Source organism: Poromitra crassiceps, assembly GCF_964638095.1.
Source record: "Poromitra crassiceps genome assembly, chromosome: 3".
Lineage (NCBI taxonomy): Eukaryota > Metazoa > Chordata > Actinopteri > Beryciformes > Melamphaidae > Poromitra > Poromitra crassiceps.
In genome coordinates this window covers 31,708,143-31,780,231 of record NC_139625.1, presented here as the reverse complement: position 1 = coordinate 31,780,231, position 72,089 = coordinate 31,708,143, and the positions used below count along the sequence as shown (strand labels likewise).

Below are 72,089 nucleotides of genomic sequence, written 5' to 3'. Positions count from 1 at the left end.
AGGGCTAAAGACAGACAGTTGACTGTGTCACACAGTAACAAGTGTTTTGGAGTAGAGACTAGGGCTAAATACAGACAGTTGACTGTGTGACAGTAACAAGTGTTTTGGAGTAGAGACTAGGGCTAAAGACAGACAGTTGACTGTGTCACAGTAACTCAGAGTGTTTTAGAGTAGAGACTAGGGCTAAAGACAGACAGTTCACTGTGTCACAGTAACAAAGTGATTTAGAGTAGAGACTAGGCCTAAAGACAGACTGTGTCACAGTAACTCAGAGTGTTTTAGAGTAGAGACTAGGGCTAAAGACAGACAGTTGACTGTGTGACGGTAACAAGTGTTTTGGAGTAGAGAGTAGGACTAAAGACAGACAGTTGACTGTGTGACAGTAACAAGTGTTTTGGAGTAGAGACTAGGGCTAAATACAGACAGTTGACTATGTCACAGTAACCTACATTTGGAAACAAATCCACCTTATCACACTATTCACTTTGACTGAGAACGTTACTGAATGGATCCACAGCCACACCACAACAAGCTGCACCAGCTGCTCTCGGTTTCCAGACTGGCTGTGATATTTTGAGATATTTTTTGTACACAGCCAGTTCTCCACTGGACCTCATGATGGGGCCAGACTTGGCTATTGAGAAATGTGTGACATAACCTTTATACATATCCAGCAGTCTTTGGTATGTTGGTACCTAAAATATATAAGAAATATAAGAAAATACCATATAAGAAACAGAGTTTTGCATTTTAGGTGTTTCACTGATGCCCTTGTGAGTAAAGGCTTCAGTTCCTAGATCACCGGTTAGTAGAAACACCTACTAGTGCGGTTTGGACAAATCATCAGTGATGGACCCAGGGGTCATAGGGTGTTTCGGGTCTTAGATCATCAGACACCCTGTGCTGGGAGACAGGGCCGGCCCTAGCCATCTGGGGGCGCTAAGCAGGATACAGATTAGGGGCCCCCTCCCAGGGGTGGGGGTTTGGGGCATCCGTGCTGGAAGTACTTTTAAGTAGGGGGTGGTGTAAGATGGGGACCCTCGGTGCTGCCCACAAGGGCAGCGCCGAAGAAAATTTGACGTTTTTTGGACTTTTAGCCATATTTAGAGGAATATTTAAAACAAACAAACGTGACGATGATGACGCTCGTTTGTAGCCCTATCAGTGTCAAGCAAGCGTGTAGAACCCAGCAGCCATAGGGGTTGCCAGGTCAGTTAAACCAGGGGTTCCCAACCTTTTTTGTGCCAAGGACCGGTAGATACATGCAGGACCGGTTGTCAATTGTAATGGTTTTAGTTACATATATATTTACTCACCAGGTGGCGACAAAAGGTAAATAACAGCCTTTTGTGTTGTACTGTATGTAGCATACAGTATTTATGTTTTTGTTTAAACTACAAACATAAATAAACGTCAACCTATGTTTTAACTACCACACACAGCCTATGATATTATAGCATATGTTTATTAAAAAAAAAAAAAAAAATTGAGGGGGCTCCTGGCAAATCCCGGGGCTCTAGGCAGCCGCTTAGTTCGCATATAGGGCGGGCCGGCCCTGCTGGGAGACCCAACCGGGGGTGATCATTCCCCGGCTTGCAAGCGGTGCGCTACACCATGGATCTCCCCTCTTGATCCACAACCACCTTGAAGCATTCTCCGCAGCTTCAATGATGTTCCTGGTGGCTTTTCTCTCCTGCAACCCTCTAATGCCAAGGAGCCTGAGTGCCCGGTGAAGAGACTGCCCTGGAAATCCCCTGCAGCCCACCTCAATAGGCTCACAGCGGGCCCTCCACCCATTCCCTCTGCAGGCCTCAACCAGCTCGAGGTATTTGGCCCTCTTTCGCTCATGGGCCTCCTCTATCCTGTCTTCCCAGGGGACTGAGATCACCAAGAGAAGAAGAGATTAAAAATAACAACTAAGGAGAGAGGTAGGAGGGTGTTCACTTAGACACAGACTTATGCAAAGATTGTGAATTTATTGACATTTGGGTCTATCAGACCATAGAAATTCAAAGACAAGGCCTCATAAGACTGAATTGTCAATAAATCCACACTCTATTCAAGAACACAGCATGCAGGAATCTATTGGTTGCTCAGTGGTTAGCACTGTTGCCTCACAACAAGAAGGTCCCGGGTTCGAACCCCGGTCCGTCCCAGGTCCTTTCTGTGTGGAGTTTGCATGTTCTCCCCGTGTTTGTGTGGGTTTCCTCCGGGTGCTCCGGTTTCCTCCCACCATCAAAGACATGTATGTTAGGGTTAATACTCCTGTCAGTGACCCTGACCAAGGCAATGGCAAAAGAACTGGAGTAGGTCCCCAGGCACAGCACTGCGGCTGCCCACTGCTACTAGTTCTAGGAAGGTTCCTAGTAGAGGATGAATTTCCTCATGGGCATAAATAAAGGATAACTTAACTTAACTTATTATTTCTGTGTAAAATATGAGTAGGAATTCACCATGTTGTTCCACAGTCCCTTTGCCAGCTCCTCATGTCCCTTAATGGTGAAATGGAAGCAGTCGGCCGTGAAGAAAGTCAAGTCGAGCGAGCCGTTCTGAAGATGAGAGAAAAGTTATTTAACTCTGGAATAAATAGAGATGGAAAACCTCTCCTTGTTTTTGTAGGCCAGACTTTCCATGAACATAAGACTGTTTGCTTCCTTTTGAGATAGACAGTAAAATAATCAGAATCTCATTAATTAATAATGAATCTACATTATTTCATCCGATTGACACATTGGTGCACTTATTGACCAATGACAGAGATTCACATACATACTGACTAATATCATTCAATATTCAACTACCTGCATTAACACTAGGAAGGCCAGTGGATTTTGGGGACTAGAAGTGGACCAACAATCTTCAAACTAATTTCCGTTTGTGATATTGAAAATGTAACTACACTGGTTTGTACAGAAAGTGACATCTTGAAAGCTGCAGATATTTCAGTTCTAAAATTCAAAAACTCAATGTTAAATGTTTAAAAAAAAAGAAATCCTTATATGATAATATATCTTCCGGAAAAATAAATAATGCAGGTTTACTCTGACCGTACGCTGATCTTTTTTTTTATCAGTGTGTGTGTGTGTGTGTGTGTGTGTGTGCATGCGTGTGTGTGACTTACAGAGAACCTTGATGGTTCTGCGATTGTTAAGTAGGGCTGCAGAACAGCCGCAAAGTCCTCTTTGAAGTAACGACCACTGTGCATAAGCTTCTCCAGTCTCCTCTATCAAAAAGGTACATGAAGGAAAGAGTTCTACAGTCACATTTACTCTGCACCACAGCATCAAATGACCATAAAAAAGACCAAGCAATACTGTAGCCTATTATTATTTCAGTGTTTTGCATGATGTGAGCTATATTAAATCTGCACTAGATATTAATGCAGGCTCCCAAAGATACAAAACAGCTCTGAGACAAACTGCTGCAGACTAACGTAATACATAATGTTGTCAATTTTCCGGAAACCAACAAACACGTACACACAAATGCATTCACGACACAAACAAACGGACTCATTCAGTCAGTCAGTGAGTCTAACACACACACAGACACACACACAGGTGTGTGTGTGTGTGTGTGTGTGGGGTGGTCTGAGACACACACCTGGAATTCAGCGTTCAGCTCCACCACCTCCTTCAAGTCAGTGGAGTTTTCTTCCGGTAGAGTCAGACAGGAGCAGAATTTCCTGAGATGATTGTCAGATTATCAGATTATCAAATAGTCAATCAATCATCACAAAAGTATCAGATTATCAATTTAGTTCTGGTGTTTGTAATCTCAATAGATGCTGATAAAATATATCTGAACTAAGATCAGTTTCAGATCCTGTCAAAAGACGGGACAACACCCACAATACTTTAGTTCATTATTTTAAACGACATCAATTACCATTGTAAATTACCTTTGTAAATCCCTCTGACACACACATACATGGTCACATTTCACCACAGATCAAATCACTTCAGGCGTCAGTGTAATAAGTAATGAAACTAAGAAAATGTATCTAAAAAAGTTTATCTGTCTGAATGATCCACTTGTTGCCGATACTGCATATCTTTTTTTAACAGCATAAGCTAAACCCTAGTCATCGTATTACTTTTAAAACACACAAAAAGCAGATTCTGCTGCTTCACTTTGGGCCTAAGGTTGGATCCAACAGGTAGAACACTTGCATAAGAAAGTGGGCAGGCCCGGCAATTTTGTCACTTGACGCACAGAAGGCGTTCGATCAGGTTGAGTGGCCTTATATGTTTGCGTCACTACACAGATTCGGATTTGGTGATTCATTCATATCCTGGGTAAAGCTCATATATGCTAGTCTGTCATGTTCAGTTATAACCAATGGTGATAAGTCAAGCAGGTTTCCGTTACTTCGTTCGGTCCAGCAGGGCTGCCCGCTCTCACCGGCCCTCTTCGCCTTTGCGCTCGAGCGCCTCGCTTTAAAAATACATGCACACCCAGGTATTGCAGGTCTGAAGGTCGGAGGTATCAGACGCGCATTAGTTTGTATGCTGACGATGTAATATTATACCTAAATGACTCTGAGAAATCGATCCCCCCTCTCCTAGAACTATTCACCTCCTTCGGAAAGCTGTTCGGGTACACGATTAACTGGACAAAGAGTGACTTTATGCCTCTCTCTGATGTCTTCACTCCCGGTTTCTTGGAAAGTCTCCCATTTAAATTGGCAAAGGACCGCCTCATCTATCTTGGCCTGACCATACCCAGAGAGCCTAAATTAATATTTAAGTTGAATTTTGGTGAATTTGTTTCAAGGCTTAAACAATGTATAGAAAACTGGAAAATTCTCCCTTTGTCCACGATTGGCCGCATAAACTCAGTTAAGATGGTTTCACTCCCCAGGTTCCTTTACTTATGTCAAAACCTTCCCATTTTTCTTACATCGGCCTTCTTCAAGGAGCTGGACTCCATAATCCTGTCTTACATCTGGAATTATAAGAATCATAGAATTTCAAAAATTTGCTTGCAAAAACGCAAGTCTGAAGGAGGGCTGGCCTTACCAGTGTTCAGGCACTACTATTGGGCTGCCAACATTAGGGCTTTAATGTTTTGGCGGCAGGGGATTCCTGGCAATTTAATTGTCGGGGCCCCCCTGTGGCTAAAAATGGAGGCAAGCTCTATTGCAAACTCCTCCCCGTCAGCAATGCTATAGACCCCTTATACGCCTACGTCACAATGACAACAAAGCAAGCTGCGCGCGCAACGTGTAGGCAGAAAGCAGTAAGCTTTGCATAGACAGACAGCGAAAACTCTGTCAAAGCCCCGCTGTCAGGACTGCTCTATGCCCATCTGCAACACACAGTTATATTTTAGTTTTAAAATGCAGTTCTCGGCTTACTACCACAGCTTATCGCCTGGTGATAAGCAATGTTATGCATCGAAATTAACGTTGTTTAATGGGACATGTCTTACAGACCCATACGCACTGGCGCTGTCAATTGGCCAAGCCTAGTGGCCGGCAATACATATCGTGCATTCCTTTATAACTGGGGATAGCGTAGATAATTATTCTGTAACTTGCAAAGATATATTGTTATGTTGATAATGCACACAATTCAATGACATTATGTAACGTTACTTGGTCGTTAACTAACCGAGCGATGTGGCTGAGCAGCCAGCTACAGGCAGCTTACCTGATTATGAGAGCACAAAGTCGGGCATTTTTAATGATGTCCTCGTTCCAATCAGTTCAACTTAATAACGTTACTTGGTCGTTGACTAACCTAGCGATGTGGCTGAGCAGCCTAGTTTCAGTTTAGGCAGCTTACCTGATTATGAAGAGCACTGCAAAGTCGGGCATTTTTAACGATTTCCTCTTTCGGCTTGCAACCAAAGACACCTACGGTTAGCCTCGCACACACGCAATAGAACACAACACAACACAGTCTGTTACACTATCAACAAAGCAAGGAGTAAAGTTTTACCGAATCCCGTCAACTCATACTGCTTTTAATGCTAACCGTAGGTGTCTTTGGTTGCAAGCCGAAAGAGGAAATCGTTAAAAATGCCCGACTTTGCAGTGCTCTTCATAATCAGGTAAGCTGCCTGAACTGAAACTGTAGGCTGCTCAGCCACATCGCTAGGTTAGTTAACGACCAAGTAACGTTAAATAATGTCATTATTAAGTTGAACTGATTGGAACGAGGACATCATTAAAAATGCCCGACTTTGTAGTGCTCTTCATAATCAGGTAAGCTGCCTGTAGCTGTAGGCTGCTCAGCCACATCGCTCGGTTAGTTAACGACCAAGTAACGTTACATAATGTCATTGAATTGTGTGCATTATCAACATAACAATATATCTTTGCAAGTTACAGAATAATTATCTACGCTATCCCCAGTTATAAAGGAATGCACGATATGTATTGCCGGCCACTAGGCTTGGCCAATTGACAGCGCCAGTGCGTATGGGTCTGTAAGACATGTCCCATTAAACAACGTTAATTTCGATGCATAACATTGCTTATCACCAGGCGATAAGCTGTGGTAGTAAGCCGAGAACTGCATTTTAAAACTAAAATATAACTGTGTGTTGCAGATGGGCATAGAGCAGTCCTGACAGCGGGGCTTTGACAGAGTTTTCGCTGTCTGTCTATGCAAAGCTTACTGCTTTCTGCCTACACGTTGCGCGCGCAGCTCAATGTTGACAAGCTGTATAAGGGGTCTATTTTCTAAGATAGAGACGCCTGGGGCTTTAAGGAATTTGAGTTTTGTTGTGAAAAACTCGATTAGAATCCTAAACTAGATTAGGAGAGTTTTGAGTATACCAGATGTCTCTGTCCACACCGATTTGTTTTAATCACTCTTTTATAGCTCCATGGTTGGACAGAGACTACCATGTCTGGAGTGAAAAGGGGCTGGTCTCCATCATAGACTTATACATAGATGGTCATTTCGAATCCTTTGAACTTCTGAAGGGGAAATTTGAGTTGCCCAACACGCATTGGTTCAGATACCTACAAGTTAGACATTATGTTCAATCCAAGATTGGTGGTTTTGAAGTTCTCCCAAATGAACATGCTTTTTTTATGTTTTGCTGAGCCCCCCTCACTCCAAGCATATTATTTCTAGATTTGTGTACCTGTTTGGTGATTGTATCAGGGCCTCCACTGAGAGGATTAGAGAGGCATGGCAGGAAGAACTTGGTGTTGAGTTGTCTGAATTTATTTGGGACAGGAGTCTTTCTGTGGTCCAGCTTTGCTCAATTAACAGCAGACACCAGCTGATTCAATTTAAAGTCACCCATCGACTTCACTATTCCAAGTCTAGATTGCACAGGATCTACCCTTCTGTCTCACCACTATGAGTGATAGGTGTCAGGTGTTAGAGGGCACACTGTCACATGCTTTTTGGTTTTGTTCTTCACTATCCGGATTCTAGGCCAAAATATTTGACTGGTACTCTAAGGCCTATGGAATAGCCCTTCAGCCGGAGGCGGAACTTGCCATCTTCGGCTGTTCTGAATCTTCTCTACTCCTCCCTACGGCTGTGCAGCAATCTCTGGAAGTTCTCGACTATTTGGGACCCGTTCCTGGCCTACTTTGACGAGGTCAGAAATGAGTGACCCGTCCAGCTACTTTAAAGGACTCCTTAATTTATTATTATTATTATTATTTTACCTACTGTAAGCACCTTACATGTCTGGTAGCACTGTGTTGTAATGTCGGTATGTGTTGTTTGTTTTTGTTTGTTTTTTGTGTGTATCTGAGTTTGTTTCACTTTTGTTCTGAAAATTGAAAAATAAAATATATATAAAAAAAATAAAAAAAAAGTAGGCAGGCAACAAACTTGTTGAGTTGACAGCCATGGTTTGGTTTCTGAACCTCTCTCAGCGGCTTCATGTGAAGAATCTGTACAACATTCACAATCATCCTGGGGATCTGGAAACCAACAGGCAGAACAGTTAGCAAGCCACCGAGTTGCTTTTATTGTCATGGTAAACATAAATATTTCCTTTCCAAAACTCTATATCAATTCTCTGGAAATAAACATCATATCCAGACATTTATCCTTACATTTCTTTAAAATACATGTATAAAGGATCAAATCTGTGATGTCATTATGCAACTTTGAAACTTTAAAACGTATTACAATTTGTTGTACCTTTCTCATTTTTCCATATTTAAGAAGATATTACCTTATATTATTTAACCTGAGTTATGAAAGTTTCTCAAATCCAACCTCATTCATCATCATGTCAAGTGCCTCAGTCATGTGGTGGATGAAGTTGTCGGGGGTGAAGAGAGTCTGGACGGTTTAGGAAGAGAGAGAGTTTTGTATTGAGGTGAAAGGGAGGAGTGGATACAGTATTATTATTAATTGTTATTTAAATATAAATTAATCAATATTACCATAATCATACAGAATTTCTTTCAATATCAATATATCACGATATGGCTCAAGGATGCAAACTCACATTAAATATTCATATTAATGTTCATCCCAATGAACCAACAATCTTTTTTAAATAAAATTTGCTTGTTATCAGTTTAGACAGAATTTACAGTTTAGGAGAATTGTATGTCATGATATCCACTGAAAGAGGTTAAACAATGATATTGAATTTATTTATGCCCAGAAGTGGATACAACAAATTCAGGGGTTTTAGAACAAAATACTGGACATCAAAGAGACGCTGAACTCCACCTCGTTTTTGCAGTAATCACAGATGTCGTTCATGCCGATCATCATTGTCACGAGCTTCCAGTCCTGCTGAAAGTTCAGACCCTGAGAAGAAGAAACTCTGCTCAGTTTGATGGGTGAAAAAGACTTTGCTCATCGGACAAAATGTGATAAAAAAATATATGTTTTGCGACCAATTATACTTGGCCAATAAATTACCCCTGCTGTCATTGCTCTTGCCGCTCTGCCGATCTGGGGAGAGTTGTAGACTAGCACATGCTTCCGCAGATACATGTGCAGTCACCAGCAGTCGCTTCCTTTCACCTAACAGCGAGGAGTTTCACTGGCAGGATGTAGTGCATGGGAGGATCACGCTATTCCCCCCAGTTCCCCTCCCCCAATAACAGGCACCGACCAAAAGAGGCACTAGTGCAGCAACCCGGACACATACCCTTATTCCGGCTTCCCACCCGCAGACACAACCAATTGTGCCTGTATGGATGCCCAACCAAGCCGGGGGCAACACGGGGGCTCGACCCTGCAACCCTTGTGTTGGTAGGCATAATCTACCACTGCACCCGGGTGCTCAAAATGTGAAATGTGAAGCAGAATAATAAATGAACACTGTGACTTACTGGATATGATTTGAACGTGTCGATCATGTGTCTTATCTGGTCAGAGACGTTCCTGTGGAGACAACACACACACACACAGCAATAAAGTCTTATCATGCCATTAGCAAATAATATGCAGCTGTAATTATTTTAATCTTTGAGCCTTGGGTAAAACATTTGTTAAGGCACCTCGTCACAGTTTAACTCATTCTGGTTCTCAAAAGCTGTGTATGAAAATTATGGTTGGATTAAGAACTTGTTCGTCCAATTTGAAGGATTTTCATATTTTGTTTTGTTTTTACTTGTGAGTGAGAATGTACACCGATGTTTGCGTGCTGAGTAAGTTTCCTGGCTGAGTTTGTGAAATCCCTTGAAAACAATTTGTATATTTTAATAACAAGACTAGGTCAAAACCTAGTATATGGCTGGACTGTGTATGGGTGTGCCACGTGCCATGGCCGACCACTGGTGTAACTTCATCAGTCAGTCAGTCAGTCAGCCTATAGGGCCCCCGCTGTTATGGTCCAGCAAAACTTCAGAACGTCAGTGTACTGTCTGAGCCTTACAGTGTGTTGTGGCCCGTGACGGCGAAGTTGAAGCCGGTGTCTTTGACAGTTGTAGGATAACCGCTCAGCGTGCGGATCGGGGCAGGGCCCAGCACACTGGGGTTGAACAGTTTAAAAATATCTGCAAACAACAAGAACCAACACAGAAGAAGTTCAGAAGGGATTTGAAAAAATGATTGCAGATCATGCTTTAACAGGCTACTTATAGATTCAGGCGGTGTCTCATCATAGATGCGTGGTCAGCGCACTGACGTCAATAGGTCAGCGTGGGGGAAATCCCCCACGGCCCTAAAACAGAAGTAACATTGTGTGCGCATTCCCCCATGCAGACCGACTATGCTCATAAAGCAGAGAGGTAAGCTTAACGTTGCTTTTGAGCACTGCAAGTGTGAATTTGGGTGTGATGGTTTGGGGACTGGATTGCTACAGTGTTGTGTATGTGTTGCCCCAATTAAGCGATTATTTAGCAGAATATGTTTGAATTTCAGGATATTAATCATTTTCTACAAGCAGTTGGCATTTGTTTAATAGTGGATGGAGGACATATGGAACTCAACATTTTATGTATATTCCTAAAAAAAGAAGAAGTTACATAGCCCTTTTTTCTCAAGTTAGAAAACAGGCAATGCTATGAGCAGACATGAGTTAAATACAGATGTTTCTCAGAGGCAGAATAATCAATAATCAAACCAATTTAGCACGTTAGTAGCTACTAATGGCAAAGGTCAAAATATATAAAAACCATAAATATCAATAATTACTGCTGTTTTATTTATTATTTTTAGCTAACCTAGATAGCCTAACTTTAATGGGTATATTGCAGTTTTCTTCAGTCTAAATTACTTAGCCATACTGTGGTTCTGTGACTTCGCCCGTTGAAGTTAAACTCAACCAATGCGATTATTTTGGCCTTTGAGAAACATTTGCATCACTAAATCTCAAATCCGCTGACTCATTAACTCACTTGCCAGTGTGATGACATCTCGATAAGTTCGATAACCTCCGATACTATAAAAAGAAATGGGACACAGTTTGTGATGTCAGGCTAATAATAACATCAATAACGTGTGACAGGTGATGAGATAAGGTACTTTAAGGTTAATCAACTCATATATTACAAAGCCCAATGTATCAGTAACCTTTTAAACAGACATTATGAATCAGTTTATTTGTTTATTTAAACAGATCCCCATTATCTGACGCCTAAGCGACAGCTAGTCTTGCTGTTAACATAGATACTGTAGGCCTACTTTGTTGGTGTATGTTGGGGTTAGTCAGGATTGGGTTTAAAAGGGATTCCTGTGATAGCCTATTTTTATTAGAAAAAACACATGTTTTTGTACAAGATACACCAGTCCTTAAGCTACAATAAAGGAATTGAACAGTTACCTCCAAGACACGTGACGATATTCAATAGGTACTGACAAAATGGTGGAGCCGTTGGCGGCAATAGCTGTCTGCAACAGAAACACAACAAGAGGTATCCTGAAGAGAATAACACTGTTAGGCTATAAGTGAGAATCAGCATGACAATAACACATTTCCCCCATACTACTTTCAAAGGGTGTTCGCAGTGGATGAGTCAATACTTAAACCAAACCTTGACAGAATTACAGTAGAAACCAAACGGTGCTGACATAGGTCCATTCTGGATGCAGCACTGTGCTTGGGCAATGGAAAAACTCAAGAGGTATTTCCTGACTGAAAGCAATACTTCCTGGAGCATATTAATATTACAAGACAACATAAGACAACTTCACTCACAGTCAGGGAGTCTCCCAGCGCCGCGATCACCTTAATGTCTGCAGCTTTCACATATTCAACTAGAACAGATCAACAAATATGGGGAGTCACTTCCTTCAGTCCTTCAGGACATTACAGCCACAATTAGAGTTATTTCTACAATAAAGCACTATAGTATGATAAAAGTACAATAAATCTATAAAAGTTGACACACAACAGATATTGATTTACAACAAAAACATTTTGATAAGGTAAGATATTCCATGACATGATGATGATTGACCAGCTTTTTTTTTTGTTCAAAGTATTTAGATGATTGACCAGCATTAAGCAAGCTTGGAGGGTTCAAGACAAATTGTATTCAAGCCAGATATTTGGCAGATGCAAGGTTGGTCAAATCAGTGTTTACCACTCAGTTGTTTTACCATGCACTTTAATTAAGATGTTGTAAGACCATTTAAGATGTTTTCTGAATGTAAAGGACTTCACATTGACAGATAAAGGAAAACATGGAGGTAACGGTAGCCAGGAGGCTCCAAGTTCAATTCCAAGCTGTGGGGGATGTTACACAACACGGGGTATGGGTTTGCTCACAATGTGCATCTAAAAGTGAGAGTATTTGTTGTGCTCTTATATATTTCTATTTTACTTTGATTATTTTCATGCAATGCATTTTGCTTGTTCTTATGAATTTTATCTGTCTTTTATCTGCTTTCTATTGCTGATGTAAAGCACTTTGAGCTGTAGTGTTGTGTATGAAATGTGCTATACAAATAAAGGTTATGTTGTTGTTGTTGTTGTTGTTGTTGTTATAATGATGATGATGATGATTATTATTATTATGAGGACAACGGATTTAATTTGTGAATGTATTTTATACTTTTACAAAAGCAAATGCCTTTATATAGATGCATGTAACCATCCATTTGAGCCCTAAATGTTTGATCATGTTTACATTTAATACAACATGCAGGTGGATGCATCCTCTAAAATGTTACATTATTTATGTAATCGCAAATAACTTCAATATAATTCAGGAGTAAGTTTTAATTTATAATGTTACTTTACTAAATGTCCAAATGTGGACTGAGATGTTGATGAAGCCTCACTGACCGGAGGTTGGGACAGAGGCAGATGGTCTCATGTCTGGACACTGGAAGGGTGGATGAACCCGCTGGAAACCTCCGCCAAAAACAATCTGCAAGGAAACCACAGAGCAAATCTTCCAGTCTTAATAGGTGGTTAGGTGATATGGAGTTGATCAATTTTGATAGCAGAGTTGTTTGTCCACTCATACAGCTGATATGACTTTGACTGGGGGGGTTTGATTATTTAGTGAACTTGCAGATAGCTGATATTTTGTGTTAATATTCAATATCTTTGAATTGGACCATTTTCATTTTCATTATCCCTCAACTTATCTCAAGTGACTTATAGGGAGCAGCCTAGAAATCCCCTAAAATACCAACAAATAGCTGAAAACACTGTATAGACAACAGACATAGCAAATATTCCTGCATTCATTCTAAGAAATGAAATGTGAGTTCACGTGACCGGCTGGTTACCAGGCTAATTCCTTGTATATTCTGTCAAATGTTTTGAATGGAATTGCTACCTGGTTGAAATTCTGCTCATCTTCCCTCAGTGTGAACCCTGCAACAGAAGGAAAGGTTTAAAAGTTCAAGTTTGTTGCAGATACTTGGACCAGACTATTTAAAATCCTCATTGCCATATTAGAAACATCACTTTAAAAATATTTATTTATTTGTCTGTGTTTAATTTATTTGTAAGGGATTGTGTAAATTGTTAAAACAATGTGATGTATTTTGCCATTGTTCAACACACAACAATAACACATAGACACTGAAGTGTACAACATTTTAAAAGCAGTGCAAAGTGCATGTACATTAAAAAATGAACCAGTTACAGGTTACAATTACATTAAGTGTGTTACATTCAGTAACATACAGTCAGTTATATTAAGTCAGTTACAAAATAGCGTTAATTTACAGGAATTGTATTTTTTGTTACATTGGGGCTGAAACATTTGGACAATTTACAGTCTATTAGTTTTACAGTATACCGTAAGACACATGCAGTGACAACAACTCAAGTAAAGCCAAGAATAAAATGCACATCACTGTCACTCACTGTACATATAAGAACAAAATATATTTTCTCTCTAAAGAGGAAAACATCTCCTACCGTACACCTGACACGCGGCAAACAAACAGAGTGCAGACAGGAGGCAGCGGAACATGATGGCTTCTTACCTCCTTCCTAAAAATACAGAAACACACAGCAGTTTCCTCACGGCTCACACTTTATTATACCAAATAGTTCCTTTGTACCTTTGTTCAACCTTTGTGCAGCTATATGAACCTTATCTGTAACCTTTGAATTCATTAGAGCAGCAGGCTCCTTCTGGACTGCACTAATAGGGAAATAATTGCAATGTAAATGTAGGCTAGGCTAGGGGATGTTGGAGTTAATGAGTGACACTTGGATGCCTAACTGTTTGTTAATGAGTTACAGTAGGGATGCACCAATCAGACTTTTTCAGTCCCAATACTATACTGATACCTGGGCTCTGGATATCAGCCCATGCAGAGTACTGATTCGACACCAGTGTTTCATTCATAAGCTGTATGTCTCACTGTGTGGAAGAGACCGTGATCATTATTTTACTTACTGTACTGTATGTGTAAGGCAACATCAGACCATAGACTTGACTTAAACATTGCTTTCCTATGTTTGTACTGCATAGTTATTTATTAAAATAATGGTATCCAATAGGCTACAGATCAGCCCATTGTCACCGATACCCAATCCAGCTAGTATCGGACCGATATCCAATATCAGTATCAGTATCAGTATCAGTGCATCTCTAATAGTGATACATACAGTAAATAAAGTTATTTTATTTTAATTAATGATCTAATTTTATTTTGGTAATGTATTATGTCTGTATTTGTATTTAACTTATTTTTTCTATGGTGGTGCATAGAGTTTACACCAATGATTAGCAATGAGCCAAAACCATTTTAGAATGTTGCAGGCAGTGTAGGAATTTAGCCAGGGGCAAGGGCAAAAATGCCCCCAACAAATCTCAGAATGCCCCTAAAAACCATTGTCCAGGGCCAAAAATTGCCCCAATATTTTGATAATTTTATTTTCATTCAATTCATTTAATTTCCATCTCTAACACACACTCAGCACCTGCAAGCTGGTTGCCAGAAGACGATGATGAAGAACACACACACAAACAGCGCTGTTGTTTACACTACGCTTTAGCAACTTTATGCACTAAGTCCCCCCAAAATGTTGTAAATGCCCCCAGTTTTTAGACAGTGGGGGCAAAAGTTGCCCCCAAAATATTTTTTTAAATTGTGTGTCACTCTCAAATGCCTCCGCCGTTGTGAAACAACAACAGCGCTAGCTAGCAACCTACATGCTGAAAATGGCAAGTTTTGACGAAGATTTGGGCAATAAAGCAGGCCTGCTTGGTACTTTTGGTGGATGGTTGTAAAGATAACAGAGCCTACAGTACCAGTGAGAGTAAAGGAATAAATATAGTTCTGCCAAATGCTCCTCGGAAATGTGACTCGAATGTAGATGGGGAGATAACAGGAGAGAGTGAAAGCTATTACCAAGTATATGCACTACATTCTCTCCTTGGACTAACTTCTAGTCATTGAAATCCTAGTGAAATCACACAATTTTCCTCATTTTGCTGGGGACTCCCCCAGCTGCGACCCCTCTCAAACTGACGTTTGAGGATAGGGTTGCCAACAGTCCCGTATTAGCCGGGAAATCCCGTATTTGGGTCAAAAGAGACGTGTCCCGTACGGGACGCCACTTGTCCCGGATTTAAGGGAAGAGGCATATATATTGTGACCTGTCTGTCTGCTTGCCTGTGTGTTTGTGTGCTGTATGAGATAACACGAAGGGCGCTAGGACCCTGGGGGTGCCGGCGTGCCGCAGCCGCTCGGCTGATGACAGGGGCAGGGCATCTAGTAAAGTTTGGGAAGAAAGGCACACGTGGGTTAAGCCGGTGAGCAAGGGAGCTGGAAGGTGGGTGCTGAGGGTGCTGCAGCACCCCCTGGTGGCAAGAGATGGGATTTTTGAAATTGTTGGATTTGGCTGTCTTGTGTTTATACCACCAACAAAATGCATTAAAAAACAGTGTGTGCTTCCCAGCTCTAATCTTATTTCATACGCTCTCTCTTCAAAAGTGTTTGATTTTCATCATAATCTGGTTTTCCATAATAATAAGTTCAGTGTTTATGCCTGTGTTGCTGTCTGTTGTAGTGTAAAACGACTAAAGGGAGAGCAGATGCTTACATGAAAGTGAGTGAGAAAAGGAGAAGATACTGAATAATGACATCACAACAGTATAATCCTAATGTTAATTTAAAATTAAATATTCTTCTAAATATGGATGAAAGTCCAAAAAACGTCAAATTTTCTTCGCCGCTGCCCTTGCTGGCAGCACCGATCGATCCCTTCCTTACAGCACCCCCTACCTAACAGTACTTCCAGTGCCACTGCCGGTGAGAAGAGAAGTGTCACGAGCCTGCTGCCACAGACATGCACAAGCGGGCTGCACAGGCTAAAGGTGCATCTAGCATTACTCAATTCTTCGCCGCTTCAACTACCGAAATTAACAAAGTTTCTGCATGTGAGGTAACGACGGTATATCACACAGTTAAACACGGACTGAGCACTGACATAATAACACACCCAAAGTATTATCTTATCAAATCTGTCTGTACATGTATGTGCACTAATTATTTACAGCAGTTATGCCATCTTCTTTGGTGTGTGATTATTTTCAAAGTCACATTTGAAAGACCAGATTCAAATCACGCATTTTCAAACCTTTCAATAATAACTATGTGAAATGTTTCTCTATCAAGGGAAATGGCAATAACAGCTAGTAATGAAAACAGAAAATAAACACTGTAAAGGGAATAACATAACACATTTTTTAGAGTTTAATGTAATTTTTTTTTATATCATAGCCCCCCGGGGGGGGGGGGGGGGGGGGGGTTGGTCCGACCGTCCCTTATTGCTGGGATGGAATGTTGGCAACGCTATTTGAGGATACAGGACTAGCTGCCGCCGGCAAGGCTCCAAGTTGAGGCTGGCACAGAAGTAGGCCTATATCTAAGCCTTAAGGACTTGATATACTTCCGCGTCAAACCCCTCGCCGAATGTGCCAAGGGGTGCATCGCAGTCGGCGAGCCTGCTGGTGCAGCCTGCGTGCAGCTCCTCGAAAATGTGACTCGACAAAGCTGACACGAACAGCGTGAGTATGATCTATCTATCTATACTATAATTCCGGGATCGTCTGTCTCTCTGTCTGTCCTTCGCGTATCTCGAGAACCGTTGGTCGGATCGACTTGAAACTCGGGGGGTGCGCTGATGGCGACCCGACGGAGGGCGGTGCCCTGTTTCCGTGCGATTCGGACACGAAACGCGTTCGATATTTGAATATTTGTCTTCAGTTCTGCTCCTTCAGTTCTGCTCCTTCAAGCCCTAAGCCGCAGCCCCAGCTTGACACTAATGAGAGTAAACAGTAGGGCTGTTTGACACCTACTGAGAGAGTAAACAGAGGAACGACCCTGTCGTTAACTAATGGCTCAATTCCACCACTTTTAACAGCCCTGCACAGCTCGTCCCCACTCGGCTCTAATCGTTTCGGCTCGATGGACGTTTTGCTTTCACCGCGGATCATCTGCCCCCACCCACCCCCGCCCCCGCATATCTGTCCTTCGCTTATAGCCGAAGTAGACAACGTTACAATTAAATCCATCCACAGAACTTTTAAACTGTTTATGAAATACTGGTGCCTCTAAATGACCTACAGTGGACATGGGCGAATGTGACAATCGGCCAGGAAAATGGATATCACTTTGTAGTTAGTCAAACTCAGGCATGCGCTGCGCTGCGCGCGGACGGAAGAGGCGCAACAGAGTGAAGCCTGCCCTGTACCCCGCGGCCTCTCAGGCAAGACCGCGGCTTCACCAAACACCCGCTGCGGCCTAGCGGAGCGCTGCAGCTCAACTAACTACAGGAGCTTGCTGAGCAGCGGACTTTTTTCACTCTGAAAACAATTGAAACCACCGCCACGACTTTATTTCACAAAGGCGAAGGCAGCAACACAAAGACTGATGGAAATAACATAACAGAAGAGAATGTAAGCCCACTAAACTGGTATGCAGCGCATTGACAGTCAGTAGATGGAGTAAACACGATTCTGCCTGGCCAATCAGTCGTCTACAATGTTTTCACGTCACCGTATGAACCCGGGTTGACAGAATAGAACCCCGACGAGGCAGGTACGAAAAGTAGCACGACTCGACTCCAATACAACCCGGGCTGGGACAGTTTAAACCGGTGGGATGAGACAATTTATCGAGTCGAGCGGAGCGGGATCGCGCTACTACCTGCGGTGGAAATGAGCCATAAGGGGCCCTTTACACGAGGACAGTTTCTGAAAGAAACGACACAATAGCGTTTCCTTCACCTTCTCCCTGTTTACATGAGCGCTGTTGAATTTTTAAAATGCCGTAATGTACATGCCAGGTCGCTAGGTGGCAGTGTGATCACCTTATTCTTTGCCCATACAAGGATGTTCTGCATGACGTAATTTCGTGATCGTCTTTCCTGTTTTAAACGCGGAAGTAGAGTATGCCTACCGCAGTCATTTAGACTTGCCAAAAAGCTTTTTTCAAGCGAAAAAAACCCCCAAACTGTTTTAAAGTTTTAATATTTGTCGGGTGAGAATGTAACATATATGTGACCAGTTTATCAGAATAACGCCTATTGGAAATCTTTAATGAGCAGCGAGGACAGTCAGACTGTGCTGTCGGACTAGCTATCTGTCAAACCCTACTGTTGTAGTTAGGCTACTGGCAGTGAGAAAACACTGTCGACGTGCTTTTGTACCTAACGTTAAATGCCGACCGGGTACAGCCATCGGCTCCTCGCAGCAGTAACGTTATGAACATGTAACTGAAGTTGGCCGCAGTGTAGCTTAATTCTGAATGTTGCCAAATTTCATTCATACTGATGTTTTATATGGTTGCCAACTCGCGCACGGCTATGGCGTGTGTCGCCTGTGCAGGCACGTCAGAGTTTCTGAAATGTGCCGTTCCAAAGCGATTACATGGAGCGCTCAGCGGGGAGCGTCACCAAGAATTTCACTCTGGAGGGTGGTTTTAAAATGTGTCGTTTCCTAAGCGCGAATTCGCCGTCGCCGTCTTAACGGGAGGCACTAATGATAAAATAATTCCCCGTTTCCATAGGAAACCAAGGGGCCCTTTACACGAGGCCCCTAAGGGGCCCCTAAGGGGCCCTTTACACGAGGACGGTTTCTGGAAGAAACGACACAATAGCGTTTCCTTCACACCTTTTCCTTCACACCTTCTCCCTGTTTACATGAACGCTGTTGAATTTTTAAAACGCCGTAATGGACATGCCAGGTCGCTAGATGGCAGTGTGATCACCTTATTCTTTGCCCATACAAGGACGCTTCTGCATGACGTCATTTCGTAATCGTCTTTCTGGTTTTAAACACGGAAGTAGAGTACGCCTACCGCAGTGCATAGACTTGCCAAAAAGCTGTTTTTCATGCTAAAAAAAACCCAAACTGTTTTAAAGTTTTAATATTTGTCGGGTGAGAACGTAACATATATGTGACCAGTTTATCAGAATAATGCCTATTGGAAATCTTTAACCAGCAGCGAGGACCGGGAGCGCTGACTGTGATCTGTCAATAGCCTGGGTAAACCCATCCCCCACGTGACCTGCTCTCAGACCTGTTCTCAGTCACTAGTGACTAGTGACTAGTGACTCTAGTGACTGGGAACTGAGAGAGCAGGTCACGTGGGGGCTGGGTTTACCTAGGCTAATCTGTCAAACCCTACTGTAGTTAGGCTACTGGCAGTGAGAAAACACTGTCGACGTGCTTTTGTAACTAACGTTAAATGCAGACCAGGTACAGCCATCGGCTCCTCGCAGCAGTAACATTATGAACATGTAACTGAAGTTGCAGTGTAGCTTAATTCTGAATGTTGCCAAACTTCATTCATACTGACGTTTTATTTTGAAAATGGTTGCCAACTCGCACACGGCTATGGCGTAATCGCATGTGTCGCGTGTGCAGGCACGTCAGAGTTTCTGAAATGTGCCATCTCAAAGCGATTACATGGAGCTATCAGCGGGGAGCGTACCAAAGAATTCCACTCTGGAGGGTGGTTTCAAAATGTGTCGTTTCCTAAGCGCGAATTCGCCGTCGCCATCTAAAAGGGAGGCACTAACGATAAAATAATTCCCCGTCACCATAGGAAACCGTCCTCGTGTAAAGGGCCCCTAAGTCAACATCGAGTCCTTGAGATTGAATGGAGGGGGGGGGGGGGGGGGGGGGGGGACACATTTGAGAACCACTGCTCCAGGGCAACACCACTTCCGGGAACCCGCATCCTGTGTAAGTAGGGTTCCCAGAGTAAAACCTGGCCATTTCCACCACTGCTTATGAGCATCATCTGCTGCATGCCATCGAGAACCGTTGGTCGGATAAATGTGGTTTATCTCAAGAACCATTAGTCAGATCGACTTCAACTTTGGAGAGTGTGCTGAGGGGAACTCGACACAGTGCAGTGCCGAATTTCGTGTAATTCGGCACAGCGCCACCTATTGGCCACACAAAAAGTGGTTTATCTTGAGAACCGTTCGTCCGATCGACTTCAAACACGAGGAGTGCGCTTAGGGGGACTCAAGGAGGTGCAGGGAGCTGAATTATGTGCAATTTGGCATAGCACCACCTACTGGCAAGACAAAAAGCGCGTCCGATCGACTTCAAACTCGAGGAGTGCGCTTAGGGGGACTCAAGGAGGTGCCGGGAGCTGAATTATGTGCAATTTGGCATAGCGCCACCTACTGGCAACACAAAAGGTGGTTTATCTTGAGAACCGTTCATCCGATTGACTTCAAACTTGGGGAGTGCGCTCCTGGGAACTCGAAGTAGTGCGGCGCTGAATTTATTGCAATTTGACATAGTGCCACCTGCTGGCAACACAAAAAGCAGTTTATCTCGAGAAACATTTGTCCGATTGTGACTTCAAACTTGGGGAGTGCGCTGCTTGGACCCCGATGGAGTGCGGTGGAATGCAATTTGGACTCATGCAATTTGGACTTATTCCAGGACTGTCTGTATGTCTGTCCTTCGCGTATCTCGAGAACCGTTTGTCGGATCGACTTCAAACTTGGCTTAGCCTTAGGGGGACCTGACAGAGTGCAGTGTGTGTGCATGGGGTGGGTGGTGCATGGAGGAACTAGGGTTGCCAACAGTCCTGTATTAGCCGGGACATCCCGTATTTGGGTCAAAAGAGACGTGTCCCGTACGGGACGCCACTTGTCCCGTTTTTAAGGGAAGAGGCATATATATTGCGACCTGTCTGTCTGCTTGCCTGTGTGTTTGTGTGCTGTATGAGATAACACGAAGGGCGCTAGGACCCTTGGGGTGCCGGCGTGCCGCAGCCGCTCAGTTGATGACAGGGGGCAGGCACAGCTGCACAGAGCGGGGGAGTGTGTGTGTGTGTGTGTGTGTGTGCGTGTGTGTGTGTGTGTGTGTGTGTGTGTGAGACTCTCAAAGTCACATTTGAAAGACCAGATTCAAATCACGCATTTTCAAACCTTTCAATATTATGTGAAATGTTTCTCTATCAAGGGAAATGGCAATAACAGCTAGTGAAAACAGAAAATAAACACTGTAAAGGGAATAACATAACACATTTTTTAGAGTTGAATGCATTTTTTTTTTTAATATCATGGGGGTGGGGGTGGGGGGGGGGGGGGGGGGTTGGTCCGACCGTCCCGTATTACTGGGATGGAATGTTGACAACCCTAGGGGGAACGGGCACTGCACTAGTATAATATAGATGGGGAGATAACAGGAGAGAGTGAAAGCTATTACCAAGTATATGCACTACATTCTCTCCTTGGGCTAACTTCTAGTCATTGAAATCCTATAGTGAAATCACACAATTTAGCCTACTCATTTTGCTGGGGACTCCCAGCTGTGACCCCTCTTCAAGCTGATTTTCGAGTAGGCTATATAGGACCAGCTGCCCCCAGCAAGGCTCCAAGTCGAGATGGACGCAGAAGTATATTTCAGCCTTTAAGAGCAGCAAGACTTTCTCCTGCTCTGACATGCGAAACGGAGATAGTTAAACGGAGATAGTCTGGCAAGCAAGACTAGTCTAAACTGGGCTTTACAGTGTCTTGGGTCAAAGTAAAAAAAATAATCACATTACAAATAATAAATCACAAATCACAATGTATTTTCTTTGCCTTTAAGTTACATTGACTAGGCTACTTTTTATTTTATTTTATTTTTAATATTTTTCGTTTCATAGATCAACCTTTTTCTTTTTCAACATAATGTTGAGGCACCAGCGGTGCCTCAGGAGGTCCATGAAGATCATCAAAGACACAAACCACTCCCACAACAGTCTGTTCTCCCTGCTACCCTCAGGGAGGAGATACAGGGTCCCAAGAGCACACACAAATCGCTTGAGGGACAGTTTCTTCTCGCAGGCCACGAGACTCCTTAACATATACAAATAGTGTAGTAACCGTACTGTACCGCACTGCAGCTGCTACCATCACGTATGACTAATGTTCAATAGTATCTTAATTAGGCATATGCTATTTGCACCTAACAGAATGTTATTATGTTTAATTATGTTTAATTATGTTTAAAGTATGTTCATGCCATTTGCACATATGTGCCACTGTCTGTGGCGTGTCTTACTGCTTTATTGCTTGTTGCCTCTTTTTTTTTATTTTAATAAAAATAAATTGCACTATGTTGTAACGGAGTCTACAGCACAAGAATTTCACACGTGATACTTGTACTACAGAGTGACAATAAACATCTTGAATCTTGAATATGGGCCCTGATTTGAAACAATAATTTTACTTTTCATAATGTCAAGTATCTAACTTTAGTGATTCTAGTAGATAATGGGAAATTCGTGAGAGAAATATTGCTGTTTTGTTAATCTACTAATTAAAACAGGGTTATGACGTCATGATTGGGGTCACGGGGTGAGTGGGTGTGACCTCGGGTATGCGGTTGACTTCCTGTGAAAGGTAAACAAATGCCCGACATGAAGACGGGCAGCAGCGGGGGAGACAGTGAAGATGTGAGGCTGCAGCCTGCAGCCAGGCCAGGCGGAAGATGCCCAGACACAAGAGAAGATACAGTGTGCGCTTCCCTCCCGTGAGTAACGTTACCGACATCACGAGCCTGTGTGACGTTACGTTACCGGTGTCCAAGTCAGATAGCATGCGGTACAGCTGTGTGTGTATCATGGCGTTAGCGAGTGCTGCATCTGCTGCCTTCAAGTGCTGTCGGAAATACCACCACTTTCTCTGATACCAGGGTCACCAGAATGAGACATTCACAGACAGCAACTGATGGTGGAAGTGAGGCTGTAGCACATTGATTCTCAATTTTTTTCATATCAAGGACCCTCATTTAGAGCACATTAGAGCCACAGACCCCCATTTAATGAGATTTTGTCTCTTGGACACAAATGTGAGAATATTTTTAGATGATTTTGTCTATAATTCCGTATTGTATATAGAGATATAACAATGAAACTGTGATCAAAATAGTCATCCTTATACATTATTTAGTTGGGTTAATGTGTTATAAATGAAACAATGCTGAAGTTTAACAATTCATCAGTTTGCTGGGGACCCCCTGGAACCCCCCCAAGGACCCGTAGCCTCTTCTAAACATGAACTGTGGATCATAGCCATAGAATCAGGTCCGAGTATCCCCCGCAGGTACCCTGCTACACATGACTCAATAAACCACTTCATCACTTTCTAAACATGGAGAGAAGCTCTGGCGGTCACAAAGAAACTAACGCTACAGGCAGTCTGTGACGTAAAGTTGAAGGCTGGGTTTACCCAGGCTAAGAGTTCTATAGTTTTAACAGCTTTGGTGTTATACAAAGACTGAATAGTGGAGAGAGATGTGCAGTTCAAAATCCTTGATAATAATCCTTGGTAATATTTGATATTAGAAGTTTTACCTTTGTGTATATTCAATTTAGTACATTCACAAGGAGCACTGAAGGCAGCAGCTTAACCTTAATGTAATGTATTTTTTGGGTGACAGTGGATCTTCCTTCTCACTAACAGAGTCGCATCAAAAAGATCATGCAGAAAGACACGGAGGTGGGGAGGATCGCCATGGCTGTTCCTGTGATAATCTGTATCCTTTTCCAGCTACTAGACAGATCCAAAGCTGACTGGAGTTAGACTGATTATAGGCATGTATTTATTTTATTTTATTTTTTATAGCATTTAATCCCTTATTAAGCAGTTCAAAGAAGAGACTGGGAGAGAGAGAGGAATGACTGTGATTAAGGGCCTGGGTCAGTTTTGAACTGAGAACATCAGATTTCATGGTACACACCTTAGACCACTGATCCACCAGGACGCCCTAAAATGGAAATATTTATTTATACAGCACTTTTCGAGAGCTGGGTTGGTTAACATTTATTTTGTCAAGTTTTTCTGTAGCTCTGGTCAGGGAGAAACCTCCAGCACATCAGAGGAGAAGCAACTCCCAAGTGTTACTTCAGATACTGTATGTTGAAAGTGATAAAACCATGTTTCAGAGTGTGTGAGATCCTGAACTGGAGGGAGCAGCGCGGGCGTTGGAGATGTTCCTGAAATCTCTGCTGACTGAAACATGTCTGATCACTCAGTCCAAGCTGAGCACTGTCCTGTCGCTAGCTCATATGTGAGTTCACAGCTAATCCTAAATACCAGTTATTTGGCTCTATAATGTGCTGAATCTATGGAAGCCCATTTCCACCAGTATGATGAAGAAAAGGGATCCTGTGTACGTCATAATGAGCAAATCTCTCAAAATAAAGACTTATCTAAAAATAATGAGAAACTCGATTGCTTTGGTGCATTGTACCAAAGCAACAGTTTTTTTGAGTTATTGTTTATTGTGGAATCTTATTTTGATATGATGATAGTGTCATACACGGTTCTGCTGTCTAAATTGATGAGCAAATTTGATTTAAAAACTACAAAATGTGGTATGAAAGGACTAAGGAATATTATTTTAAGATTTCAGACTTACTGTAGATTTTAAATCACACCTAGCATTATCATGCAGTGTAAGTCATATATTGGTTATTATAGTGTATATTGATATCGAAAGAAAAACTGATGATTAGCTTTGGGAGCACCTGCCATACCTCCACAGCCCACCAGTGGGCCGCCACCACAGCCCACACTTTGGGAACTCACTGCTGTACACATAATTACATATGTTTGAATTGTCTGCATTGTGTTTAAAAGTGCTGTACAGTTAATGTGCATTAGTTGTATTGTGTAGGAAGCAGTGCATCGAGTCAGAGAAACTCTTCCACTTCCTGAAAGAGCAGGCCGAGAGGGCGTCTGTGGCAGCCCAGAGGGACAACAGAGGCGTCAGCATGTGGCCCTTATACAGGTAGAAGCAGGGGAAAGAAATGCTCATCATCAGTTATTACACTTAGTGTTAAAACTTAAAAGGGTTTTATGCAAACCACTGTACGTACACTGACTGTTAGTGGGGAGAAAGTGTCACCTGATGTTCCTTGTTCTGCATTTTGCAGAAATGATTATTATATCCTCTAAACATGTTTCTATTCTGTAGGAAACAGGTTCAAGATGGCTAATGGCTAATATAACCATAGTAATAGGCAACAGTGACTACCGGTATTACCATTACTTAGTAGGTGTGTAGTTGAGTTGAGTTTATTCACACATGGAAAAACACATCAAATAGGGCTGGGTGGCAATTCAATATTATCGTTTATTGTGGAATTATATTGTCAAACACAATTATGATTTCAGACATAGATTTGGCATCACACCTATAGCATTGAATTCCCATGCAGTGTAAGCCATATTGGATACGGTATACTGAATAGCCTATTGATATTGAAGGAAAAATTGATGATTATCGCGATATCGATTACAAAACAAATCGCCCAGCTCAAATATCAAAATAGAAAAATGGCAGTTAGAGCGAGGACAAGTCATGTTGTGCAGGTAAAAAAACAAAACAGAAAAAAGCTTGATGCAAAACCTAAACATTGCATTTTTTGTTGGTCTCCTTTCCAGGACCAAGCGGCACGAGATTTCTGTAAAAAAAACGAGTGAAGTTGGAGAAAAGCCGTTGAAATCAAGCCTTGACTCACTGGACAACAATGCCAGCTCCAGTGTATGTACTCATTGTCTGTTCATTTGAATTTAGTTCATTTTAGTGATGCTGGAAAATGAAAGTGTAAGTGGACCTCTATGAGACCTTTAAGCTGAACAAACTGTTAGCTAGCTAGCCAGCAAAGACACTGATGTTAATGTGAACATGGCATGCTAATCAGATGGTTTTTTTTTAAACTACAGTTGATATGGTTTGCTGGCTGACTAACAAGCTGACATTATCTAAACACTACATCAATCAGATGGATCAGTGATTAAATTATCAGTTCTCAGTCAAAAACAGCACAGAACATTTAATTAATTCTGTTGAAAGGGAAAAAATGGGGAGCTACTTGGAGTTTTTTAGGCAATATTTAATGCGAAGTAATATATCTGTGTACAAGCAGTTACAAAACAGAATATATCTTCAATGTACTACGGGCAAACAAAACACAACGCGTTTCAACCACGCAGGTCTTCCTCAGGCAGTGTTATCTGGGCGTCGGCCGCCGCACCTGTGTATATAAGGCAATACGTGGCACACGTCAGTTGGGATGACGTAGGGTGGGCAGTACTATGACATCACAATATAGGATGGGCCTTATTAAAGCAACGGAGATAGCAACATCATAAACAAGCAATAATAGATAGACAGTAATGGCTACAGATAGAAGCAGAAATAAGATATAGGCTATAGGTAGGTTATAGGCTAGGGCAGTGATACTCAACTGGCGGGGCCCCCTGTGTGGCCTGCGATGGAATTGCAAATATATATATATATATATATATATTTTTACAGTGCACCTGAACGCAACATGCAAGATACCCGCTGAATAAGGCCATGTTCAGACTAGGCATGGGTCGATTTCCGGTTTTACCGGTTCGGTTCGGTATACGAGCCCAAACCGGTTTGATCACGTGCGAACCGAAAAAACCTATTACCGGTAAAAAAAAAATTTTTTTTTTTTTTTTTTGCCAGTCCATTCTGATTGCACTATTGTTCGTATTAGCCTCTTCTCAAGTTGCACTAGTAGGCAAAAGTCTTATTTTGTTTATTATGTTGATGTTTGAAGAAAAGTTAAGCTGAATAGTTATGAGAAATAAAAACAGTGTGTTGTTACAGTTAAAAGGTTCTGCTTATTTATATTCAGTGTTCGTGCTGGTTGGCAGCATACCAGCTTAGAGGTGCATTATCGCCACCAATTGTAGCCGCTTTGATACGTTTTTTTGGGGAATATCGAACCGGTTTCAAAATGTTCAAACCGACCCATGCCTAGGCCCTATATTGTGTGAATTTGTGAGTTTTTAAGTTTATAAGGCAGCTCAGCTGTAAGCCAATCCATTCTGATTGCACTGCTTGTGTTTTTATTAGCCTTTTCTCAAGTTGCACTATAGGCAGAAGTCTTATTTCATTTATTATTTTGATGTTTAGAAGAAAAGTTGAGCTGAATAGTTATGAGAAATAAATACAGGGTGTGTTTGTTACACAGGTGTCCTGCTTCTTTTTATTCAGTATCATTGCTGGTTGACAATACCAGCTTAGAGGTGTATTATCGCTATCAGGTGGACTGAAGTTGCACTACAGACAGTTATGGGCCACACTCGGGAGCCCTGCTTAAAGAAAAAAGAATTAATTTTTTTTTTTTTTTTTTTTTTTTATTACAAAAAAAATCGGTATACCGGTTCGATCCGGTTTAGACGGCAATATCGAACCGGTTTTAAAATTTTCAAACCGACCCAGCCCTAGTTCAGACTAGGAGGCCAAATCTGATTTGTGAACTTTAGTGACCTATTAATGACTTTATCCAGATTGGTTTTATGAGTCTGGACGCTCCAAGTCTGATTTGTGTCACTTGTCCCAAACCACATATGGAGTTTCCAATCTGCTTTCGACTGATGTGACTTGAGTGCAGACGCGCAGATCCACCAAATCTGATTTGAACGTCACTCGCAACTCGTCATCAAATGCTTATGCGCAGGAAAACCACGTCACCAACGTACGTATTTACTGACGCCCACGTTGTTACCATAGCAACCCATGCAGATAGGCTGTTTAGGTCTGGCCACACAGATCCGACTTGAGAATCAGATTTGTGGCAGTGCGGACACACTCCCAAATCAGATTTGGGAAACCAATCAAGATAATGATGATTAATGACTTTATCAGCAAATCGGATTTGCCTGTAATGTGAACATGGCCTAAAGCTGCGTTCACACCGACCTATTCAAGTTTTTCGCTGGCATCGAGTTTACATACAAAGTCAATGCAAACGAGCGATTGAGCGTATATTCGCCCGGGAGAAAAATCGCTGGGCGTCCGAGCGACAGAGACAGAGCGATAGGGTGAAAATACACTCGTCGCCCGAGATGAAATATCCCAACTCGAGCGAAATTACGCTGGCATCAGTCGCTCGCTGTTCAACGCTGATTGGCTGCCGTGTGAGAGTGAGTCAAGGATCACACTGGCTTGGAACAAACCGCTGGTTTATTGTGTGGCAACAAACCGCATTGACAGCTCATTGACAGGCTGACAGCTGACATGAAGTGAAGTCTGTACTACCGGTATGGAGCTCGCATTAGGAGCACGCTGATAGGCTTAGCTTGTAAACAGCTACGGTGGCTCGTAGTGGACAAATATCATGACATTGCGTAACGTTATAGCCCCCAGATGTCCGTCAATTATTGTGCCTATTGATGAGCGATTTAAACAGAGCGACAGAGCGATTCCAAAGGGTTCAGTCGAGCGACAGAGAGAAAAATAAATATCTCGGTGTGAACACAGCTTTAGTGTCCAAATGTTCATGTCATTCTGGCCAATACTCCACTTCTGTTATAGCATTTCAGTCTGGAATATGGAATATCTTTCAATAATCTATGATTTGTCAAAAAATTGCTAAATTGTCAAATACCGCCGTCTGCTCGCTACCCAGGCACTTATGTATGTACTTAACCTAACTAACTATCCGGTGTGCACAACATTGTCAGACTAAACTCCGGCTGACATCCCAAAAACCTACAATCCGCTACAGAAAAATGTATATTGATTGTTTATTAACTGGCCCCTGGCCTTCTATCATTTCACGAAAGTGGCCCCCGGGCAAAGCAAGTTGAGTATCCCTGGGCTAGGGGGGAAAAAAAGGGGGGGCGGCGGTGGGGGTGGAGGGGGGAGAGACAAAGGGGGGACACAGCAGAACGCAACATATGGACCCGGGCAACAATATCATATTTAAATCAAACTTATTTAAATAAAACACGTCAGGTCAAGCTCCTCATTGAGTCCGTGAGGGCTGACTGTGTTAATGGTGTGACATTTTATTTAAATATGATATTAGCTTGACCTGACGTGTTTTATTTAAATAATTTTTATTTAAATATGATATTTTTTCCCCCGGGTCCATATGTTGTGTTCTGCTGTGTCCCCCCTTTGTCTCTCCCCCCTCCACCCCCACCCCCACCCCCTTTTTCCCCCTTAGCCTATAACCTATAGCCTATATCTTATTTCTGCTTCTATCTGTAGCCATTACTGTCTATCTATTATTGCTTGTTTATGATGTTGCTATCTCCGTTGCTTTAATAAGGCCCATCCTATATTGTGATCCCAACTGACTTGTGCCACGTATTGCCTTATATACACAGGTGCGGCGGCCGACGCCCAGCTAACACTGCCTGAGGAAGACCTGCGTGGTTGAAACACGTTGCGTTTTGTTTGCCCGTAGTACATTGAAGATATATTCTGTTTTGTAACTGCTTGTACACAGATATATTACTTCGCATTAAATATTGCCTAAAAAACTCCAAGTAGCTCCACATTTTTTCACTTTGTACACTATTGCCTTTTGAGCTACTTTGGTCCACACTTTTTGTGATTTCCTATTAATTCTGTTGAGACATTTAGACTGCGATTAGAATTTAGAAACAATCAGCTGTGCCACTGGCACCCAATAACTGAAGACCTCAAATATGGCCAACAGATTAAAGCAATAGGACAGCCTCAGTTTTAGCTTTTCACTAGTCTCAACGACAGACCCATGAAAGTTCTACGCTGATACACTACGTTACTGCATGCTGCAGAGCTCTCTCTCTCTCATTTATGTAGTATGCGGAGCACAGCGATTCAACGTAATATTTGAGTCTGGGGAGAGACTAGCCTTTCACTGCCTACAGCACAATTTTGAAAAATCAAGAAAAGGTAACTTTCAAAATCTCAACACCCCCAAAACGTCTTCATTCAGATTAGATATTTCAGACGCTACAAGGCGACACAAAGCTGGGATTTTCACACAACATCCAGGATACATGTAGGCCTACTGTACTTCAGATGTCAAAGCCTCATTGTTCAGAGCGTACTGTACACCGCTCACCTGTGGAGCAGCTACAGGAAAAGCAGCATACAAAGACTAAACGTGTCTTATAATGATGCGCTACGACTGTTGCGTGTCCCTAGATGGCACAGTGCCATCACAGAGCCAGCTGTTTGTCAGTGTAGGTATACCTACATTTAAAGCACTTTTAAGAAACCATGTACAGATTTCTGTGTCGTTTAGATCAGGGGTTCCCAACCTTTTTTGTGCCGCGGATAGATAGATGGAAAAAAAAGTCACGGACCGGTTGTCAATTTTAATTAAAAAATAATAATAATAATAAACATAGGCTATAATATTATAGGCTGTGTAGTTGAAACATAGTTTCAAGTTGACGTTTTTTTTTGTTGTTGTTTTTTTGGACCGGGCTCGCGGCCCAGTACCAAATGCGTTGCGGCCCGGTACCGGTCCGCGCCCCGGTGGTTGGGAACCACTGGTTTAGATGACTCGATGAACAGTGTTATTGTGGCCTTAATTAATCCTGTCAAAAGTAACGCCAGGGCCCTATACCACGAATGTTCTATAAGAAGATCTAGGATCTGTCCCTTGATCTGGTTTGTCTAAACCAGATAAGCTTGATTGTAGTTAACTTGTACCACGAACCTCGATTGCCAGTCGTTAACTCATTGAGTGCCATGGACGGACATGTTCGTCATTTCAAATAGTAACGTAGAGTGCCAAGGACGGACATGTTCGTCAATTGCGTTTTTTGACGGTGGGGCGTCGATCAAAGCCTTCTGCCTCTCCTGTACAAATATTATAGCTATTGGAGGTCTATAACCTATTTTACAGAACCCTTAGGTGGCGACAGTGCTCTCCAGGTTAACAGAAAGGCAGAGAAAAACAGAGAATAAGTCGTTGGGGAAACGGAAATCGCATCGCATCCGTATGCATCGATATGCATGAAGCGTTTTAACGTTAGATGTGCCTGCAGCAGGCAGCAGCCAATCTGCTCCCACAATTGAGCTCCTCCATGTCCGCTGCACAGCCCATTCGCATGATCAGCCGTTATTATTCTCAACTGGAAGCATACAGTAGTAGCCGGTGACAAACACACGCGGAAAAAGCTGGATGTCGCCGACGCGCACCCTTCACAGTGCAGACAGAGCAAACTCAGCAGAGAGCCACCTCCCATACAGGAGGAGTGTGCAGTTGAGGCGGGGCGGGGCGGGGGGCGGGGGGGGGGGGGGGGGGGGGGGGGGGGGGGGGGGGGGGGGCACGCAGAGCAGCACACAACACTGACCCAGACAGACCCAGGCAGCAGGACAGGGTTGGCAAACGCAAGCCAGAATATCCGATGCCCACCAGCAGCAAATCAAGATCAGCAAGAAGCTGCAACCAGCAGCGCACGCAGGGGCCAGCGCTGCTGGTTGCAGCTAAAAATATTATTCTGCCAAACAAAATTCCCTGGCCTTCACTGTTTTATTGAAGGAAATTATTTTTGAGGTGTGACTACATCAGAAAATTAGCTTCAGAGTCAGTGATGTGTTTGAAATGTTTAATTTCACAAAAGGGCCATTATCTCAGCTTCTAGAAAAAAACTGCTCTTTTTTGTTAAATCAAGCTATCTTCTCCGGCTGATAACTAAAGAACGGAAAATGATATCAATAAACCTGTTTTTGCTGATGATAGAAAAGAGTCTCATCGTTCTTTTTGCGTGTTCATTGTTTACATAGTAATATCACACAATATTCTGTGGGCCTCGAGAAATCACTGAAAAAAGCTCTGAAACTCTGGCACTGGGAGCGTCCGTTCTCCAAAAGTGGCTGGCACTCAATGAGTTAAGTGGAACCAGGTTTTTCTAATCAAGTTGAGAGCGCGTGCACATGAGCTCGTGCCCGCAAAAGAGGCGTGGTTTTTAACAACTAGCCAATCACAATGCAATATGGACCGCTCCTGCTCAGAACCGTAGCTTTTACAGCGGCAGACACGCCTATTTCCTCATTCATTCAAAGCCAACTACTACTATGTCAGAATCAAAATCCGCATTGGATATTATTAGTCTGTTCCCGAATGACTGTCTAAAGTTACCACTTTTATTCACATCAGTCATTTATTTGAAGAGCGGTTTCTGCCTCCACGTATCCTACAGCAGCTGAATTCACCCTCTCAATAAACTGCGAGTGGAAGCAATGTGTAATGTCTCAGTCCAAAATCCGTATGTATAGACCATTTAGGCTCAATGAATAATAATGATGTCATGATGTGTTTAGTTGCACTGATTGAATAATTCCTATAGGCTATCAATAAAAAAAAGAATGATAATAAAATTCAAAAAGGCTTCTGAACTGAATCGACACGGTATGTGCGGGCATAGATTTCATTTATAAAAAATAGCCTATTTTGTGGTCACATATATAGGCTATTGTCAGCAGTCGAATATCTCCATATTTCATATAATGATGCTGGAAATATGAAGTTCAATCACATCATACAGGCCAAAAGCAACACAGTTGCAGCTGCAAAATGCAGGAGTAGCCTAGATATGAATAATCTGTGTGCAGGCGATCCCATATTAAATTGCTTAGATGTAGTAGGCTATTATAGCATGTATGACCATTTCCAACCCAACGTCAGCCTCGGCTCCATTGCGCACACGGCACCGTGCGCTTTGGAGACGTTTATGTAACCTTTTTATGCCGGTTTAGTGATATTTCTCCACTCACCATTCAGCTGCAATCGATCGGCGGGGTCAAACAACGTATCTAGGCTACAAGCACAAAAATGAATATATAAAAACTTATTCCAAAGTGCTAAGTAGGGCTTAATTTAAATGTAGCCTGCAACAAAGTGCAAGATTAATTCAACAGGAGCCTTTTTTTCTTTTTCTTTTTCATTTGAATGCAATGTATTTTTCATATGGGGACCATATGAATGGTGACTCGCTGTTTCCAGAGAGCTGATTGGTAAGCAGGTGGGTCTTTCATGGGTTTTGATCTTATCCTCTGAACTTAACGTGCTACAAAGCAGGTTAGCCGTAGAGCATAAGTTGCTATGGTGATCTATCTCGATAAGAAGTTAACTAGCGTCGTGGTATGGCAAAACTAGGGTTAAACCTGAAGTTACCTCGCTAAGCCAGTAATCTTGTTTCGTGGTATAGGGCTCAGGTTCAACTCAATCATGTGCGACATTGGCGAAAGATATGTATTATGACTGTAATCTTGATATCAAGGTTTGTTGTTTTTATATTTTTTCTGTTTTGTATTGTAATGTATTATGTTCTCCTATGGACCTTCCTAAGTGTCTGGAATAAAGTTGAATTGAATACAGACAAGATTATGACCAGAAGTTTGACCAAAGACCTAGGACATTGATGAACAGCTGAATAGAGCAAGTTCCCCTCTGGTTTCTCACTGACTCACTTCCTCTTCCTCTTCCTCTTCCAGGAGTCAGAGCTCTTCATCTGCCTGTGACTCCACGCCCTCTACCAGCCATCTTAGTTATTTCATCTGTTTTTTTGTTTTGTTTTTGTTCATACTTTTGTTTATTTATATGAAGTTTGTTCCACAAGGAGATTGACGCCAGTCATAAACCAAAAGAAGTGACATTGACTTTTACAGAACGATTGCTAACATGAAAGTAAAACATTCATGTTATCTTGGATAGTCCGCCAACAGTCTACCGAGTATTTGTAACATTTTAACAGCTTATTAGTTCAGATTCACAACACATTTTGTTTGCTTCCCATTCCACACACCTGCACCTAGTGTAATATGCTCATGGATTGTCACATATACTCTATAGATAGATATAGATAATATGTTAGACATTTGTTAAACATTTGTTGAATGTCAACTAATAAGCTGTTGAAATGTTACAAATACTCTGTAGATATTCATTTAAAGTGGTATTTTGGATTTGGAATGAAGCCCTTTACATTTTTTGTTTTTGAATGCTATATGAAAGTTTGCACTGCAGAAAAGAACATGTATAATTAACAAAAATTGTGCCATATAAAAATGATGAAGACTTTTAAATTCCAATACGATAAACACATTTTTGTTGGTTATGACAAAAGGAGGGGATTTGTTACAAGTTATCAAATGTTTTTCTGTTTGTTTTGTAATTGGATTGAGAATATGTTGTAATGTAACCTCTGGTCTAGTAGTTTGTTTAGATAGTAAGATGAATACGTTTTGATACATTTTCCATGTTGATATTCCATACTTCTCCAGACAATTTTAGACATTGTGCATCTTGTTTTACATGTTGACTACAGGCCAGTGTGGACAGTTTCAGGAGCAAGTCATTTTGTGTGGATTTCTTCTTTCTTTTTTACAAACTTGCTCATAATTTTTTGTTTTGCCATGAGAAAATTATGTGAAAATGGGTCACATCTCTCTCAGGAATCCTGTTATTTGCCATTTAAAACAAAATTAAGTGCTTGTTTTGCTTGATGGTGGCCTTTGTGGTAAACTCTTTTGAGCATTTAATTTTTAAAGCACTTGTAAATTGACATTTTAAACTAATATTTTCATATTAAAATATTATAGATTCTCAATACTTTGTAAATAAATAAAACAAGTTCCTTTCAACCTTTATGGCTGTAATATAAATTTAAAGGACGCACTCGCACTTAGAAAAAAATCTGAGGAAACATGATCAAAAGAGGGGGGAAAGGATGCACTCACAAAAATAACATGGATACTGGGATTGGTTTATTACAAGAAACTTATTTTTTACAATGCAGGAATGAAACGAGGAATAAATAGGTGCATGTTTTGAAAACCTTATGGAAATTTACATTTTCTTTTTTCTGGAAATTTACATTTTGAGGTCCAATAGCAAAACAATTCACTTGTTAGCTGCTACGCTAGCTACCTGCATAATCAATTGAAAATATTTACATGTTCCAACATTTGCGTACATTTGAGTTAACGTTTCCTGTTAAAAGTCCAATCCCGTCCGGTGTTCCCTGGCCCAGCACGACACCGGGGCCTATGTGCATGAGGAAATAAAGTGAACCAAACTTGAAGGTACAGTACTACTTAGCTATGACAGAGTTCATTAGTATAGTTCAGATCCAGTAGTCATTCCCCCATCTGACACTTTAAATGGAACATGCATCTTCGCTGAAAGCTTCTTTACTACAGTTCAACTTGAAAGAATAAAACAAGTAAAAAATAACGTTCATTCTCAAAACTTTTTTTCTTCTTCCCCAAATTAAAGAAATATGTACATATATATTTTTTTACTCTTTACCGGTATGTAGGGCTGCACCGATTATGGTCAAAATGATAATCAAAATTATTTTGTTCAATTTTAAGATGACTATTATTTTAAATCATTGCAAATTGACTTTGAGAACATCATGAATTTATTTAACTAATTAACACACACAATTGGATTTCTTTCAACTGTCATCTTCTATCAAGGAAGTTTTAAAAACAAAAGTGCCAGCTCTCCATTCTCAACTCGAGCTGAAACTACACACACCGGAGCGTGTTTGGGCTTTGGAGGACAGGCGGCGCACCACTGCGAGGGAAAGGGGTGCGCTGGATTTACAACATGAGACAAAATGAGAGCAACATTGCTAAACGGAATGCAGCAGGTTTTATCTAGATTTTCTTGTTTTCATGATTGTGGGAAGCCAAAATCTGATCACAATTAATATTTGAATAATTGTGCAGCCAGTATGTATACTGGAGGCCAATTTGCTTTCGGGGTTCAATAGATTCTTTCTTTATTAATTCATTTTCCATCGAGTCCCAAAGGCACAGTCCATTTACACTCGTTTGAAAACATGACCAAAATACTGAAGGGGAGAATCTTCTAGAAATTAAAACATTTACAGTACACACAGACAGGTGACAGATTGATCCCATCAATTTTGTCTCTTGCGTTACTCTTCCTATGAGTTTATAGTTGGACCAGAGAGACCAAACGGCATGATAAAAAAAAAAAAAAAACAGGTACTACAATACAGCGTCTTCAGTAGAGTCGTGCTCCATAGCCAAAAGTCTGTTTGATAGCCTCGAAGTAGTATCTCTTCCAGCCCTGTTTCGTCCGCTCCTCCTCGTTCTCCGGGACGCCGCGGCACTCCGCCTTCAGCTCTGTCTCATTGCCTCGGTCGCAGAAGGTCAAGGTGACGGTGGCGTAATGCTCTGAGGGATGAAAAACCACGAGTCAACTTACTGTCACTGAAGAAACGTCATGCCACATGACATCACACAACACATGGTCTGAGTGAATACTTGTTTCTGATTGGCCGGCAGGTGTGCATTAAAACCGTGTAACGCACACGTGGTCCGGCTCAAGTCTAATCACATGTTCTAAATTCATCTGCTGCCCAACCTGCACAGCTGTTTAATCAAACAGCACAGTTAACGTGATTCAACTCGCTACCTCAGCTTCTAAGAGCTGAGCGGACTGCATTCCCTGCACCATACCGGCTCGTATCCAAGGTTTGTCCTATTTGCTGGAACAGCAAACAACATTTCCATTGCATCAGAAGCTGACAGGATGGTAAGGATTGTTCCAGGTATTTGTCGGTTTGCCAAGAGTTGCTAGGACCTAGCAGCTAGGACCTAGCTGCCAGTAAACAGAGTTATGGCTTGTGAAAAACGTAAGATTTTGATTGCTTAACTTGCACCAAAAATTTGTGAACGCTTTTATTCTATATTGTTGGCAAATGACCATGGTATAAGCGGGATAATCAACTCCTAGGTGTTCCCCCCACTCCAGGCATCTTATTTCTAGACTAGTACACCTGTTTGATGACTACATTAGGGCCTCCACTGAGAGGATTAGAGAGGCATGGCAGGACAAACTTGGTGTTGATCTACCGCAGATTATATGGGACAGGAGTTTGTCTATGGTCCAGTCTTGCTCAGTTAACAGGAGACACCAGCTGATCCAATTCAAAGTTACTCACCGTCTTCACTATTCCAAATTGAAATTACACAAGATTTACCCATCTGTCTCACCACTATGGGATAGGTGCCAGGTGTTAGAGGGTACACTGTCACACGCTTTCTGGCTTTGCCCTTTAATATCCGGATTCTGGGCCAAAGTTTTTGACTGGTATTCTAAGGCCTACAGAGTAGCTCTTGAGCCGGAGGCAGAACTTGCCATTTTCGGCTGCTCAGAATCCTCGTTACTTCTCCCCATGGCTGTGCAGCAATCCCTGACACAGGGGATGATCGTCGCCAAAATACTTATTTTGAAAGACTGGAAGTCCCCCTCTCCACCCTCCTTTCAGCTGTGGCTGACGGACATGGTCTCAGTAGTGCGTATGGAAAGACTCAGGTCTCTGAGGACTAACTCAATCAGGAAGTTCTCGACCATCTGGGACCTGTTTCTGGACTACCTGGGTGAGGTCAGAAATGAATAACGTACACATCCTAGCACACATATTTTAATAGGCTGGTAGCACCATGTTGTTGTAATGTTTTTGTTTGTTTGTTTCTTGTTTTTGTTTTCTTGCTTTTCTCCGCTTGAATTTGTTTATTCGTCTTGTCTTGTGTTTTACTTTTTGTTTGTTTGTTCTTTGTTTGTTTGGTTGTTTTTAATAATTTAAAACCAAAACCTGTACAATCGACTCGATGTGGGACTAAGTTTACGGGGTGGGAGAAAAATGTTTCTTTTCAGATCACTATTGCATCATATTCGTGCACGCAACTTATTTGAAGACAATTTGTTGTGGATTCTGTTACGTTTGTTTGCTGCTGCTTTGTTTTGCTCTTTACATGGGTGTACTGGGTATACCCCAATTGTTGATGGCATTAAACCATTGTCTGAAATTAAACAATAAAAAAATTATACATGAAAAAAAAAAAAATCTTAGGTGTGCGTTAAAACGATTTTAATGCACTTCGTGGAGGCAACCACCCTCCGCCTGTGGCATCGGGTGGTTCTTTGCCTCCATGTCGTGCATTAAAATTGTTTAACACACACCTAGTCATTGATTATCCCTTACCCTATATCCACTTTCATACCAACAACCCCTGCTTTTGTCAATTCACACCAAAGTCCTTTTCAGACATGTATTGAACTCCTGAAGATATCCAAACATTACTCAGATGAGGTTTATGTGTGAGTACAATTGTTCGGGTGTGAGCGCAAGGCCATGCAAAAGGATTTTAACCACCCGTGCCCCCTAGTGCAAGATAAAAAAACAAAACAAAATACCAACTAGAACGACCGCAACGCGGACTCAAGCCTCCGCCATTAGTTCATTCTTGAGTCCAAATCGCCATTTGAGGCAAATTGGAAGAAATTCCATCAAGGCGCTCCTGTGATGTTGCGTTACAGAGCTTGGAAATTGGGTGTGTGAGGTCACAGTGACCTTGAACTTTGACCACCAAAATGTAATCAGTTCATCCTTGAGTCCAAGTGGACGCTTGAGGCAAATTCGAAGAAATTCCATCAAGACATTCCTGAGATATCGCGTTAACAAGCTTGAAAATGGCATTCGAGAGGTCACAGTGACCTTGACCTTTGATAACCAAAATGGAATCAGTTCATCCTTGCGTCCAAGTCGATGTTTGAGCCAAATCAGAACAAATTCTATCAAGCCGTTCTTGAGATATCGCGTTAACCAACTTGGGAATGGCGTTCGTGAGGTCACAGTGACCTTGAAGTTTGACCACCAAAATGTAATCAGTTCATCCTTGAGGCCAAGTTAATGTTTGAGGCAAAAAATGTGATGAAATTCCGTCAAGGCATTCCTGAGATATGGCGTTAACAAGCTTGAAAATAGCATTGGAGAAGTCAGAGTGACCTTGACCTTTGATCACCAAAATGCAATCCATTCATCCTTGCGCCCAAGTCGACGTTTGAGCCAAATTGGCAGAAATTCCATCAAGCCGTTCTTGAGATATCGCTTTAACGAACTTGGGAATGGCATTCGTGAGGTCACAGTGACCTTGACCTTTGACCACGAAAATCGAATCAGTTCATCCTTGAGTCCAAGTCAATGTTTGAGGCAAATTTGATGAAACCCCATCAAGGCATTTCTGAGATGTTGCGCTAACAAGCTTGAAAATGGCGTTCGAGAGGTCACAGTGACCTTGGCCTTTGACCTTTGACCACCAAAATCGAATCAGTTCATCCTTGAGTCCAAGTCGATGTTTGAGGCAAATTTGATGAAATTCCGTCAAGGCATTCGTGAGATATCGCGTTAACAAGCTGGAAAATTATGTTTGAGAGGTCACAGTGACCTTGACCTTTGATCTTTGACCACCAAAATCAAATCAGTTCATCCTTGAGTCCAAGTCGATGTTTGAGACAAGTTTGATTAAATTCCGTCAAGGTATTCCTGAGATATCGCGTTAACAAGCTTGAAAATGGCATTCGAGAGGTCACAGTGACCTTGACCTTTGACCACCAAAATCTAATCAGATCATCCTAGAGTCTAATGCCTACCCCACACTACAGGATTTTCAAATCCTTGAAGATTATAAAAATCTTGAGACCCCACACACTACAGGACAGAGAGAGCCGATTTTTTAACATTTCAATCTTGGGACACACACACAATCGCGTCTGTTCAAACGCAACCCCACACACTAGAAGATTATGCAGAAGATTCACCTTGGAAGCAGGGCTCGACGTTAACTTTTAAAATGCCTATTCAGTGTGCGCACCGGGTGTAGTAGTAGTAATAATGATAATAATAATAATAATAATAATACATTTGTGTCATTTCGTTTTCTAAACAAATCTTATTTTTTGTTTTTATAATGCATTTGCACTGAAAGGATTTGTTTAACTAATATTTGCGCGGACAGCCGCGTCCATTCGGGGTGTAGGCCTACTGTGCACGGCCAGGCGAAAACCGTCTGCACAGGTGCCTTGTGGAGGAGGGGGCGTCTGCTGATTTGACTCACTTTTCCGTGTAGGCTACATGCTTTGCAGTATATAATTAGTTTTCCGTCCCGTTCAAAGACGCACGGGTATTTCACCTCGAGGACAATTTCCTATTTCTTTGTTTCTGTGCGGGGCTGCGGGCGGACCAGATTATTTTGCGAAAAACTGTAATGGAAACGCAGCTACTACTGGCTCTCTGCTCAAGATGCAATCGCCTGTCGGGTTGTAAATATCTAACATGTTAGATATGCACGATTCACAATCGGGAAGAGGCAGTCTTCCCGATTGTGAATCTTTGAACCCCACACACTACAGGATCTTTTGGGAAGATTATCTGCCCGACGCGCTTCAAATCGGGAGCACCCCCGAGAAAATCGGGAGGGGGGAATCTTGACCATAATCTTGCAAATTATCCTGTAGTGTGGGGTAGGCATAAGTCGATGTTTGAGGCAAATTTGATGAAATTCCGTCAAGGCATCCGTGAGATATTGCGTTAACAAGCTGGAAAATGGCATTTGAGAGGTCACAGTGACCTTGAACTTTGACCTTTGACCACCAAAATCTAAATCAGATCATCCTTGAGTCTAAGTCAATGTTTGAAGCAAATTTGATGAAATTCCGTCAAGGCGTTCCTCAGATATCGCGTTAACAAACAACGTACGGACGGACAACCCGGATCCATAATGCCTCCGGCCTGGCTATCGCCGGCGGAGGCATAAAAAAATAACGGTGTATAAAGCATCCCAACGTACCACAGGGCCAGGTGTTGTACCTCCACTTCATGACTATTTTCTGCTCATATACCTGGTGGGAATGAAAACATATAATGTTAACAGTTAACATAATATGACAAAAAAGATTTAATGTGTCACAAATATAAAAACTATGAATTCACATATTGATGCGAGGACAAAAGACCTCACCAGCTCCATGAATTCACCGAAAACGTTTCCATCTAGCAGGCGAAACTTTCCTCCCCTCTCTCCATCCACTGTGGCCGGTGCGTGTGTGAATGCCTGCACCATCTGGAGGATGACAAGTGAGACGGATATGGGTCCTTTTCCGTTTTTACAGTGTGGCCACAGATGGTGGCAAGCCATCTAGAACAGGGTTTGTATGTATGTCTGTCCCCTCAGAAGTACACCAATCACAGCTCACGCTGCTACGTGCATGGCGTCACGTGCCCAATGCTCCACACCGGTAGGGCTGGGATGATAACCGCATCACTGCAATCCCGCGGTCACATGACTCTACCGCAGGGTTGAGCTCATTATCGTCATCACCGCATTTTTATTATTATTTATTATTATTAGTACTATTATTTACATTTGATTGTAGTCTACTTTATTATATTAATTACAGACACACTGCCAAAATAAGTTCAGTAGGCTAAGCTATAGCCAGTCTTACAATATATAAAGGAAATAGCATGAAACAATGTCATGTTGAGCTCTGTTCATTAATTGGGAACATTATGCAGGCTGAGGCTGCACCATTGATTGTATGGCTGCACACACCTGTTTGGTTTCCTCTCGCCCTCTCCTCTCATGCTCCATGCTCCAACAGTCAACACTCACAGCCCGCAGGATTTCTTTGAAACGTCCGTGAAAACGTGAAAAAGTCCAGTAGCCTATATATGCTGTCGTTGTGTTTGGACATTCCAGACATTCCAGCTCATCAGCGTGAAGCACAAATTAATTAATGCTTTGATCCACATCACGTGTCTGTGCCTCGGCTCGGCTTCCATATCGCACTGTTGTTCTAACTCACATGTGAAATAACTTACAATACACGTTTTGATGGCACTGAATTGATCGATGAGAAAAGGAGAGAGAGAGAAAGACTTCATCTCACAGCTGCTGCCTGCAGGAGCCACTCTGCTCGCGTAAATTTCGGGTGTGTGTTTCAGGTAGGCTAAAAAAAAATGCAAACATGCATTTTAAAACGATCCTGTGTTAGAATTCTGAAAACGTGAGCTTTTAAAGCCTAAATTAGGAAAGACTCATGGGATGATGAGATCATCGCATGTCCCGACCAGCAGGCACCAGTGTTTGAGAAGTGAAACTCCAGCCAGTGTGTAAAAGTTCAGCCTTGCTCTCTGAATGCTTGCAATGCGCAGGCAGGCGGTCCTTCAGTCAGTGTTTAGAGTAGCGTACATGTAACGCTAGATATTATTATGATTTAGAGGATAGGCTACAGTACGATGTCCTTGCTATAGACGCCCCAGTCACCATACCTTACCTCTGCTCTGTTCTGTAGACTACGGTACTAGCCTACCACTTAAAAAAAATGCGGTTAACCGCCAAACCGCGGTGAAACTGGCCACGGTGACCACAATTATGAAAAATCCTTACCGTCACAGCCCTACACACCGGGCGCACATTTTCCCCCCCTGGATCGCGAAGGCATAGCACAGAAGTGAAGGAGCCACACGCGATTCTCACAAATGTTAATATCTGAGCAAATAAGCATGCAAGATAAAAAATAAAAGTGCCAATATCTTCGGTTAATGTAGATGCAAAGGCCTTTGTAATTGGCTCCTCATAACTCGCATTCTAGGAATATTGCTATTCACAATGTCCTCGCCGCAGCTCATGGCTCTTTCCTGGCTGGCGGCAGACTCTCTCTCCCCGGCCAGGAAGTGGCTGTTTGCACAGGGGGAACCACGCGCCCTGGGGCTGGGCGCAGTGGGCCAAACAGGCACTGTCACCTGGGGTGTGTTCAATCTTGCTAGGGTTTCCGGGTTGAACGTCGTGTTTTCATGCATGTTTCAATGCACCACCGTTTCCGTTTAAATACACATTTTGCTATGTGTTGTTGGGGCTGAACTCGACCCTGGATTTATATTGTGTTTGTAACACAAACACAGTAATACTCTCACAATGCCGTCTCAGCTGGACTTTAAGCTGTCTATCACCATGGAAGTGAAGAGATTGTATAACAACAAACCAACTAACATATTTCCATGCATCCGCATCTGCATCGCATCCAAAAATGGCGACTCTGTCTTGTTTTGTTATATGTATATTATGTATTAAAAAGAAAACAGGTCAAAGGAAAGACATATCTGACTGAAATGTATCATACAAAAGAAACCCTATCCCCAAAGATCAGTTGCAGGTATGAAGACAAACAGTGGAAAAATACCGTAAATTCCGGACTATAAGCCGTTTTTTGGCCCTCTGCGGCTTATATAACGGTGCGGCTTATCTATGGATTTTTTCAGCAAAAAAATAAAATAAAAAACGGAATTCTCTCTTCTTTAGCACTCTTTCTAACTATAAATCCACTTCTGTTTTAATTTCCTCTCTTGCCCTCTTTTCACCACACCGCGGACACTGTGTGCACTGTAAAAAAAAACACAGGTGGTGTTGTGTTATGTTGTTTTGTTGAAATGTTAATAAATGGGAGCTTCCTCAAACAGCCATCTCTTTCCCGACAATCCCCTCTGTGCACGAACCCTTACATATGGTAATTAAACATTAAAACACAATAAAAAAAAAAAAAAAAAAAAAAAAAAAAAAAAAACATTAAAACACCCGCGGCTTATAGTCCGGTGCGGCTTATATATGTAACAAACTGGCAATTTTGCTGCTGCGGCTTATACTCCGGTGCGCCTTATAGTCCGGAATTTACGGTAAGTGAAAATTAAGTAATGTGATAACAGAGGGAGTTGACAGTTGAAGCTCACCTCCTGATTGAGAAAGACCCTGAAGAGTTCGGCCGGTGAGGTGAGGAAGATTTCTTTCATGCTGAATTTGCAGGTGGGGATCTTGACTCCGGTGTTGGGCGGAGCGGCTGCGCTGCTTGAGAATATCTGCAACAACAAAACAGCAGTTAGAGAAGATACTGGAAGTGAAGTCTGCTTCACTTCCTCAACACAAACTAACTGTCAAGAGTTCCAGGTCACTTTAAATTGATCCAGGTAACTTCCTCAACACAAACTAACTGTCAAGAGTTCCAGGTCACTTTAAATGGATCCAGGTAAAGCTGACTGAGCTCCACATTTTGGAAAGTACCTGGCAAAGTCATTGTGGAATCATTGTTATTGATCAACATTATCAACCCCCGGGGATACAGTATATTCTGATCATTTGTGCTATGGGACAGTAAAAACTTTACTATTGCCTGTTTAAATATTACATGGAAAAACTTGACCCTCTTGCTTATTAAATGTCCTTTCATTTGACAAAGAAAGGGACCAAAAACGTCACTACTTTAGAACTTACAGCATATTATAAGTATCTGAATTGGTATTGGCAGTAGGGCTGTCAAAATTGCCCCAAAATCATATTTGAATATATATTTGAATATAGAATATGAGTCATGAAGCGATGACGAAATCTGTCAAATCTTATCCAGCGTGGCCATTCTGCTGGGTTTGAAAAGTTGAATGTCTCAGGGTGTAACTGAACTGCCATCTCTAATTGTATTCCCATGTTTCATGTTGAAAAAACATTTGGTTTCTCTGCTGCTCACTTCCTCTCACATGCAGTCGGTCTGTTTCTGCTGCCCTGAGCGGAGGGGCCACTCACAGACTGCCAGGCAGGCCAGTGCAGCACAGTGCCAAAGATTGTGGCGATGACTTACTCGGCAGTAAACGAGGAGAGACTGAAATAGTGGGACTCGCTATTTTTTGACCGCCCGTTGCCGCCTGCGCCAACATGATTACCGGCCGTTCCCGCGAGATTTGCGTTGGATCCCGCGGGAGTCGCGTCCCGTTGCACCCCTCTAGTGGGAAGTCGGAAAGTAATGGGAGTAGAGCAAACGCATCATTGATTTTGTTATTTTCATAGGATTTGTTGACGATAAGAAATGTACTTAAAAACACCAGCTGTATCCTATAACTACATGTCTCATTATCTTTATCTAAACCGTATGGCTGTAACACCTGTATTCCTTACTGTTGGTCACTTGTAACATTGGAGATTTGGGTGAAAGGAGTTAAAGTCATGATGAAGTGACAGTCGGCACCAACCTTAGTTTTATCCACCTTGGCTTTGGACTGTGAAGGCTCAGGCTTGGACACGCCGTTGGCGGTAGGCAGGATCATTCCCTGTGTGAACTCTGCCATGAAAACAACATTTTAGTTTACGTATAAACAAACTCATTATCTTCATCAGTGAAGGATCCAACTGCGCTTCAGCTGTAGGAACTGGCAGGTCCGGTGCATCACAGGAGGGACGCAATAATACTTAAAAGAATAAGTCTGGAGCAGCTCGGATCCAATGATGCCTTTTATTTAAGGTGCAAAATGGTCAGACAACGTTTCGACGTACATACGTGAGACCTGATGAAGACGTATGTACGTCGAAACGTTGTCTGACCATTTTGCACCTTAAATAAAAGGCATCATTGGTTCCGAGCTGCTCCAGACTTATTCATTATCTTCATCATCAGGCTGGCTGCCGTGCATGTGTGTGCATGATGCCACGATGGAGTTTGTGACAAATAAAGACAGGGTATGTCTGTTTAATTTAACGAATAATTAATTTAATCAGTGAAGCAAGAAGCTTTCTTGGGAATTCCCAAACAGGAAGGAATTCAGCTTCAAACAAGTAAAATATAAAGGGTAAGATATATATACTGTATATATATATATATATATATATATATATATATATATTCCCCCCCCCCCCCCCCCTTTCTTTCTCTCCCCCCCCCAAATAACTTTTCTTGGGGGGCCACATGAGAAACCCAGATTGTTGCCGGGGGCCGAACAAATATTGTCATGCCATAAGCACAGTTGTGATGTCATTATTCAGTCTTTAACACCAATATTTGATCTCCCTGCAGGGCTTGAAATTTACTTTTTTGACCACCTGCCAATATGGCTGCTAGAAGTTACCAGCCAATTAGAATTTCCACTAACCAAAATGTTTTTCTTGAAATAAACCAGAATATGAGTGGGTTAATTTAAGCATAAGTATCAGTAAGTGGCCCAGGATTCTCAAAGCCTGTGTTGAGGGTCACACGAACAAAAACGCACTCTTGAAGCTAAATAAATCCAAAATCAACAAGTTAAGTATTTACATTTTTACTTCAATGTAGAACAGTAATTGACATTAACATTTGGACACTTATTCAGCGGGTATCTTGTATGTTTCGTCCAGGTGCACTGTTAAGAAGAAAAAAAAAAAAGTGTATACAGTGTATAAAGTAACCGGTAGGGCAGAGGCCAGTAGGTGGAGAAATTGCCGGCTACCGGGGCTTGGGGTACTCCCTGTACCAGTGTGTCCTGATTGGGAATCAAATGAATGCAAATAAATGTACTTTGTGATCTTGAATTTTAGATTTATTTTCAATTCAATAGAAGTGCAATGTAGACCAGGCCCGATTTTAGCCTGCTACATTAGGGTGGGCTGGTAGGGGGCAACTTTGGCAGTAGGTACATCACTACACTGATGAAGGCCTACTAGGGCCGAAACTTGTTTGTGCTGTACCCACCCCGGACTGAGGTAAATAAAAAACGATAAAAAAAGGACATCTCGTGTGCTGGCTTGTTCTACATTTTGACATTGTGCTTGTGCCTTGCACCGGACCCTTCTGTTTGACTCTCCGAGTGTGCTCGTTTTTCCACTTTCTCGCACAAAATCGGCATAAATCCATGTCATCTCGTCTACGAGAGTTCATGGGCGGGAGGGGGGGTTCATGGGGGTAAAAACACTTTCACATATTTATTTGAAGCTTAGCCCATGTTTAATATGACCATCCAAGATTGTAACAACATATACTGTATATGATACAAAATTAAGAAATGCATAATTGGGCCCCTTTAAAAAATAACCTACCGTAAATTCCGGACTATAAGCCGCGGCTTTTTTCCCGTTTTTTGGGCTTTTTTGGCCCCTGCGGCTTATATAACGGTGCGTCTTATCTATGGATTTTTTCAGCAAACGGCCACTCGGGAACCTCCAAAATCTATGGATGTTGGTATGAGGCAGAACGAGAGCAAGACAGACATTACGAGAGAGAGACCCTGATTGGATGATGTTGCAAAAAATGTGTCTCGCGACCTGATTGGAGCACTGTGCCACTACGCTCTCTCAGCCACTACGGTAAAACACCCTCCCTCCTCCTTCGCTCCGGGGGGAAAAAGGCAGCGATTGAGCCTGAAAGACAGTCTGAATGAAATTGAATGTAACATTCCCAATTCTATGTATTACATTCTAAAAAACTAACAGCAACATTTTGGAAGGCTAAGCCACACAACTAGCTCGTTGTAATCTAACATCATGCTTCAAAAGATGGAGAACTGGCTGTGTTACGACGATGGCGGCGAGAAGAAGAAGGAAAGAAGGAAATCGAGTAGCAGCACGTAACCTTGGCATCAGGGTGTTGACACAGAGAGCAGACGGCCGAGGTGCCGTTCAGATCCGACTGAAGGCTCAAGTTTGCCAGTGGATCCTGACAGCGTGGAGGAGTGTCAAAACATCCACGATCAACAACGGGTTCCGAAAGGCTGGACTGCTGCGTGATGAAGAGGAGGACGCCGCCAGCTGAGGGCCTTCAGAGGCTGTTCGATTCCGACAGTGACGAAGAGGAGTTCGTTGGTTTTGAGAGCGACAACGAAGGAGAGAGGAGAGTGGCTGACGAAGCCACCCTGAGCCTGTTCGTTTCCGACACTGAAGATGAGGACTTTGGTGGTTTTAGTACGCAGGAAGAAGACGAAGATGAGGATTAATGACTTGACTTTTCTGGTTACAGCCGTGTACTGCACCTTAGCCTAAAAGATGAAGACGAGGATTAATGACTTTTCTGGTAGGCTGATTACCGTATATTTTAAGCAGCCGTGTTACTGCAACTTTAGGCTTACGCGCTTACTGTCGTGTTACAGGCACTTTATTTTGCACTTTAAAAAAAACACATTTAATTTAGCCATTGATATTGCCTCGTCAAGCGCTGTAAGCTTTGTTTTTTGTTATGGTACTACTGTAGGCTATAATGTAGATCAGTGGTTTTCAACCTTTTTCATGCCAAGGACCCCTAAATTTACACAGCACAGTACATGTTCTGTAGCTACTATTGCACTAAATGGTAACACTTGAATACGTTATGCAAATATGCAACTTGTTTTGTTGAAATGTTAATAAATGGGAGCTTCCCCAAACAGCCATCTCTTTTCCGACAATCCCCTCTGTGCACGAACCCTTACATATGGTAATTAAACATCAAAACACCCGCGGCTTATAGACCGGTGCGGCTTATATAAGAAAAAAATAGTCAACTTTGAAGGTGCGGCTTATAGACCGGTGCGCCTTATAGTCCGGAATTTACGGTACATTTTTTTTTTTTTTTTTTGCAATTTCTTAGAGCCGCCAACTAAAGCTTCGAGAGCCGCCAGCGTCTCGCGAGCCGCGCAATGAGGAACTAGGCCCTAAGTGATACACACATGTTATGAGAGTGGTATACTGTATATACCCATCACACCAATATCCGTTTCAGTGTAGAATGGTTAGTTCCTTGCTCTGCTCTGCCCTAAGACTGCAACGGACAAACAACCATGTCCAACCCTGTATCACCCCATATCGGGATAAACAACCATGTCCAACCCTGTATCACTCCATATCGTGCTGTGAATCTGTGTTTTCCAAGTACGGGTGCTCGAAGGGACAAAATAGCGGCATGCGGTTAATGCGATAAAGAAAAAAAAAAGAAAAGAAAAAAGAAAAAAAACGCGTTATGGACGGCCCTTAATCGCATCGCGATTAACGCGTTAACGCTGACAGCCCTAATATATATATATATACATATACATACATATTACATTATTATGTACACTTACAGTATACTATATATATATATATAAACTTACAGTACTACATACACTGTATGTCATACAGTATATTTGTTGTCTGTAAGGCATTCGTACCTGCTTATGAAAAACACTATTGCATACAAATAAATAATCTTACATTGTTATTATAAATAGTTTATCTTAAACCTTAAATCCTAAATTTGGCTCCTTATTTAAGTGAGAGACTTTGTAAGAATGTCTCTGTAGAAGTTCATTCAGCTGTAAACGTCCAGTGAAAATAAAAGACAATGTAAAACCACACATCTCACCTGTTTTTAAGAAGCCTACATAGCTTCCCAGGGCTTCACGCAATTTGTCGGCTCCCTTCGTCTTCATCAGGGCCGTCAGCGGCGTCTCTGGCTCGTCTTTGTTCAACAAAATATTAATCTGGACGAAGAGCACAGGACGGACATCACAACAATGTCCTACCATCGATCATAATCATGTTATTATACATTACGTTGTGTCAAAACTTACATCGAGATCCTCCATGTCATTTTCATCTGAGAGGTTTGGAACTTCAATACTTCCTTTATATTTGATCTCAGCCTTTGACTTTCCTGGTAAAGTAAAGAGAAAGTGGGTGTCATAGAAGTTTCAAAATCTTTGTGTTCCCGTTTCTTTGCGTCACTACAGAAAATAAAAGGTGTGAGAACATTTTGGGGGATTTAACACCGGTCACCTGTGATATTCTAGCAAATTTGGTCTGTCGCAGCAGGTGAGTTTGTCCACTCTACCGGTCATTTAAGCAGATATCTGTTTGTTCTATTTTAAAAAGCATTTGGGCTGTTATAATGCAATGTGGCTATTAAATTTCAGAATGAAATGCACTAGGTGGATCAAAAAGTTAATTTGCTGGAAAGGTGAAAATGAGACATTGACACATTACAGTAATACACTGTACATACACTAAAAGCCCAATTCCCCTCCAAAGCCAAACAGACAGTAGTCCTAAAATCCCATACCGGTCCAGGTTGCTTTCAGGTTCCACTCATAGAAGAAGATAAGTTTCCCTTTGCGGTTGTTGATGGAGGCTTCTCCTTCCACCTTGTCGACTTCCGTCACCTCACAGGTTCCCTCCTCATTCTCCACACTCAGACCCAGCAGGAGAGATTTTAACTTGTCAGATGACCAGTTTGTTGCATCTCGTTCAGTCCTGAAAAGTCCAACAGAGACCACAGCGATGAGAGAACAAATACAAGTGGGTAAAACAAACACCGCTATTGATTTTTTGTCCTGAATAGCCTATTATATTATAGTGGTCCGCTGACTCAGTTTCATGACCCTTGGTCCATTGAGACTTGTTAGACCACCCTTATACATGGAAGTCAATGGATACATTTGCATTTTATATTTATTTCTATGTAGCATTGTATATTCTAATCCAGCCAATCCCAACCTGTGGGCCGCGGCCCTCTGGTGGTCCACGGAGGTATTGCAATTGGGCTGCCATTTATTTTTTACATAATATTAACCAAATTTAAACCCTGCTTGCTGATGGACAGCTCTTTGAAAACTGTAACACTGAAAATGCTGCAACATGTTTCACATGCTGTGTTAGTGACTGTGCATAATATGGAAAATAAAGGGTGCTCTGAGAATGCCTTATTTGGAATCCGTATTTTTTATGGGGTCGGAGGTGGGCCGCGAAAGGTTTTGAGATTTTCAAGTGGGCCCTGAGTTGGAAAAGGTTTAGAACCGCTTAGATTAGAATCTAATCTTTACTCTGCCAAAACCTGTTTTGCGCAGATACATAACTTCAACCCATCAGTGAAACAGCAGTGTCTCTCAACACATTTTGAACTTGTACATAGCAAGCTGCCGCTGAAACAAACTCATTGTGGAGAAAACAATGAAACAATGCAGGCCTTTTTTGTGTAATCCTTGACCATTTGTCCTCACATACATGTGAGGACAAGTGACTAGTCAATTTGATATTTAGTACCAAGTGATGTTACATTTATGGTTCTCCTCCTGACAGTTCTGTCAGTGCTAACTCGAAATGCAAACAACTATCCATATCATCCTAAAACTGGATCCATTCTGAAATTACGGCTGGCGTTTACACTGACATATTACCTCACCTGGGTGCCATAAGCGGCCGACAACTATATTACAGGTGAACACACGTGTTATACAGTACTACCGTACAAGTAGCGTAGGTGGTTGAAGCGGGCCGTGGTAATGCTAGCGACCTTATCATTATCCATCTGAAGACACACAGGCTGGCCAGATTAACGTTAGCTAATGTAGCAAGAAGAACCTAGCGTTAGCTAACTTGAGAACTAACATTACAACGTATAGCTAATTCAATCAACGGTGATGCTTTAAAACAGGAATATTCAACATCTCACACAGACACAGCTGACTAACCAGAACCTAGTAACGGTGGCTCGTGTGCTTTAGCTAACTTAACGTTACATAAGAATACGAGTAGCTCAGTGTATGGTGTTAGCATTAGCTTGCTAGCAACCCGTGTCCTTTTCTCTCATCATCTCACCAGTGCCAGTTGTTGACATTAGTCGCATCGGCTCTCTCCTCCACAATCCAGCGAGGGTCCCCTTCTCCCCATTTAGCCATCTGGCTAGCTGGATAGTTTTAAATTCTTCAGAGGTCTAGAGAGAGATTGAGAGCAGGTTTTGCCGGCGACTGCCCGTCCACTCGCGGTGGGTGCACGTTTCTAGAAACCTCTGTCGCTGCTACTGCCTCTCTAGCGGTGCTGCTGCGTTCAGCTGAGCCGCCGAGTCTACTCTAGAAATAGCTGGAAACGGAACTGTGTGTGTGTGTGTAATGTGCTGGCTAAAATGCCCCCGGAACTGTTTCTCTGAAGAATAGTTCCGCGTTGTGAAAGGTTGTTGTAGTCGTCCTGTAGTCCGTGTCGTCTGGTCCAGTGATTCTTCTCAACCTTTTTTCACATTAGGATACTTATTTTTTAGCTCTTTGCATATGCCCACCTTGGCCGCACAGATAGTCTAGTGTCCTCTAGTAAGAGAGTGGCGTCAGCGGAGGACCAAAATGCAAGAATCATTAGCCAATGAACAGCCAGGAATGGGTCTCGCGCTACTTTTGCATGGTAAAATAAAGCCGATAATGTACAATTTGATTCATTTCAAGGGATGAAAAACCCTTTCAAAGTACAACACTGTCTATTTTGATGCAACTCGACAGTGCTGCTTTTTTTACTGAAGAGTTCCACTTTCTACTTCCTGGAAAAAAAACTGGTCCATTGGAGTGAATGGAGATGTCGGAACTCCTCTGAGATAGTCTATAGGACGAATCAGCGTGACGTCACTTGCCACCCAGAAATGCGGAAGCCCGCGGCAGTTAATTAATAGTATGAGTTGTGTCGTCAATGGTTGTGTCAAACAAATGTTAAATATCTCAAAAACTATAGCCTACATCACATCGCTTATATTTTGACATTCTGAGTGAGAGCAGAATTAGCTCAAGAGTTTGATGTAGCCTATAATATATGCATGTTGTGTTAAAGTTGTGTGAACTGTCGCAGTTTTTAAAATGTAAACAGAGTCAAGCAGCTAGAGCAGACACTCACGCCTCGCGCCACGTGGCCTCCATAGGGTTCCGTTGCCACCCAGTGACGCGGTTTGTTTACCAAAATGCTGCTCGGCTGATCCCTTGTAGTCTAGGCCATGGTTTAGATATGTATGCGCTTCATTTAGGACAGAATATCTCAACTGTTATAGACTTTATATGACCCCTGCGAACAACGTGGGATGTGTGCCAAAATCTCTATCTGGGACGAAAAACCCGAAAATTAGTTTTTTACAATTTTTTTAAAAAGTGAATGGGATTTTTTCCCCCTTCAAAGATATCCTCATGAATTTCTACCAGTTTAATCTTCACAATATGCAAATTTGGCAATGTATGGCCTGCATTTATATAGCGCTTTTATCCAAAGCGCTTTACAGTCAGTAGGTACATTCACCCATAAAATATCCATTCACCCATTAAATATGGCAACTTATTACCACACAACTAACTACATACAGAAATGGCTATATATTAAACCTTCTGGACTTAAAGCAAAGTTAGAACATTTGTGTAATTTAGAGTTAAACTGACAATTCGGACTTTGAACAATACAAGGGATTTTTTGAATGAAAGCAAGCAAGCATTTGATTAATATAAATATATTTTATTCTCAATCATACTATCATCTATAGAATGTTCACTTAAAGTGAGGGGGGGGGGGACTTTCAGTAGGGAGATCAACAGGGAACTTGACCAACAGTTTACAATACAACTTTTAACACCACATAAGTACTATTTATGTGTCACATACTGTAAGCCAGGTCAGAAACATTACTCTCCACACAACACAGTCCAGGTATGAGGATGATGATCAGAGTTCATTCAGTGATAGGGTTTTTACAACAGTTACCTCCCTTGCATTTGCAGTACTTACAACAATGGATCCCAGCAACATCGCTTTGGATAAAAGCATCTGCCAAATTATGTAATGTATAATGTAATAAAAAGCATCTATCCATCTATCTATCTATCTATCTATCTAATCTATCTATCTTTCACAAATTTGACCTGGTCACCTCTGCCAATCCGAGGCTAGGTTAGTCTTGGCATTAGAGGTAAAAACAAATGAAATAGCATCATAATGTGACTGCAGCGATCCATTCTATTTTGTTGTTGAAGGTATTGTTGCCCTCTGGCCATCGGTTCAGTGGAGCACAGTCAAGCAAAACAGGCATCAGGACTCTTTTATCTTAAATGTAGGTGGAGAGACGTGGAAGGCCATGATGTCATGATGTCATGATGCTGACGATGATGATCCTATGCTGCTTCCTGAAACTCTATATCCATGCTACAAAAGTGACTAGCTCTCTGCTACTTGTTGTGCCTTTATGTTTTATGTATGTTGTGGGTCAAGTTGAAACTTGAAACTAAAGTATGTCTTGTTAAGGGATGTCCTCTATTGCTTTACTGTGTGTCTGGTCCCAGCAGACACAAGGCTAGTGGTTCAAGAGAGACCATCCTGCGACTGCAAGGTCACAGGTTTGATTCCCACAGCAGCCACGTGTCCTTGAGCAAGACACTGATCCCCTACCTGCAGACCCATTGTAAACCCTGGTTCAGAATGTGGGCTAAATTCTGGTACATGGTGGTGAGGTCCACCACATCAAAACTTGAGTTTTTAGCCTTGTTTTCTCAGAGTTTCTGACTTCAGAGGGACTTTAGAGGCCGTTCATGTGAAATTTTAACCTGACACTGCCAGATGGTTCGTTACACAGAACCATCTGGAACTCGTCCTTGGAAAATGGCAAGGGCAGGCGGGTTCAAAAAAATGCCTGGCAAGTGATTGGATGAACCATCTGTCTATCACCGTCTATCACGGGCTCACTTCCTTGCTTCTCGCTATCATCACACCTAAATCCTGCCCATATGGCCCTGGATGCTGATTGGTTCGGCCCACTGCTTGCACAGAGTTAAACAAATAGCTTGGAGCGTGACAAGATTTATTTCTAGCACGATCATGATCTCGCGAATGCAGCTGCCTCACAAGGTTAGTGAAATTAAATTAGTGAAAGGAAAGTCATTTTTCTGATCTATCCGATAGAACATGAACACACAATTAATGCCTTGCTTCAGCAGGGCCAATGGTTGCCGACATGGGGGTTTGAACTCCTGAAGGACAGTCTGGTCTCTCTACTCACATCACAATACTGCTTTAGGAACACCAGTGAGTGAGAGCACTAGAGCAGATCTATACATTTTCTTCTCTTGTCTACCAAAGAAACCAAAGAGATGTGATGCACTTTATATTACTAGGCATCTCGCTCGCTGTGCGCGCTCACTAGCTCGCCGAGCTAGCCCTGCAGCTTGCATATGCAGCTCGGCCGCAACGCGGCCTCGCCCACAGCTCTGCTGCTGGCATGTGCAGTGCACAATTGCTCAACTTTGCATAACTGATGGTATCCCTCACAATGGCTCCATGTCGGATGCCAAACCAATAGTCTGTGGGGTGCCCCAAGGAAGCGTTTTAGGACCACTGTTATTTTTACTGTACATTAATGATATGAGAGAAGCATGTTCTTGTAATCTGTTTTTATTCGCCGATGATTCCACATTCCTCATCTCACATAAAGAGTTGAGCACTCACTCTCCAACTAATGCTAGGAGAAGAGCTCTCCAAGATTAGCAAGTGGCTGTCTGACAATAAACTCTCACTTCACTTAGGGAAAACCGAGTCTATTTTATTCAGATCCAAGCCCAGGTTAAGGAAAGCTCAAGGGCTCAAGGTTGTATTAGGGAATGAGGTAGTAGCAGCACAAACAACAGTGAAGTACCTGGGCTGTTTGTTGGACAGCAGTCTCGGGGGGGAGGGAATGGCCATACAGGTGCTGGGTAAAGTAAACGCCCGCACCAGGTTTTTGGCAAGGCTAATCTGCTTGACAGAGACAGTCTTAGACTACTAGCTAACAGCCTAGTGCAGTGTCATTTTGACTATGCTAGTGTATCTTGGTTTGGAGGGCTGACAGTTGCATCCAAGAATAAATTACAAGTGTCGCAAAACAAGCTAGTTAGAGTTGTGATGGGCCTGGCTACCAGTTGAGGCCAGAGTAGCACAGCTTAGGCTCAACATGGTGCACAAAATTGTCAATGACAGGGCCCCCAAGTATCTTGTGGCTATTTTCCAAGTGTTCGAGAATCACATAGCCACAGAACTAGATCTAGCTTAGCCAACCTGCGTCCTCCAAGGTGTAGAACAAAGATGGGGCAATGCTCATTTGCTTACACAGGAGCTATGAAATGTGTGATTATATGTGGTTATGTATATTATGTACCGAGACCAAGGACCACAAATAAGTCTTTGACTTTTTGCGCTATCCTTGACATTTTTATGATGCGTGACTTATTTTTTCATCATGTATTGTATCAACCGTCCAATAAACTGAACTAAACAACTAAGCAAAACACTGATGACATCACAATGATGTCACAATGTCTATGACATCATCAGTGATGTCACAATTGCACGAGTGTAACCAAAAACCACAATTGGCTCGAGTGACATCACTGATGATGTCATAATGCCTATGACATCATCATTGCCTATGATGTCATCAGTCATGTCATAAGATGATTTTGGTCAAAATGATGTCACTGATGATGTCATAGACATTGTGACATCATCAGTAGGGGTGGGAATCACTGATGCCCCACAAAATCACCTTTCTTCAACTGCAAATGATGTCCCCAAAGAAAAAACTTTGTCAACATCTGTTTTAACTTTCATCTAATGAGATAAAGTCTGTTCATCTCACTTCAAACATTTTTATTACAGCAAAATGGGATTGTCAAGCAGACAGACAGACAGACCAACACCTAAATGTTGCATGCACTTGACATTTTGTATAATAAAATATCACGATACTTGGCATTCGATACAATATATAGAAACACTGCATGAAATAGGCCATGCCCATCACGGGGGAAAGCGCTCCATTCACTTCCTTACACCAGTGTCATTTTCCTTGAATTAAACATAGCTAAAAGCTGTTGTGTGGTGGGCTGCGCAGACAATAAATGTAAAAAATCACCAATTCAATTTTTTTGTACTTCCGAGCAAAACAATGAAGCCATTGAGAATTGACGAGAAGAAAAATGTGGATCTAGCTGTCAAGGAAGTAAGTTGGAGTGTTCAATGTCCGTATATACAGTATGCCAGGATTGGGGGGGAGTTTCTGTTTCCCCCCGTTTTGGGCGTGGTTTCTGAATGATGACGCGCTCTGCAGTGTCTCTATTGCCCACAAAATATCACGATACTATGCTGTATTGATCCCCCCCCCCACCCCTAATCATCAGTGGGACAAAAATTGAAACAAACAGTGCCCACTTGAAACAAACGGTGCCCACTTGAAACAAACGGTGCCCACTTGCTCACTTTTATGTAATAAAGAAGATAGCTGGTCATTAAACATGAGGGAGCTATGTGACGTTTACTGGCCTCACATGACAGGATTAGTCCTACTGTAGTCTCGCCTGCCAGACTATCTCCACACTTTGTTTCGTGCTGTACCAGCACAGGAGAGAGGTTATCTTTACAACCATCCACTGAAAGTACCAAGCAGGCCTGCTTTATTGCACAATCCAAATATTCGTCAAAATGTACCATTTTCAGCGTGTATGGTGCTAGTTTGCTAACTAGCGTTGTTGTTTCACAGTGGCGGAGGCATCTGAAAGCGATAAGACGCAGGGAGTGGAAAGGGATTTCCCTTCTGCTCTGACTGAAATGGTCGGAGCCGATGGCAGAGCATAACTGCAGCCTGCTTCCGTTGAGTCAGACTAGGCCTAGTGTAGCTTTTAACCCGGTATGAAAGCTGTACAACTGGGTATTGAAATATTCAAACAACTACTTCTTGCAATCGCCATTTAGTTGCCTGGTGCTGTGTGTTAGTATTTAAAAATACAAAAAAATATGGATGTTAATGAGCCTAAATACATTTCTCACTGCCTGTATTTTGTAGTTTATTTTGATACGTTGAGTGTGCATTTGCAATTTGATTATAATAATGATAAGAATGATGTCGCTTGCTGCTATCTGAGTGTCATATTGGTTGGTCTATTGCCTTTAGTAATTGATTAATTGATTAATTTATTAATTGATTGATTGATTGATTGATTGATTGATTGATTGATTGATCATCAATCTCTTGGTTGTAAATGTCAGAATATCTCAGTGAGTTGTAGCCAAGTCCAAGTCAGACAAATTTCTAAAATCCAAAACAATATAGTGGTGGTAGTTGTAGTCCTTCAACACTCTAGTTTAACTGCTTATCTCTGTCACACACACACGCACACACGCACACACACACACACACACACACACACACACACACACACACACACACACACACACACACACACACACACACACACACACACACACACACACACACACACACACACACACACACCATAAAAGCTCCAGTAAACACATATTATTATCAGAATTATCAGAAAAGCACAAAACATGGTATGCAGTTGTATTCATGCACAGAGATTGTGTTCACTTCATGTAGGCAATATTTGTCATCATACAAGAGGTCAAGAGTTACATGTTTGAGTTAAAAAAAAATGTTAGCCTACTTTATGCTTCCCCCCCTTGAAAACAATCTCCATGTAATTTACATAGGCCTAACTTGATACTTCTTTAGATGACTGATGAGAAGGTTTATGCCAGATTAAAATGTGGGTAAACTGCATTCCACAAGTAAAGAGGCCAAACTTTATCTGGGTTACCCTCCACTACATCTGTTTTAGTCTTTGCACTTGAGTTCAACTGTTTCTCCTTTTCTTTGAAAGGAAAGAACAAGTCAAATCCGACGACCTTGGGTTTTTTAAAATAAAACATTGTATCTTTTCTCGTTGGGGCACGTAGAAACCCAAGGCATATCTGCTGGCTTTTGTTGGCTCCCCTCCCCCCTTGCCTTCTGTGTTGCCAGATATCGCGATAGAAACAAGCAACCCCCTCCACCTGGTTGCTTGTTTCTCTCGCGAGATGTGGCGGCAACAGTGCTCCTGTGCCGTCCGCTCTCTCAACAACAGCAGCAGGCAGGAGGACAGAGGTAGTTTTGAAGCCGTGGCATGAATGATCTCATCTGAACCTGATCTCCGCTTCCCTACAGTCGATCCTATGACCGAGACGGGAATAAAATAACACGAACACGAGGTGAGTACGGCGAGCTAACCGCCAGTCAATCATAGTTTTAACCGGGCAGCCGAGTAACGTTGTGGTTTTAGGAAGTTAAAAGCAGCCGCCGTGAAAACTCTTCTTTTTGGCTAGAAGGACCGCGGAGAGATGGGTGGGCGCTAGGCTAATTAGCTTTACGCTCGCTAGCTATGCTTTTTTGGGGGGGAATAGATAGGCTCGAGTAGAGGCGTAAGGCGTGGGTTTATGCTTCCACGTCTATACGAGGCATCTTTCCGTTTAATCGAACATATTAGTACAGTTAGTTAGTTCGCAAGTTTAAAGTTATGTCCGTAGCCTAGCTAACGTTAGCTAGCCAGCTAGCTGTTAGCTACTAGAGCAAAATGGCCTCATTGTCGCTCTAGCTTCCTTCTATGATGCTCAAAGACAAAGCATGCGGCAGTCACGGCTCGGATTGGCATTGGAGGTAAAAACACTGGCACACTGCTCGAATTGCACTCTTGATAGTGGATTTATCGTGTTGTTTATTTGGGGGAACATGTGGGTTGATACTGTCGTGCCGTGAGTTTATTCATTCAAATAACAGTGAGCTGTGAAAGTGCTGGTTTTTGCTCTCAGTGCAGTGGGGGATGGGCCATGCTAGGAGCCATTGACGTAAAAGGAAGGTTACATTTTGTTTGGCTTCTGACTCCTAGCATAGTAGTAGCAGTGATTCACAACCTTTTTCATATCAAGGGCCCCTAATCTACTACACATTACAGCTACGAACCCCATTTGATGACATTTTGCCTCTCAGAACCAAATCATAATATTTTTATAGTTAGAAATGATTTTGTCCAGAATTCCATCATACGTATCTGTGTTGTGTGCTACTGTAGGTAGAGAGATCACAGAGAAACTAACCAAAACAGTCATTCTTCTCCATTCTCTAATTGTGTTAATGTTAACTTCTTGTAAATGAAATAATGGTTTAACAACTCATCAGTTTGCTGGGTGCCCCCTGCAACCACCTCGAGGTAGTCCCCACGTTGAGAACCACTGGTAGTAGTATTAGACATAGACTCTTATGTCATTTAGCGAATTTGATATGGCTATACACTTAGGATTTTGCATTTAATCACTCAATTCCTGATATCTGAATATACCTGTGACTATATTTTGTAATGTCCAAAGCTGTATTTTTTATGTGCAGTGTGCTCTTTCTCTCTCCCTCAAGTTATTGGCAATTAATCTTCCTGCTTGGTTTTTAAAAATACACACATGCACCCCCCCCCCCCCCCCCCTTAGGGAGGTAGTGTCTAGTGTCTTTGTTTAACAGGGACCAGCACAAATGCATAAGAAGACAACAGATGTCCATAATTGTTTCTCACCCTTTATTTCTTACATCACTGGGAAACTTCACGACTTGTCTTATTCTGTCAGGGAATGTGCCTATGCAAGCGAGGGCTCAATCACTTGATCACAAGACAGGCTTCCAAGTCACTCAGTATGAATTAGATAAACTTGTTTTACTTGCAATTATTGTTTCTTAAAATACAGGTCTGTATCCAGGTCACTCACATTTGTCTCTTCATTCAGCGAGGGCAATAGCTCAAATTTAATGGCATTTCTTCATCATTAGTCATACAGGGTGTTTATGAAAGCAGCACATTACCGCCCTCTAGTGAAGGCTGCATGAGTTTAACCATGGATTCCTATTATCAAGAGCTCACTTGGTGTGTGACTTAACCATGTTTTAACAATATAGGTGTTAGGGGATGTGATGTCAGTGTAGGAATTTAGCCAGGGGCAAGGGCAAAAACGACCCAAGAAATCTCAGAATGCCCCTAAAAACGTGATCGAGGGACAAAAATTGTCCCCAAGATTTCGATCATTTTGTTTTCATTAAATGCATTTAAGTTCCATTTGCATCTCTAACACACACTCAGCACCTGCAAGCTGGTTGCCAACCCCAATCAAAACAAAAGAAGAAGCAGAAGACGATGATGATGAGGAACACTCACTATGCTTTAGCGACTTTATGCACTAATTTAAAAACGATTAAGTGCACCCAAAATATTTTTTTGAATTTCCTCCACTGTGATGTTTTTACGATTTCAGGTTTTTTTGGGGGCTATACAGCTCATTTCTTTCAACATGCCTCGGTGCCACAAAAGTAATCATTTTTGGATAGTTTATCATTTGTGTGATTACAGGCCCTCAGCAATGACTGGCATTCTAAGCTATAAAAGTAAATATAATAATAATGCACAGTTGGTGTACAGATCCTGATAGTAGTCTAGATAGCTTTATTTTGGTTATTGGGGAGAAACAAATGTGTTGATATGGTATTGTTGTGTTCAGTCAGTTTGATTTCTCTTCTGTAAACCATAACTATCTTTACAGTGAGTCCCAACAGTTTTAAATTGCATTATCCTTGTTTGTGTGTTGTGTGTCTGTATGTATGTGTAATTCTTTTTCCAATTATTTTTAAAATTTCATCACCAACAAAAATGTGAAGACAGTGAATTCGCCATCCCCCCCAGACTGATTGTAGCACAAAATAACCCAAATGCCCTGCCCACAGGTTTTACACAAGGGAGACACAGCCGGACACAGCATATTATTTTTCAGAAAATGAAATGCCACAGGCCTCTGTTCAGAGCTCAGTCTCACATTTATTCACATGTAGTTTCTTGTGGGAGTCAGGCTTTAATGTTGGCGGGAGTGTTGTCTTTCTGCTGTAAGACATCTCTGTCTGTTGTCTTTCTGCTGTAAGACATCTGTGTTTGAGGCTGCGTGTAATAAGGAAGTTGACTCCTTTTCTTCCCCTCTCCAGTGAAGAGAAAGTGCATTTCTTGCTCTACTAGTTTTTGAAGCGTGGCGAGTGTAGACCTGGTAACATGATATCCCTTGTAAATATTAGTGGTATTCAATGAACACTGTAAATACTATCACCGTTTCACATTCTGTTAACTTTTACTTTGCAAGAGACTAAGACGTTATTGTTTAGGATATTTTCTTGATCGCAGGTGGCTGTGGGAAGGAATATAAACGCACCGATCGTGTAACTTGAGTGCTGTTTTGTTTTTGTTTTGTGACAAGGGTCTAGTCTGTGCTAACTTTGATGCAGCGTCCACATTTAGTTGGTAACCATGCTATTTTGGGTGGCTCGGTGGTCTGTTAAAAGTGTGGTTGTTCCCGCCCAGCAGGAGTCTTGCCTCAGACTGGCCTAAAATGGGCAGACATGGTGCTGAACAAAAGCTGCTTGTCGCTCGTACAAAAGTACTTGAAGCGTTGCAGCCGGGACCAAGATACTATTCTATTGCCTGTGCCTCTCAACAGGAAAGGTATAGCAAACTCTAAGAAAAAAAACTACAACAAACAATTTAGTGTTTACTGTAGTCCACAAAGATTTTTAGTCTGTAGAGTTTATTAATCTCAGCTGGTATTTAGCGGATTTGTACCTCTAGCTCCCTTATGATACACAAATATTACACCACATAGCCTCATTGCATCACACATTTACATAATTAATTACATTGCATTTATTCCTACAAATGTGTTTGCGCTAGTGAAATTGAGCAGAACACTCTTTGTGTGTCTGTCAGTGTGATAGAACTTTGTTAATGCTTAGATCCGTTTTGCCATGAGGTGTCTGACTCTGTTTCTGTCTCCTCATCATCACCACAGAGAGACAACATGTTCCCGAAGGGCACGAAGCGCAAGTTCTCTGACTCCGGAGAGGATCCGGCCCCCGGCGCCGAGCCGGGTCCGTCGGCCGCAGCGGTGGCGGTGGCTGCTCGGACGCTGTCGTCGTCCTACAGCCTGCAGCGGCAGTCGCTGCTCGACATGTCGCTGATCAAGCTGCAGCTGTGCCACATGCTGGTGGAGCCCAACCTGTGCCGCTCGGTGCTCATCGCCAACACGGTGCGGCAGATCCAGGAGGAGATGACCCAGGACGGCACATGGCAGATAATGACCCAGGCCCTAGCGGCGGCCCAGTGTCCCGCGGACCGCTTGGTGGCCACCGAGGTGCTCTGCAGGCAGACCGAGGCGGCGGCCGCGGCGCAGGCTGGGCAGAGCCCCAAGCCCTTCTCTGCGCCGGTCCTGGAGGAAGGCTATCACTCGGAGGAGGTGGTGATGGAGGGAGAGGGGGAGACGGAGGTCACCATGTCCACTCTGTCCACCGTCTCCCCGCAGCTGTCCTCGGCCTCTTACCTGGCGGGCCCCTTCGGCATGGGACCCTGCTGGGAGGAGGAGGAGGAAGACGGCGATTGTGAGGAGGACGAAGAGGAGGACAGCGAGGAGTGTCCGTCGGAGGGGGAAGAGGGCGACCGGGACCACCTGACCGCAGACTCCAGGACAGGAGAGCAGGTTTTTGGGACTTTTGAGATCAAGCACCCGACGCCGCCCCCCGACCCCGCGCTCGAGGAACTGTTTTCAGACGTGGACGCGTCATACTATGACCTGGATACGGTGCTCACAGGCATGCAGACCGCCCCCAAGATGGGGCCCTATGACCTCTTGGAGAGCCTCTCCTCTCACGGGCCCACAGCCCTCAGCTCCAGCACGAGCTGCAGGTCAGACCTGAACGAACTGGACCACATTATGGAGATCATAGTGGGCTCTTGAAACTCAGAACATTCCGATCTCGCAGACTCTTAGCAGACTATGCACATGACGTGTGCATGTTCTGATCTCGCAGACTCTTAGCAGACTGCACATCACATGTGTAGTGCATGTTCTGTCTCTTACCAGACTATGCACATCACATGTGTGGTGCATGTTCTGTCTCTTACCAGACTAAGCACATCACATGTGTGCATGTTCTGGATGTGGTATTGTTACATGTGGAGATTGTGGGAGATTTTGTGAACAAGGTGGGAAATTAACACCGGCTGCCAGCCAAAAACGAATAATGATTTGGCGTTGACCGGGTAGGTTTGTATTCTGCTCTACCGGCCACTTTGGAAGGTAGCTAGCCATTGTTTGGACCTTTTTCTTTGATTCTAAAAATGTAATTGACCGATCAATTAGTGAAAATATTTTTTTTTAAACAAGTGAATTTTTGGAGTTACAAGCCACTGTGGCCAGGGGGCAAAACAGTTGGTTTCCTACATTGTTTATGAAATCCAAAACTCGACAATATCTGTGAGAAGGCAAAGATAATTACCTATACCATGATGCATTTTTCATTGACATACTTTCCATGTTTACTTCTGTCATACACTCTGTAGGTCTTTTCGGTCATGTTTTCTGCCATTTTGTCCATTTCTATTTATTGTTACATGGACTGAGGAACAATTCATTACACTACATGCACCAGAAACCAGAACAAATTGTAAATCCAAATCTATGAATCAATACATATTTTCCTAAAGATTTGAGCAATTATGAATGAAATATATGTATATGTACGTATGTGTATATAGAAATATATTTTTTGCATTATACAGCTGGGGGATTTTGCAAGTATCATTTGATATTTTTTATTTTATTTTTTTCCCCTCCCAAGCGGTTTTTAAGATTTTAATGTAGCCAGACTCAACACAATGTCTTCCCATGGTTTGGTATATCCAGTATACTGTAAAGGTGTCGGGACTGGCATTGTCACACTTTTATAGGCGCTGTTATTTCATTTTCTCAATAGCTTTATGCAGGGTGGGAAATGACAATGCTGGTAAGTTTTGTTTGTAGCTGGTCATTTTGTTCACTCTTCCAGTCACTTTGGCAGGTCAACGGGCCTCATTTGGAGGTCCTGCCCTGCTCTGAAAATCTGGTTGGCTGGTAAAATGACAAAACCAGTTAGTTTCCTGCCCAGACTTTCTGTATACTATAGACTCCATAAAATAACACACAGCTTTTGTTGAAACATTTGGAGAAACCCCGGGGCGAAAACTGCATTAAGAAGCCATATTTCTTTCTCTCATTTGTAGAATTACAAAGAATTCTATGTGTTGACCCATCTAATTTATTACTGTTTTATTTATTGTATTTATTATATCTAGGTACAGACATGCCATATCAACTTTTCAAATCAACCACAAGGCCCATTGAAATTGTTTATCCAAAATATGCCCTCCCTCTTTTTAAATGCAGTACCTATTCCCCGCATTTTTATTATTGGTAATAATAACCGGGTTACTATTCAAATCACTATGCAGCTCTATCATACATGTTTCAAAATGATTGTATACAATTCAAATGTCCTTTAATTCCTTTATGCAAACAGTTGCCTTTCTCCTAAAGATGTGGAAAATTAAATGCATTTTCAAAATTGTTCCTTGTTATCACGATGAAGAGATTAACTCAGGCAAACAAAATGTATTGACGAAAATACAGTATTACGATGCGCTTAATACCTTACCACAACACTCCTCTGAAGGATGTCACTCTGGTCTGAATGGGAGCTAGAATTTCAAAGACTAATTACCGTTGTAAAATGTATGCATTTTTTATATTAAGGAAAAAAAACATTGTAGCATCTTTGTAAATATTTTTTATAATAAAAGGTGCAACTATTGATTGTCTGACGTGGGTTATTATTGAATGGATGTTTTTTTTTATCATGTAGTGGTGACCATAAGTAATTCCCATAAGTTCTCCTGGGGAGTCTTTCCTTGTTCCTCTTTGTTTACTGCTGTTTGGATTTTCTGGTTTGGACATCTACTGATCCTTCATCTCCAGCTGAAGACGCGCATGCATGACCGCTCCCAGCACTGGATCAATATTAGCTCAGCCTTTGTCAAATGGAGAGCACTAAAACTTGAAAGGGTTTTCTAGTGACAAACAGCTTGGGCTTGCTACAGTATAGTTAGCCTCAGCACGGTAGCTAGCCAGCAAGGCTGGGCAACATGTTTTTGTAATTGCTCGTACAAATCGCAGATGGTCGCTTTTTTTCATCAGGTAGTGTTTGAGAAAATATAAGTTCCATTGAGAAATCTCTAAATGAGTTTAGGGCCCCAAATGGCTGTATTGTCTAAAGTGTCTGTCAACATCCCCCCCTTCCTTTTCCAGTTCTGAAAAGGTGAAATAATGTGAGTAGAAATTATGATTTGACAATTATTGCACAAAAATAGCCATGATAAGGTGTTGCGTTATCCTAATTTCACAAAGCCACAAAATGCTGGAATACTAGCTGCCTTGTAAAGTTAAGAATCCCCCCCCCCCCCTCCAGTGCAGCTTCAAACCCATCAGTTGAAGGCGATTATTCTGCACTCCTTTCCATTGTCATGGATCCAGAATCCCTTATTTTGTCTGAAAAATGTACTCAAGACATTTCTGCTTTTCACCATAGGGGTCAAGGGTCAAAGGCCTGGGTACAGGTAGGGATTTAGATGGGATGATCACATTACTACTACTGCTGATGTTTGTTATGCCCATGATGGATTCTGTGTGGTTTGGTGATCACCCTGCTTCACACTCACAGACTCAAAGGCAGGCGTGGGTGGTAAGAAGTTACAAGTAACACAAGTAAAATGAGTACTTTTCATGTTCTTTTTTTAAACTATACTTCTACTCTTACTCATATTTTTTATTTTTAATCTACTTTTTACTTCACTACCACTCTGGGACAGGGAAATGAAGAAAGAGAATTCTGACATCAGAATCAGAATTGCTCGAGTGACATCACTGATGACATCAGAATTGCTCAAGTGACATCACTGATGATCACAATTGCGTGTGAGTGACATCACTGGTGAGATCACAATTGCTCACGTGACATGACAAGAAATCGGCTGGAGCCAGAGAAACTCCGGTTGAGCATGCAATTTGGTCAAGTCACCAAAAAAATGTGCGCCCATGGCACATACTCTCCAGAGTCTCCACCCTAGAAATTCACCTTACGAAACGCACAAATTTCTAGTTTGTTTGATTCGCCTTTTTCACTTCCCACCCACCCATTTTGTATCTAAAAGGCAGAAAGCAGAACATTAATGTTTCTGACGTCCAATCATTTAGGTGTTCCAGTGTTGGGGCCCTCGTTAAAGTTTTGCCTGCGCCTTTTTTTTACTTTCTGCCTTTTAGACACAAAATGGGTAAATTGGTTGGGAAGTGAAAAAGGCTAATTAGCCTACCTACACCTACATGACATTTTTTCACTTTTGGGCATTGGGAGCTGCCCAGTACAATCCATCTTCCACAGCTGAGTGTTTCTGAGCAGCTGCAGTGGAGTAGGCTAGTGGGAGTTAAACGTCTTGCTCATGGGCACTGCCGCAGCACTGACGGAGGGGAATGAGCCTTTCCCTTCTGGTATTAAATGACTTCCAAACTGATCAAAGTTAATTTGATGCAGTGCAGATGAGCCGCTCTGCAGAGGCCTGGAGTTTGCCAATAGGACCTTTGTCCCCATGTGCACTCACATGATGAGGGCGGGCGGAGCATGAGATATTGCGTTAGATATGCAGGGAGAGTTACACTGCTTTCATGTAACAGTGCTCGGCTCTGTTTGCAGCACAGAACATCTTCTACACCACGTTCACATTAAAGACACATTGGAAAATAAGCCTCAGGACCTCTCTGTATCCTTACATCTTCTGATATCTATGAATGCTTCTGTTTCAGTGAAGCTTTCCATATTCTTAAATTAAATATGAATCACTCGTGAAACAGGCGGGTCTGAAACTGTCGCAGGGGTATTATTAACAAAATACATTTGAGCCTCTTCTCCATTTTAGACTAGCACCCTAGTTTGGATTGTACTGTAGTTAAAGATTAATGGACCCTCAGTGACTCAGCAGAAATGCAGCCCAATGAAAAACCAAGACATTACAGAAAGAGGTTATGGAGGCTTAAAGGATGAGTTCACCCAAAAATGAAAATTCAGTCATTATCTACTCAGGTCAGTTTAGTTTTTAGTCCATAAAACGTGTGGATTTTTCATTTTTCTAGGGTAACAGAGATATAGCATTCTCCTAAGCAATTGAAGTCAATGGTGACTAACTTTCAAACGTAAAAAAGAAAAGAGAAACGGCTCCATACTGCTTGTCTGGCATAATCCAAGACTCCAGAAGCCCCAAGATGCCAAGTTGACTTGAAAATACATAATTTATACCCTGTTTTTAGCTGAAATCTGCACTGTAGCCGTGAGCTTAAAGTGAAAGTGAACACGGGGCTTTCAGCTCATGGCTACAGTGAAGATTTCAGCTAAAACAGGGCGGAAATGACGTCCTTTCAAGCAAAATTGACATCTCGGGGCTTATGGAGACTTGGATTACGCCAGCCAAGCAGTATGGAGGCTTTTTTTTTTTTTTTAAGTTGGTCACCATTCACTTCAATTGTTTAGGAGAAATGCTATAACTGTTTCCTTGGAAAACTCCACAAATGTTTTGTGGACTAAAAAACATGAACTTCCACCAGCATGGGTGTGAGTATAATGACTGAATTTTCATTGTTGGATGAACTTATCATTTATAAAGGAACAAGAGAGAAAACACAAGAAATGAAATGTAGAAAACTCACACGAGTGACTGAGAGAAGGGATTTCACCATCGCCTGTAGTGTAGAAGGCCAGGTTCCATCACTTCTGACTCAGTCTGTCTGAGTTTCAATGACATATAATGCAAGTGTTGTTGTCACTGACATATCTCTCTCTCCCAGCGAGCACAAAACGTTTTTTCAACGTTGATTTTTAGTTTAAATCTGGGTGATATTGGTTTGAACGTCTAAGACCTAATTTCACCCTCTTTTCAACCGGCTAAAATGCGGTTACAATGTCAAGTGTAAAAAAACACAATTTGGTTAATCATATTGTTAAAACATTTGTTGTAGCTTGGAATAGAGACAATATTGATAGTGTGTGAATTGGCATTTGTCCATTTTATTGTGTAACTGAGAGTTGAAATCTGGTCTACCCGAAAACTAAATTTCAATGCATTTTATGTCACATGAAATATCATAAATATGGGACTATATAGGCTATGTGGTACCAGCAAAATGCTTCCAGGACACAACTATGGTTAATAGTTTAGCGCAATACTATAAATAATGAATTGAGTTCCTGCAGCAACGCGCATGCGCAAGTAGGCTACTTAGTCGTTAGCTACTAGCTGTGACTGACTAGACCAAAGCAAGTCTGCACCGGTCTGCACCACGTGCGGAACGAGGTGCTCTGGGCACGCTATGTTATTGTAACAGACTGTATACGAGGCTCTGTGTACCCCCTGTGTTTCTGGTGTTAAATGAAGTTAACCTCTGAAGCATACAGCCTACAGACTATAGATGCACACACACACAACATAATTTTAGTCTGTTACATAATATAATAGTCTCGTACACATCACATAAAATAACTTGTCCTCCCGATCATTGAGCCTGTGGTATCGTACAATCGTGTAGTCTACAAGTTGTGTGCGAGATAGAGTATATATGTGCCCGTCTCTCTGTATAATATAAGTAAATGTATAGCTCACAACATAGAGCGCTGTGGCTTGAACGTGGTTCGAATCCTGTGTGCGGTGCTGAATTTTTTATTTAAGATCCTGGTGAAATATGGTCTAAATGTGAACGTTTAATCAACGTCTGCAAATAGTCGGTGAAAAAACTTTCACTCTTGAACCTTTCTTGCGCGTTTTTTCAACGTTGACCCTAAACGTTTTTTAAACGTCTTTTCAACCTAAAAATGCTCGCTGGGCTGTTTCAGTTGTCAGTCAACCACAGGGCCTTTAGAAAGGTGATGATTTGATGCAGGGTCACTAAATACCAACTGGCCATTATGCTGCCTTCAAGTGCACATCACAAGCTTATACTTTCGAGATCGGCAGTCGTACATACAAGTTGTCACGCATTAACATGCTTTAATAGTAAGACAAAATGGACCCATGATGAAAATAGTTTATGCTGGCTGATGATTTCAAAATCAAGCGCACAGGGCTACTTCTTCTACCGCTGTGATAAATAAATAGATAGATAGATAGATAGATAGTTAGATAGATAGATATGGTAGATAGATAGATAGATAGATAGATAGATAGATAGATAGATAGATAGATAGATAGATAGATAGATAGATAAAAATAGGATTTGGGCCTAGTCTACTTTTGTTTCGTCTTAACTGTCTCAGCAGGGGAAAAGGCAGGCAGCCTACTGATGTGAGAGATGGAAAACGTGATTTTCACAGGATTTTCAACACTGCTGTAATGAATTTCCTTATTTGGTCTACTCCCGCCTCCTCTATCCGGTCACATCCTCCCCTCCACCAGCTCTCTCTCACTCACTTCTCCCTTTAAAATGCTGCCTTCAGGTGCTCCTTGTAAGTTCCAATTTCCGAGATCAAGAGTAGGCGTAGTAAATATGACCTGTCGCCATGAACCCTGTAACTAAAGTTGACTTAGAAATTAAAAAACCAAAGCAGAACATCCCACTCAATTTCGCTATATGCAGACGACACGTTGGTGTACATGGCAGACGTTCAACGAACTCTCCCCAGGGTATTAGAAATACTAGATCACTTTGGACACCTGTCAGGTTACAAGGTCAATCTGGCAAAATCTGCATTGATGTTGGTTAATACGGACCATAGTAGGGTGGTTCTCCCCCCCCCAGATTAGTATTGCGAAAGAGGTCCTCTACTTGGGTATTAAAATCAGTGCTTCATTGTCTTCTATAGCTAAAACAAATTATTCTTTAGTGTTTAAAAAAGTAGAAGAGGATATTGCAAGATGGAAACATCTGCCAGCGTCAGTCCCAGCTCGGATATCAGTCATTAAAATGAACATCTTACCCCGTATTAATTTCATCAGCTCGATGATTCCACTGGCTCCTCCGATAGGTTACTGGCAGAAGCTGGACTCCCTACTACGAGGTTATGTTTGGAATGGTAAACGTCCCAGTATAAAGTGGTCAGCTCTCCAGGTCAAGAAGTCGGTTGGGGGATGGGCATGTCCAAATTTTAAATTATATCACTGGGCATTCGTATTGAGGAGTCTCAGTTACTGGCTGGATGGAGATAGAGTTTCATCTTGGAAAAGCGTGGAGCAAGAACTAATAACACCAATAAGATTGAAGGATTTTCTCCTTATAGGTATATCTAATAAAAAATGTAGTTTGCTTTATGGTCCAATCTTTACTTATATGCTTCAAGTGTTTAGAGCAGCGGAAAGGTTTCTGAAGATCAAAAACAAGTGGTACAAATCATCTCCATTATGGAATAACAGTCATCTGCTGACTGGGGGGAAACCTTTCAGTAACAGATCATGGGAGGATAAAGGTATCATGTCTCTTCAAGATATCAATGGGGTAGACCGCATTTGGGACTTTCGAGACCTAGTCTCCAGCTACAGCATCGATAATCATTCTCTTTTCTTTTACTTCAGAATAAGATCAGCCTGTAGAGCCTATCGGGTTCCCTGGGGGTCAGAGTTGAAAGAACATCCTATTCTTGACTGGGTAAGAATCGCTCCAAAAAGTATAGTGTCATATATATATGATCATTTTAATTTCCATAAGTATTCACCCACTTGCGGTATGCAGGCATGGGATAGAGAACTAGGACAAGAGTTAAACTGGGATGCAATTTGGGATAATGTTACTGGTGCTTCGAAGAATCCAAACCATCAATATATACATTTGAAATTTTGTCATAGAGCGTATCTAACACCGAGAATTAGGCATAGGATGGGATTGGTAACTGACCCATTTTGTACGTTCTGCCACCCGGGAACCATTGGCTCTTTTATGCATGTTATATGGGAGTGTCCAGGGGTCTTGGAGTTTTGGGGCAAGGTTATTAATACGCTGTCAGACCTGCTGGAGGTGCAACTCCTGGTGGACCCGGCAGTACATTTGTTGAATGATGACTCGCATATCGTCTTCACCGGAAAATCATGTAATATCTGGCTAGCAGGTCTAACGGCCGCCAAGAAGATTGTTGCTCAACGTTGGAATCCTCCACATCATATATCACATACTCATTGGCTTCGGAGCTTTCTGGACATTTCATACCTGGAACTATCTTCAGCAAGAATTAACAATGCAAAACCAAACACGATTGTAGTATGGACAGATTTAATTTCGAAGTTAAAAGATCTTCTGATTAGGTGATTATTTTTATTTGATGTCTGCCTGTTTTTGTTTTTGTTTTTGTTTTTGTTTTAATGTATATGGTCAGTTGCAATAGCCGGTTTGGTGGTAAGGGGGGGGTGGGGAGGGATAAGTGGGTTTATGAATACTCATAATTGTATGGTAGTCATATATACTGTATATATTGTATGAATGTATGCTTTGCCTACAAATAAAAAATGAATGATAAAAAAAAAAAACCCAAAGCAGCACAGAGTGGTTTGTGCTGCAGCGGCAGAATGAGTTTAACCTGCGTGTTCCCCCTGCAGCTGGGGATCAAACCAGGAGCCTACGGGATGGAAGGAGGCGGACACTCTAGCAAGGAGGACAACCCATTCGCCTATTGCACTTTCCACCCAATTCACCCATTTTCTGTCTAAAAGGCAGGAAGTAACACAGGTGCAAGCAGAACACTAAATGAGGGTTTCCAACTTCCAATCCATTTAGGTGTTCCAGTGCTGGGGCCCTAATTGTCTTGCTTACTGCTTTTTAGACACAAAATGGGTAAATTGGGTGGGAAGTGAAATAGGCTAATGGG

The 72,089-nt window shown here is 42.1% G+C and overlaps 3 protein-coding genes across 4 annotated transcripts; 2 read left to right on the top strand and 1 right to left on the bottom strand.

The window, feature by feature from the left end:
• Window positions 1-22,816: 22,816 nt before the first annotated feature.
• LOC310773664 (dr1-associated corepressor) lies at window positions 22,817-33,722 on the top strand (the record flags this gene model as incomplete). The annotated part of the gene is made up of 6 exons (XM_083633588.1): window positions 22,817-22,858; window positions 23,791-23,863; window positions 24,304-24,397; window positions 25,007-25,120; window positions 25,777-25,876; window positions 33,602-33,722. The coding sequence occupies 6 exons, from the start codon at window positions 22,817-22,819 to the stop codon at window positions 33,626-33,628; spliced, it is 450 nt and encodes a 149-aa protein (XP_083489714.1). The 3' UTR covers window positions 33,629-33,722.
• Window positions 33,723-34,868: 1,146 nt separating this feature from the next.
• LOC310774027 (activator of 90 kDa heat shock protein ATPase homolog 1-like) lies at window positions 34,869-51,505 on the bottom strand. Its single transcript, XM_083634088.1, has 9 exons — window positions 51,323-51,505; window positions 49,788-49,978; window positions 49,300-49,382; window positions 49,092-49,209; window positions 45,004-45,092; window positions 43,717-43,842; window positions 40,949-41,050; window positions 40,778-40,829; window positions 34,869-36,319 (listed from the first exon to the last, which is right to left on the bottom strand). Exons 1-9 carry the CDS (start codon window positions 51,400-51,402, stop codon window positions 36,147-36,149), a joined length of 1,014 nt encoding a protein of 337 aa, XP_083490214.1. The 5' UTR covers window positions 51,403-51,505; the 3' UTR covers window positions 34,869-36,146.
• A 6,915-nt stretch (window positions 51,506-58,420) lies between these two features.
• Window positions 58,421-65,009, top strand: cdca4 (cell division cycle associated 4). 2 transcript variants are annotated; one of them, XM_083633635.1, is made up of 3 exons: window positions 58,427-58,531; window positions 61,702-61,839; window positions 62,183-65,009. In XM_083633635.1, exon 3 carries the CDS (start codon window positions 62,192-62,194, stop codon window positions 63,122-63,124), a length of 933 nt encoding a protein of 310 aa, XP_083489761.1. In that variant the 5' UTR covers window positions 58,427-58,531; window positions 61,702-61,839; window positions 62,183-62,191; the 3' UTR covers window positions 63,125-65,009. The 2 variants fall into 2 exon arrangements, with proteins under 2 accessions (XP_083489762.1, XP_083489761.1); XM_083633636.1 differs by lacking the exon at window positions 61,702-61,839 and having other exon boundaries at window positions 58,421-58,531.
• The last annotated feature ends 7,080 nt before the right edge of the window (window positions 65,010-72,089 follow it).

Excerpts from the sequence above, each read along its gene's own strand:
- LOC310774027 (XM_083634088.1), bottom strand. The coding sequence starts at position 51,402 with ATGGCTAAATGGGGAGAAGGGGACCCTCGCTGGATTGTGGAGGAGAGA. Across the intron at positions 49,210-49,299 it reads ATGACATGGAGGATCTCGAT|ATTAATATTTTGTTGAACAA; the intron begins GTAAGTTTTGAC and ends CTCTTCGTCCAG. Across the intron at positions 41,051-43,716 it reads GGGTCTTTCTCAATCAGGAG|ATGGTGCAGGCATTCACACA; the intron begins GTGAGCTTCAAC and ends GTCATCCTCCAG.
- cdca4 (XM_083633636.1), top strand. The coding sequence starts at position 62,192 with ATGTTCCCGAAGGGCACGAAGCGCAAGTTCTCTGACTCCGGAGAGGAT.